The sequence below is a fragment of the Camellia sinensis genome, chromosome 5, assembly GCF_055761805.1.
Source record: "Camellia sinensis isolate YWXY chromosome 5, ASM5576180v1, whole genome shotgun sequence".
NCBI lineage: Eukaryota > Viridiplantae > Streptophyta > Magnoliopsida > Ericales > Theaceae > Camellia > Camellia sinensis.
Genome location: NC_138965.1, coordinates 164,490,152 through 164,551,099, shown reverse-complemented (window position 1 = coordinate 164,551,099; position 60,948 = coordinate 164,490,152). Strand labels below are relative to the sequence as shown.

Genomic DNA, 60,948 nt, shown 5'->3' with positions numbered 1-60,948 from the left:
ACCCAGATATATAAACAACTGTAAATACGGAGATTCAGAATTTAAAATTTGAATTCTCACCCATTACTGTTCATTCACGCGAAATTCTGTACACCTTTGCTTTATCTCCAAGCAAAACCACCACGATCGTGACACGTACCATCCATAAAATGGGATTTGCTTCCAAATTGGCGAAATGTTTTTTTCTTTTTTGTATTCACTTTCATTTTTCTTAATGAACTCAACGTAGAATAGCATATCAACAACAAATATTATTTTTAATACTATTTTTATTTTTTATTTGTTTTTGTTTTAAATATGTTACCAATTTTTTTTTTTTTAACTCATTGGATCTACGGTTTATAAAATGAAATTTGCTTCCAAATTGAGAAAATATTTTCTTTTTTGTGTTCGCTTTCATTTTTCTTCTTGATAAACACAGTGAAGAGCAACATACCAACAACAAATATCATTTTTTTTAAAAAAAGATCTGTTACTATTTTTTTTTTTAGTCACTAGAAACGCAACAAAATTTGTAAAAATTTTCCGTTAATTTTAACAAGTTTTGTTGACAGAATGATTTGTTTTATGGGGGTGTTTGGATTTTTTTTTCACTAAAAGGTAAATTAATTACAAAATTAAAAAAAATAAATTCAAATAAAATATCACATAAAATCTCATAATCATTTCACTTTTTCTCTCATAAAATTACATTCAAAAAAATCTATCTTTCCAAACACAAAAAAAAAAAAAAATCCTCTAATAATATCCTATAACTAAAAAAACTCACTTCCTAAACAGCCACATAGTTACCCCATTCCAAATCAACAACCTACCAAAAACAAATTCCATGAAACAATTAACAAAAAATGTAAAAAAAGAAAAATGGAAAAAAAATATTAAATTGGGTAATTCCATTACAAAATTTGTACATACCTGCAGGTGTTATTAGATTTGGCCACTTGAGAATAATTTTGTCATTTCACTTTTGAAAACATTCATATCTCACGTCAAAAAGTTAAGCAAAAAAACCACATAAATAAATAAAAAAAAAAAACTCAAGTTAAAAAATTCATAAAATTAAAAGATTGTTTAAGATGAGCTAAATAAATGTACTTTTTATTTTTTTTAAAAATAAAAAAATGTATAAAAAAATAAAAAAATAAAAAAATAATATGATAAAATAAAAATAAAAAAATAAATTATTTTTGAATTGCGCCGAACTAAAAAATCATTATCAAACAAACCCTTTGTTATAATAAATAAATAAATAATCAACAAAATAACAAATAATTACTGGAAAAAAAAAAAAAAAAAAAAGAGCACAATTAAGTATCTAATTAAATTAACAACAATTTACATTCATGACCATCAGCAATTTTTTTTACAAACCTAACTTTCCAAAACAACCAAACAAACACAAAACAAAAAACCACAGATTTCTATTTTCAACACCAGCACAATCTATATCCATCTATCATCCATTCCATACCATACCACACCATACCATACATATCATCATCATCATCATCATCATCATCATCATCATCACCTGTGCATCTTTCCTCTAAGCTTAACTCCCAAAACCTTCTCCATCTTGGCCAGCACAGCCTGGTTCGGCACGGCCTTGCCGTTCTCGTACTCCTGAACCACCTTAGGCAACTCGTTGATCTTTTTCGCCAGATCGGCCTGGCTCATCTTCTTCTCGATCCTCGCCTTCTGAATCGCCTGCCTCACCTCCACCGAAACCCTATCCAGCGCCGCCGGTTCCGCCGCCTCGTCCAGCTTCCGCGCGTTTATCGCCGTCGCCGCCGGTTTCTTGTTCGCGCCGCCGTCGAATTTCTTCACAGTCTGGACCTGGCCGCCGGAGCGGAGCGCCTGGTTCACGAGCTTCGGGTCGCGTAGATCGTGTGCCTTGGGCTTGGACTTGTGGAGGACCACTGGCTCCCAATCCTGAGCCATGGTTCCTGGATATCGATTCGGCATCGTCTCAGAAATGAAGATTGATAAACGAGAGATACAGTGAGTGAGTGACTGAGAGAGAGAGAGAGAGTCTGCAAATGCGTATGAGAGTAGTGTATGATGGAAATGGTGGAAGGTTGAGGAAGAAGATGGGTTTATATGTGGGGTTGGGGGGATCTGGAACGTTCTTGCGGTTTTTTCTCACATAGAGAGAGAGAGAGAGAGAGAGAGAAATTCTCTCTCTGGAATGTTCGATGGGGTTCGCAAAAATCTGTTGTGGAATAGTTGACGTGGCTGTTTGTTATTGGATATGGGATGCTGATTCGGACTCCCACGTTGAAAAGAAAGACTTGGCACCCACGTAAGAAAGAGCATCTCCAATGGGAGAATAATAGACCCTTGTTTTTTGAGACTCACAATTTCTGGCTCCCAATTATTGATAGCATGGGCTTTACATATATATATATATATATATGGCTCCGTTTGGCAAGTTGGGTTGGGATTTTTTTTTGTTATTTTAGTCACAAAAGATAAAATAGGTTATTTTAGTCACAAAAAATAAAATATCACATCTAATCCATAATCATTACACTCTTCTCTCACAAAAAAAAGTCAAAAAAGCTAAAAAACCAAAAAGTCATTCCCAAACCAAGCTTTTTAGCCCAGGTTAAAATAGTTAAAAAAGTCAAAAAGTCAAAAAGTCGACCCACTTCCCAAACCAAGCCTATATATATATCAGAGTAAGGCACCGTTTGGGAAGGAAATGTTGGGCTATTTTAGCCAAGTGAGGACAAAATAGGCTAATTAGCCAAGTGAGGACAAAAAGTTGTTTTGGTGCTGGGCAACAATCAAGGGTAATGTAAATTTACGAAATTACTCACATGAATTATGGACAACGCCTCAACACATGAAAAGTAAAAAAAAAAAAACTTTTTCTCCAAAAAATCCTTTTCCCAAGAAAAAACAAAGAAAGTTGAAAAAAAAAATTAAAAACATTTTCTTGTTTTTTGTTAAAATATTTTCTAAAAATAAATTCAAACTCTATTTATAAAAATATTTTTAAATATTTTAATTTTTTTGTTATGTATTTGGTTATGATTTGAGTGTAGAGTTTCGAGTTATGTGTTTGGTTATGAGTTTTAAAAATAATTTATTAATTGAGTTTTATTTTATGTGTTTGGTTACGATTTGAGTGTAGAGTTGTTTTCAAATTGAAAATATTAACATTTTAAATTATTTAAATTTTTTGAATATTTAAATTATTTAAATATTTACGATTTAAATTTTTTGAATATTTATTTTAAATTTTTGCCAAGGTAATTTTTTTAGATTATTTATATTATTTAAATATTTAAAATACAATTAAAATTAAAATAAAGTTAAAATTAAAATTAAAATTAAAATTAATTAAGTTTTGTTTTATGTGTTTGGTTACGATTTGAGTGTAGAGTTGTTTTCAAATTGAAAATATTAACATTTTAAATTATTTAAATTTTTTGAATATTTAAATTATTTAAATTTTTTTGTTAAAATTATTTTTTGAATATTTAAATTATACAAATTTTTACGATTTAAATTTTTTGAATATTTATTTTAAATTTTTGCCAACGTAAATTTTTTAGATTATTTTTATTATTTAAATATTTAAAATAAAATTAAAAATTAAAATAGCATTAAAATTAAAATTAAAATTAAAATTAAAAATTAATTAAGTTTTGTTTTATGTGTTTGGTTACGATTTGAGTATAGAGTTATTTTTAAATTAAAAATATTAACATTTTAAATTATTTAAATTTTTTGAATATTTAAATATGTAAAATAAAATTGAATAAAATTAAAATTAAATTATTTAGAATACACAGGACAATTATTTAAAACCTCACTTTTTATCATTGTACAGAAAATGAAAAACAAAAATAAAAATAAAAAACACATGAAAAAACCATTTGCAAAAAAAAAAAAAAGACCTTGAAATACACGGGACAATTATTTAAAACTTCACTTTTTATCATTTTACCGAAAATTTAAAAAAAATAATTTTAAATCAACATAAAAAAAACACATGAAAAAACCAAGACAAAAAAAAAACAAAACAAAACAAAACCAAATTAATGTAATCAAAAAAAACAAATATTAAAATGACCAAAAAAACCATTTGGGTCAACAATTCCATAGCACAGCCGCCGAAGAAAAAAAAAAAAAAAAAAAGGAAAGTGAGTGGTGACGTCACAGTCGGACAAAATTAGTTGCAGGGGCAGTTTAGTAATATTACATATGGACGCCTCACCAAAAAGTCAAAAAGTCAAAAAAGTCAAAAAGTCTTTCCCAAATCAGGCTTTTTAGCTCCAGGCTAAAATAGCCAAAAAAGTCAAAAAGCCAAAAAGCCAACCCACTTCCCAAACGGAGGCTAAGTTTTACACATACATTAATTATGAAAAAAGATTGAGGTCTCCAATGTGGCTCGAAAAAGTTTTTTTTTTTTTTTCTTTGAAACTGTGTTAATTTGGTTGTTTTTATTTTTATTTTTATTTATTTGTTGGGTTGTGTTAGTTTGATTGTTTTTATTTATTTATTTATTTGTTAAGCTGTTATAATTTTATTTTATTTTTTTAAATGATGATTATGTGTAGGGGTGGATTTAAAGCTTAGAATTTAAGATTAAAGTTTTTATTTTATCCGAGTCTTTTTAATTTGAAATAAAAATAAAGTAAAGACTCGTACAAAACTATATGAGTTGGATTGTGTTAGTTTGGTTGTTTTTATTTATTGATTTATTTGTTGGGCTGTTGTAATTTTTTTTTTTTTTTTTTAAGGATGATTATGTGTAAGGGTGGGTTTAGAGTTTAGGATTTAAGGTTTAGGTTTTTATTTCTTCCGAATCCTTCTGATTTAAAATAAAAATATAGTAAGGACTTGTACAAAATTATATGGAATTAACAAATTTTAACCAACAGTCTAACTGATCAGTCAATTTCATCACCCAATCAGTCTAACCTGTGACGCCCTCAAAATAAACCCATAATAACCATAACATTAACATGCATTTATAAAAGAAAATGAATCATTTGGGTTATTCATCAGAGTATTCTTATTGAAAGACATCACATGTAACATCATGCAACATCAAAATAAATGCCCTAAGGGCTTACATCTTTCCAAGCTAACACTTGGACACAAAAAGATGAGTACTAACTCATTTACAGGTTAAGCCCTAGGCTTGAATGTTTACATGAAATCTCAAAAAAAATAACAAAATAAAACATATAACTAAAGACAAGTCTTCAAAATCCCAAACATCAAATCCTTCCAGGCTAAGTCCGTGGAGGTAGCTTATCACCTGAACCTGAAAATGATGTTCCCATAAAGGGTGAGCCACAGCCCAGTAGAAAAATACTAAACCAAATATAAGCATTGAATAAAGCTATAGCATTCAATAGATGGTTAACCAAAATAATCAATTTTATCATTAAACAGTCTCATGACACTAATGTCTAAGACATATTTCCCTTTCTATTATTATCAACATGGCTCAGAACCTGGCCAAACTTACAACAGTGAATTATATATCACATTCACATTACTTCCCATATCAACAAAACAAATGAGACTCATGCTCATATCAAAACACTTCATACTTCCCATTTGATACACATTTTAGTGCTGTATCAATAATCATGTAAAAACACTTCAATATAATAAGCACACATAAAAATGGTGCTAATGGAGTCCATCCCCTATCTCCTCCCAAACAAAAATCCGGTTTAGAGGTCCATCCCCTATCTTCCCCTAAACCGTGGAGTACATCCCCTATCTCCTCCCACACAAAACAATGTATGCAAATGCAATGCTCAATCAATACACGTACTTTCTGTATTAATGCAATAGTCAAATTAATGACTTACCCAATGTGATTAGTTTCAGTTATTCCTAATCCACATGCAATGTCTACAACAATCACGACTATCCTCCACCGATAGCCCAAAACAGTTATTTCTAGACTGGAAATAAATATAACAACAATTCAATAGGCGAGTGATTTATATTAACCAACTACACCATTTAATCAATAAATTCCCCAATTTCATGGATTTAACCAAATTCCCCAATTTCCTTAAATTAATTACTCAAATCAATTTAGCAATTCAACTAGGTTTTGTTCCCAAAATTTTCAGAGTGTCCCCAACCTATCAAAATACCAAACTTAGAACAAAACATATAAATTGGAGTAGGAAAATCCCTACCTCGAAGAAAATAACCCGTATTGAGAAGATGGAGATGAAGACCAAAGACCAACGTGCTCCAAATCCCAAGTTTCTCAGATTAAAACGAAGCCCTCAACCCACTCTAACTTTTTAATAAAGGATCTAAGGTAGAAACTCACTCTAAGTAGATCAATCGAAGGAGAGAAGGTGTGTAGAGGGAGAGAGAGAGATAAAAACACTCCAGGGGCGGTTTTTAAAAAAGTTATGAAGGAAAAGTAGGTCAAAAAGTGATCCAAAAAGTGAAATCACGGACTGATATAATCGACTCTACGCTCGAGCGTAGAAATCCCCGCTCGAGCGTAAGACACAGAATCATGCTCGAGCGTGAAGAAAGCCGCTCGAGCGTCGATTGCACCCTTCCAGAAGTTTTGCAGGCGCTGGCACCCGCTCGAGCGTCAAACTCACCGCTCGAGCGGAGGAGCAAAAACAAGGGATCACGCTTGAGCGTAAAAACTACCGCTCGAGCGGAAGAATTGCAGAGCAAAATACTGGGAGATGGAAAATCACGCTCGAGCGTCAAATTTACCGCTCGAGCGGAGAAGCAACAACGAAGGGACCGCTCGAGCGTTAAAACTTCCGCTCGAGCGTAATGGCCAAAATCTGGGCATCACCTATTGGCATCTAAAATCAACCAACCTGTAACAGACCCGTCCAACACAACCTATACTTCAAATACAAAGAGATTAAAGGACAACAACAACCAATAAGTAATGACAGGATCCACGGAACCTAAGTCCGGATACAATAATTTAAAGAGAAAAGACCGGGGTCGCTATAACCTCCCCTCCTTAAAAGAATTTCGTCCCCGAAATTTGGCACAAGGTTTCGAAAACAAGTTTTTCTCAATTTCCAACAATATGATAACTCACTAACAAACAACTTGACCCAACACCGGCCATTCCATCTCTTAACAAAGAGGCATGCCACAATATGCAAAACAACCATATATTTCAACCTGCATTAACACTATGCAATTTTCTTTCAATTTCAACAATTTTCAATATATTCAATATATACAATGTTCCATTAAACTTCCATTTCGAGGCAAGTTCCAAAATATTTCCATTAACCAAAACATTCTAAATGTTTTACAGCTTAAGACATATATAAAAAGCTTTAAAGTTTGACAATATTAAAAAATCTAACTACAAGATTACAAATCAATAAACATGTCCGGATATTTCTCGCGGACTTCCAACTCACGTTCCCATGTGGCTTCCTCCACCCCGTGATGTTTCCACAAAACTTTCACCAAAGGAATGGTCTTGCCTCGCAAGACTTGATCCCGTTTATCCAAGACCCGAACCGGTCTCTCCTCATACGAGACATCCTCATCAACTACTAAATCGGTCCAATCCAATACATGTGATGGGTCCGGCTCATACTTCCGAAGCATACTCACATTAAACACGTCATGTACTCCGGACAACTGCGGCGGCAAAGCTAAACGATAAGCAGTCTCGCCAATCCTCTCAAGGATCTCAAAAGGACCAATGAATCGAGGGGACAACTTCCCGCTCTTCCCAAACCTCATCAATCCCCGTCTTGGTGATATCTTCAAAAAGACATGATCACTCACCTCAAACACCAAAGGTCTCCTCCTACGGTCGGCATAAGATTTCTGACGACTCTGGGCTGTAACAAGCCTCTTACGGATAAGCTCAACCTTCTCCGTCGTTTCCCTCACTAACTCCGGACCCAACAGAGGTGCATCACCCACCTCGGCCCAACAAACAGGAGACCTACACGGTCGGCCGTATAAGGCCTCAAACGGTGCCATACCGATACTAGACTGGAAGCTGTTGTTGTAGGCAAACTCCACTAATGGCAAGTGCCTCTCCCACGACCCGCTAAAGTCGAGAACACAACCCCGAAGCATATCTTCAAGGATCTGAATAGTACGCTCGGACTGCCCATCAGTCTGAGGATGATAAGCTGTGCTAAAGGTCAACTTAGTACCTAAGGCGCTCTGCAAGCTCTGCCATAATCTGGCAGTAAAACGAGGGTCCCTATCGGAGACGATCGTCACTGGAACCCCGTGCAACCTCACTATGTCCCGAATATACAAGTCGGCAAGATGATCTACTGAATCTCTAACGCGCATAGAAATGAAGTGCGCCGACTTAGTCAACCGGTCTACAACCACCCAAATAGCATCACTGCCCCGCTGAGTCCTCGGAAGACCTACAACGAAGTCTATAGTGACATGCTCCCACTTCCACTCGGCAATAGGCAAGGGTTGCAACAAACCCGCTGGCCTCTGATGTTCGGCCTTCACTTGCTGACAAGTAAGGCACTTAGATACGAAAGCTGCCACATCTCTCTTCATACCCCGCCACCAAAACTGGCGACCCAAATCCCGATACATCTTAGTACCTCCCGGATGCACCGCAAGGCGTGAATGATGAAACTCTCGGAGTACCTCCTCTCGATGAGACTCCGGCACAAACAGACGGTCTCGGTATCTCACACTCAGGTCGGGATACACCGTCAAACCTTTCTCAACCTTCCCACCAGAAATCTTCTCACGGAGGGATTCTACCTCAAGGTCGCCCCTCTGAGCCTCTAACACTCGAGTCACAAGTGTAGGTTGCGCAACAACAGAAAACAAGACCGCAGCCTCAACAGATTCGCCCAGAAGCAAATCAAACTCTCCAAGTGCACCTAACATCTCCCACTCTCGGATGGCTATACTAGCTATGTCACCAACAGGTTTCCTGCTAAGGGCGTCGGCCACCACATTGGCCTTTCCCGGATGATAATGCAATTCAAAGTCATAATCCTCAATAAATTCCATCCACCTCCTCTGCCTCAAGTTCAAGTCTTTCTGTGTGAACAGATATTTCAGACTCTTATGATCCGAGAATACCTCGAACCTCTCACCGTAAAGATAATGTCTCCAAATCTTTAAGGCAAATATCACAGCTGCTAACTCTAAATCATGCGTAGGGTAATTCTTCTCGTGAACTTTCAACTGACGTGAGCCATAGGCAACCACTTTCCCCTCTTGTATCAACACACAACCAAGACCCTCTCGTGAGGCGTCACAATAGACTGCATAACCCAACCCTCTCTCCGGAATAATCAAGACTGGAGCAGTGGTCAGTCTAACTTTCAACTCCTGGAACGACTTTTCACAAGTCTCACTCCAAACAAATTTGACTCCCTTCTGAGTCAATCTAGTCAAAGGCGAAGCTAATCTGGAGAAATCTCTTACAAACCGGCGATAATACCCAGCTAATCCCAGAAAACTGCGGATCTCAAACACACTCTTAGGCTGTACCCAATCTTGCACTGCCTCTGTCTTGGATGTATCAACAGACACCCCTTCCCTAGAAACTACATGGCCTAAGAACTTCACCTCCTCTAGCCAGAACTCACACTTCCCAAACTTAGCATAAAGCTGATGGGCTCTAAGTAAATCAAGCACCACCCTCAAGTGTTCCTCGTGCTCTTCCTCTGAAGGTGAATAGATAAGGATGTCGTCCACGAAGACGACTACAAAACGATCTAGAAATTCCCGGAATATCCGGTTCATCAAATCCATAAATACTGCCGGTGCATTGGTGAGCCCAAATGGCATCACCAAAAACTCATAGTGGCCATACCGCGTACGGAATGCCGTCTTTGGAATATCCTCCTCCCTGACTCTCAACTGATGATAACCTGATCTCAAGTCTATCTTCGAGAAACAACGGGAACCTTTCAACTGATCGAACAGATCATCTATACGGGGCATAGGGTACTTATTCTTAACCGTAGCCCGATTCAATTTCCGGTAATCTATACAAAGTCTCAAAGCACCACCTTTCTTTTTAACAAAGAGAGCCGGTGCTCCCCAAGGCGAAACACTAGGACGTATAAAGCCTTTATCTAGCAACTCCTGGAGTTGGATCTTCAACTCAACTAACTCAGCTGGGGCAAAACGATAGGGTGCCATAGAAATCGGCGCCGTGCCGGGCACTAAGTCAATAGAGAATTCAATCTCTCGATGCGGTGGCAAACCAACAAGATCCTCGGGAAAAACGTCCGAGTACTCACACACCACCCTTGGCAACACAATCTGAGTCTCACCGTCCTCACTAATCGAAAGGTTAGCGAGTAGACCACTAAGCTCACTCCGTCCTCGCGGAACATACCCCGGTGGCAAAACACTACCAACACGGTCCCCCAGAAAATGAAAACACTCACCATTCACGGTACAACAAGTGACTCTCTGGCGGTAGCAATCAATAACTGCCCGGTATGACGATAACCAGTCCATACCCAAAATAACATCGAAACCTCTCATAGGCATAACTACAAAGGAAAATGGGATTCTATGGTAATCAACCTCTATATCACAACCCCTAACACCGTGTTTCAAAATCAATTCACCCCCAAGAGGCGACACTACACAAATAGGAGATGCTAACTGTGCTAACTCCAATTCCAAAACAGATGCAAATGCAGCAAACACAAAGGAATGAGATGCACCCGTATCAATCAAAACATTAGCAACCGAGTTGCAAAACAAGAAAGTACCTCTCACAACAGATGGAGCCGGTACAAGATCCTGCGCGGTAACAGCATACACGCGCCCAGATGACCTCTGATCAACCTGCTCACCCCTAGGAGCATAAGATTGTTGCACCGACTGAGACGATGAAGCCCCCTGATTGGCCCTCGAGGCCTGACCCGACTGAGCTGGCTGTTGACCCTGAATCTGCCTCAAACCAGATGCACCAGGTGTGCCACCCAACTGCGGGCAATACCTCTTCATATGCCCTGGCTGACCACACTGATAACACGAGAGTGGCTGGCCTCTACCCTGACTCTGGCTCTGAGATCGAGCCAAAGATGATGCTGCTCTCTGCACTCCTCCTCTCTGAGGACAAACTGGAGACTTGTGGCCCAGCTGGCCACACTTGAAGCAGGTAATGCCTCCTTGACTGCCTTTCCCCGAACTAGCACTCGGCACAGGAAAAGTTGATCTAGAAAAGCTACTCTGAGACTGTTGGGGATTAAAACCCTTCTGTCTCCTACCATCACTCTGACCATCCTGACTCCTCTTGGAGCCCTTCTGTCCTTCCTCCTCCTCCTGCATCATGATTTCCATGTGGGCTGCAGCATCAACCAAACGCCCATAATCCCGAATCATAGTTCCCCCAACTCTCAGCTTGAGGCCACGCCTCAACTTCCTCTCAAACTCAATACAACGGCGTTCCTCAGACGCCACCAATTCAGGTGCAAACCTGGATAAACTAGTAAATGCAGCCTCAAACTCGGCCACTGAAGAACTCGACTGCTTAAGCTGGCAGAACTGGTCTCTCAGCTTCTCCCTAACTGCTGGAGATAAGAACTTCTCCTGGAAAGCATTCACAAAAGCCTCCCATGTACCTCCTATACGCCCCTTAGTGAACTTCCACCACTGACCCGCATCCCCCTTCAACTAGAATGATGCCAAGGTCACCTTCAACCCCTCGTCTTCGATGCCAAGCATCTCAAACGTCTTCGTTGTCTGTTCGAGCCATTCGTCTGCCTTCAGCGGCTCTTTAGGATCACCCACAAATTCATCCGGATTAGACCGGAAGAACTCCCTCTTCAGAAAGGAAGGTCCTGCATCCGCAACAACAACCTGGGCTTGATTCTCAGCCCTAAGAATGCCTACTGACTCCCTGAATGCCCCTGCTATCTCTCGGGCTAAAGCGCCCATAGCCTGCTGGCCTACTGGCTCGGCCACATTGGCCTGGCCAATTCCCTCATGAACTGCCGGAATCTCCTCTAGCACCGGTACCTCCTGCCTACCCGGCCTACCACACCTACCGCGTCCTCGTCCTCGCCCTGACATCCTAATAAAGGAAACAAACAAAGACGTTAGCACATTAATAAATGTGCCGAAACTAAACACTCGTGTCCTAATGCATTGGACAAAAATAATTCATTCCACGTAAGCACATAATCACATAAGCACCTACGAATTTCATTCCTGGATAATAATAGTCCCGAAGCGTTACTATAGTTCCGGTTGGAAACAGCATTGATCAAGTGCCTTTCCAACAAGACTACTAGAAACTCAAGGGTCCAATTAACATCCTAGAAACTACGTTCCATACCCACATAATCACATAAACATGCTATCATATAAGCACATAACAGTACATCTAAGTCTCTATCAAGCGAGACGAACCCATTGTGATACTAATCACTTCCCACGTACCCAAAGTATTCGAACCCGGTACGCTCTGATACCAAGTTGTGACGCCCTCAAAATAAACCCATAATAACCATAACATTAACATGCATTTATAAAAGAAAATGAATCATTTGGGTTATTCATCAGAGTATTCTTATTGAAAGACATCACATGTAACATCCTGCAACATCAAAATAAATGCCCTAAGGGCTTACATCTTTCCAAGCTAACACTTGGACACAAAAAGATGAGTACTAACTCATTTACAGGTTAAGCCCTAGGCTTGAATGTTTACATGAAATCTCAAAAAAAATAACAAAATAAAACATATAACTAAAGACAAGTCTTCAAAATCCCAAACATCAAATCCTTCCAGGCTAAGTCCGTGGAGGTAGCTTATCACCTGAACTTGAAAATGATGTTCCCATAAAGGGTGAGCCACAGCCCAGTAGAAAAATACTAAACCAAATATAAGCATTGAATAAAGCTATAGCATTCAATAGATGGTTAACCAAAATAATCAATTTTATCATTAAACAGTCTCATGACACTAATGTCTAAGACATATTTCCCTTTCTATTATTATCAACATGGCTCAGAACCTGGCCAAACTTACAACAGTGAATTATATATCACATTCACATTACTTCCCATATCAACAAAACAAATGAGACTCATGCTCATATCAAAACACTTCATACTTCCCATTTGATACACATTTTAGTGCTGTATCAATAATCATGTAAAAACACTTCAATATAATAAGCACACATAAAAATGGTGCTAATGGAGTCCATCCCCTATCTCCTCCCAAACAAAAATCCGGTTTAGAGGTCCATCCCCTATCTTCCCCTAAACCGTGGAGTACATCCCCTATCTCCTCCCACACAAAACAATGTATGCAAATGCAATGCTCAATCAATACACGTACTTTCTGTATTAATGCAATAGTCAAATTAATGACTTACCCAATGTGATTAGTTTCAGTTATTCCTAATCCACATGCAATGTCTACAACAATCACGACTATCCTCCACCGATAGCCCAAAACAGTTATTTCTAGACTGGAAATAAATATAACAACAATTCAATAGACGAGTGATTTATATTAACCAACTACACCATTTAATCAATAAATTCCCCAATTTCATGGATTTAACCAAATTCCCCAATTTCCTTAAATTAATTACTCAAATCAATTTAGCAATTCAACTAGGTTTTGTTCCCAAAATTTTCAGAGTGTCCCCAACCTATCAAAATACCAAACTTAGAACAAAACATATAAATTGGAGTAGGAAAATCCCTACCTCGAAGAAAATAACCCGTATTGAGAAGATGGAGATGAAGACCAAAGACCAACGTGCTCCAAATCCCAAGTTTCTCAGATTAAAACGAAGCCCTCAACCCACTCTAACTTTTTAATAAAGGATCTAAGGTAGAAACTCACTCTAAGTAGATCAATCGAAGGAGAGAAGGTGTGTAGAGGGAGAGAGAGAGATAAAAACACTCCAGGGGCGGTTTTTAAAAAAGTTATTAAGGAAAAGTAGGTCAAAAAGTGATCCAAAAAGTGAAATCACGGACTGATATAATCGACTCTACGCTCGAGCGTAGAAATCCCCGCTCGAGCGTAAGACACAGAATCATGCTCGAGCGTGAAGAAAGCCGCTCGAGCGTCGATTGCACCCTTCCAGAAGTTTTGCAGGCGCTGGCACCCGCTCGAGCGTCAAACTCACCGCTCGAGCGGAGGAGCAAAAACAAGGGATCACGCTTGAGCGTAAAAACTACCGCTCGAGCGGAAGAATTGCAGAGCAAAATACTGGGAGATGGAAAATCACGCTCGAGCGTCAAATTTACCGCTCGAGCGGAGAAGCAACAACGAAGGGACCGCTCGAGCGTTAAAACTTCCGCTCGAGCGTAATGGCCAAAATCTGGGCATCACCTATTGGCATCTAAAATCAACCAACCTGTAACAGACCCGTCCAACACAACCTATACTTCAAATACAAAGAGATTAAAGGACAACAACAACCAATAAGTAATGACAGGATCCACGGAACCTAAGTCCGGATACAATAATTTAAAGAGAAAAGACCGGGGTCGCTATAACCCAACTGTTTTTTTTTTTTTTCTATTTGTTGAGCTATGTTGGTTTTTTTTTAAATTTTATTTTATTTGTTGGGTTGTATTGGTTTAATTTTTTTTTTATTAGTTTTAAGAAACACATAAAAACCTTTAAAAAACAAAAACAAAACAAAAACAAAACAAAACCAAACCAACATAAAACAAAACCAAACAAAAAAAAAAACAAACAAAACATCTTTTCGAAGCAAATTCGCGCCTCCCTTTCTAGGCCTTTAGCACGGATGATTAATTAGGAAAATGCTAGAGGTCTCAAATTTTCTACTAAATAAATGACCAAATGTCTCACATGGGTGTGGGGTCCACAAAATTAAGGACCCCACACCCATGTGAGACATTTGGTCATTTGTTTGATAGAAAATTTGGTGTCCCTAGCATTACTCGATTAATTATTGAGATTTAAAAGAGCTGTAAGATTCAAAAAAAAGATAATCTTAAACATTTTTCGAGAGAAATTATCTATATTTTTATACTATATATTAAATAAAATGAGGTTTTTAATCAATAAGATTTATGAAAGCTCTAATATGCCAATTGTAATTTTTTTATTTTTTATTTTTTTTAAAAAAAATTAACCTCAGCATTTATTAATTTCTCTCAATTCACAATACTTTTTGACTTCTTTCATAATTACTGTAGTACCTTTTTCAAAACAAATAATTTGTATATTAAAAAAAATTTAAAACAAATTAAATATCTATATCTATATGTATCTATTTATTTATATCTATCTCTAACCCACAAGTTTTGTGGGAGTTCCAATATCTGAACCTTAATTTCTTAATTTTTTTGATTTTTTTTGAAAAAAAAAACTTAGCACTTATTAAATTCTTCCAAGTCTTTTTAATTAGCCTATCACCCGTACTATGTACAAGATAATTATAAATATTTATATTTGTTTTAGATTTTTTTTAATATATAAATTATGTCTTTTAAGATTTTTTATAAAAATAATTTAACAATTTTATCACTGACCATAGTGTATAAGAGAAGTTGAAAAGGGTACTGCAGTAACTGCAGTAATTATGCACGGATTGTATCTATAATTATTTGTATGAGGGGATTTTAAAGGCTAATTAGAGAATTTTGACCAAATCAATAAATGCAGGCATGTGGAAAGACACGTGGATTGAAAAAATGTAATAAATGCTGATCAGGGGATATATATGTGAATTGTGATTTTTAAATGTCTTTTTTTAAAATGTCTTCTCTTTTTTATATTATATTAAAGTTTAATATTTTAATAATAATCATATGTGTTGGACTTTTCAATGAATTAAATGTCTTATTTTTTTATATTATATTAAATTTTAATATTTTGATAATAATCATATGTGTTGTACTTTTCAAAGAATTTTTTTATACTTATTCTTAATGTATTAAAGTGTTATTATGAGGGATAATAATCACATGTGTTGAGACTTTTTAAAAAATTCATGTGTTGGACTTTTCAAGAAATTTTTTTTATACTTATTCTTAATACATTAAAGTATTATTATAAGAGCATTTCCAACGGTTCACCTAATTTTTCACCAAATTTGAGTAAAAAAATGATCATTTTCTCAATCTGATACAGAATGCTCCAATGGTTGATTTTCATCAAATCTGCTTCAGGGACAATCGGTTGGTCGACTGGTAAGGCAAAAAAAATTTTTTTTTTTTTTGAATTGTTTGAACCTACCTATTTGAACTGTTTGAACCTTTTAGTGGTCGACCGGCTGGTCGACCGATAAGGCAAAAATAATTTTTTTTTTTTGAATTGTTTGAACCAACCCATTTGAACTGTTTGAACCAACCCATTTGAACTATTTGAACCTTTTAGTGGTCGACCGATTGGTCAACCGGCTGGGCAATCGGCTGGTTGACCGGTTCCTCTTCTCCAACGGTCAGGAACAGTAATTTGCTTAAATCTGCAGCTTATTCTTAGTTTGATGATTTTTTTGTTGAATTCTCATTTTGATATCAATTTGGTGAAACGGTTGGAGCACCAAAAAGTACTTTTTTTACCAAAATTTAAATTTGATGCCAAGTTTAGTTCACCATTAGAGATGGTCTAAGGGTAAGACTTGGGGTTGTGAGAAATTAATAAATACTAAGGGTGTGTTTGGTAACGTTTACGTTTTCAGTTTATATTTACAAAAATTTTATAAACTGGTTTTTGTTTATTTTTTGTTTATTTTTAGGAAAACATAAATTACAAACGCGTTTGGTAATTGACAAAATGTTTAAAAAAATTTAAAAATATAAAAAAGAGTAAGAAATGACAAGTGGCGGCAGAAGACGGTGGTAGAAAATGGTGACGGTGGGTGGTGGGTAGCTGGTGGTGGTGGTGGGTGGGTGGGTGACGGTGGCGGTGGTAGTGAGTGGGAGGTGGTGGCGGCGGGTGGTGGGTGGCAGATAGCGGGTGGTAGTGGTGGTGGGTAGGTGGGTGGGTGACGGTGGCGGGTGGTAGGTGGTAGCGAGTGGGTGGTGGTGGTGGTGGCGGGTGGGTGGCGGATGGCGGGTGGTAGTGGGTGGTGGCCGGTGGGTGGTGATGTGGGTGGGTGGGTGGGTGGTGGCGGCGGTGAGTGGGTGACGGATGGCGGGTGGTAGTGGATGGTGGCGGGTGGATGGTGATGTAGGTGGGTGGGTGGGTGGTGGCGGCGGCGGGTGGTGGGTGGTGGATGGTGAGTGGACGATGGCGGGTAGATAGCGGGTGGTAGTGGGTGGTGGCGAGTGGATGGTGATGGTGGGTGGGTGGTGGCGACAGTGGGTGGTGGGTGGTAGCGAGTGGGTGGTGGTGGTAGTGGCGGGTGGGTGGCGGGTGGTAGTGGGTGGTGGCGGGTGGGTGGTGATGGTAGGTGGGTGACGGTGGCGAGTGGTGGGGGTGGCAGCGAGTGGGTGGTGGTGGTGGCGGGGGGTGGTGGTAGCAAGTGGGTGACGGATAACGGGTAGGTGACCGGTGGGGGTGGGTGGGTGGGTGGGTGACGGTGGCAGGTGGTAGCGAGTGGCTGGTGGTGGTGGGTGGTAGGTGATGGTGGCGGGTGGTGATGGTGGTGGGTGGGTGGGTGACGGTGGCCGGTGGTAAGTGGTAGCAAGTGGGTGGTGGTGGCAGGTGGGTGGTAGGTGATGGTGGTGGTGGTGGTGGTGGTGGTGGGTGGCTGGCAGGTGGCTGGTGGTGAAGGGTGGTGGCAGGTGGGCGGTGAGTGGTGGTGGCAAGTAAGTGGCGGGTGGTGGTGGTAGGCGGTGAATGGTAGTGGCAGGTGGTGGGTGGTGGCGGGTGGATGACAGGTGGGTGGTGGTGGTGGCGGCGAGGGGTGGGTGGTGGTGGCGAGTGGGTGGTGAGTGGTGGTGGCAGGTGGTGGTGGATGGTAGGTGGTGGTGGCGGAAGACGGTGGTGGAAGATGGTGGTGGAAAACGGTGGCGGGTGGTGGCTAATGTTGGGTGATAAAAAAAAAAAAACTGAAAACTCAAAATGGAAACACATTTTTTGTGTTTTCATTTTTTGGCTAAATTTATAAACTGAGACCACTGATTTATAAATTAAAAATTTTACCAAACAAGTTTTTATTTGAGTTTTTAAAATTTTTGTAAATATAAACAGAAAACTAAAAACGTAAGTGTTACCAAACGACACCTAAGGTTTTCTCTTTTTTTTTTTAAATCAAAAAATCAATAAATTTATAGTGGGATATTGGAACTCCCACAAAACTTGTGGGTTAGAGATAGATATAAATAAATAGATAGATATAGATATAGATATTTATATTTGTTTTAAATTTTTTTTAATAGACAAATTATTTGTTTTGGAAAAGGTACTGTAATAATTATGAAAGAAGTCAAAAAGTCTTGTGGGTTAAGAGAAGTTAATAAATGTTGAGGTTAATTTTTTTTTTTTTAAAAAAAACAAAAAATTAGAAAATTAGGATTGGCATATTAGAGCTCCCACAAGCCTTGGGGGTTAGAAACCCCCTTTTACTTAATATGTAGTATAGATTTCTCCAATACACACACTCTTTTTAACTTTTCACATACCTATTGTAAACAGTGAGTCTCCTTTTTGTTTTCTCCTTCTTGACTTCTCACTTTTACACTTTCAACTTCAGTAACCACGTATGCAAACAATATGTTTTCTTTTTGTTTTTTCCTTCTTGACTTTTTCTTTTATTTACTGTTTTAATATTGTAGTTAGATAGCGCATAAAAATATTTGTGATTTGTCTAGCGAATAAAAAATTATAATTTGATTTTTTAATATGATTGAAGTTAGATAAATATAAACCGTCACAAAGAGAAAAATGTGATTATAATTAGTTGAATAATTCTTTTTTTTAATTTGATTGTAGTTAGTTTAATAGTTTTTTTTTCATTTATTTATTTTATTATGAGAAAAATGTGATGTGATTGTACTTTGTTCAGTGACTCTTTTTTTTTAATATGATTGTTGTAGTTAGTTCAATGATTTTTTTTTAATGTTATTTAATCTTTTTATTTACTATTTTAATTTTATTTTTAATATGATTGAAGTTAGATAAATATAAACACTAACAAAGAAAAAAATGTGATTGTAATGTGATGTGATTGTAGTTTGTTCTTGACTTTTCCTTTTATTTACTGTTTTAATATTGTAGTTAGATAGCGCATAAAAATATTTGTGATTTGTTTGACGAATAAAAAACTATAATTTGATTTTTTAATATGATTGAAGTTAGATAAATATAAACCCTCACAAAAGGAAAAATGTGATTATAATTAGTTGAATGATTCTTTTTTTTTTTAATATGATTGTAATTAGTTTAATAGTTCTTTTTTTTCATTTATATATTTTATTATGGGAAAAATGTGATGTGATTATAGTTTGTTCAATGGCTCTTTTTTTTAATATGATTGTTGTAGTTAGTTCAATGATTTTTTTTAATGTTATTTAATCTTTTTATTTATTATTTTAATTTTATTTTTAATATGATTGATGTTAGATAAACATAAACACTCACAAAGAAAAAATGTGATTGTAATTAGTTCAATGTTTTTTTTTTTAATGTAATTGTAGTTAGTCAATGGTTCTTTTTTTTATTTATTTATTTATTTTATTATGGGAAAAATGTGATGTGATTGTAGTTTGTTCAATGATTTTTTTTTTAATGTGATTTAATCTTTTATTTACTATTTTAATGGTTTTTCTTTACAATTATTTATGAAAAAATATAATTGTAGTTAGATAGCATAAAAATATTTGTGATTTGATTTGATTTTTTTCTTATTTGATTTTTAAAGTACCAATTACTGATAATGATTAGATTGCATTTTGAAAAAAAAAATTGTAATTGATTTTTTTAACTCACTGTATTTTTTGAAAAAAAAATTATTGTGTTTTTTTAACTATCAATTCACTTAATTTGTGATTTGATTTTTAACTTACTGTGTTTTTTTAAAAACAAAATAGATTGTACTTATTAGGGTCACATAATGTATCAATTATTAATGATGATTAGATCGTATTTTGACCTCCAAAAAAATTATAATTGATCTTTTTAACTCACTATATTTTTTGAAAAATAAATTGTTGTGTTTTTTTATTATCAATTGACTTAATTTGTGATCTATCTATCTATACTTCTATACTATATATTAAGCAAAATGGGGTTTTTAATCCCAAGGTTTGTGGGAGCTCCAATCTCCCAATCTAAATTTTTTGAATTTTTGATTTAAAAAAAAAAAATCTTAGCATTTAGTAACTTCTCTCAACTCCTAAGCCTTACCATCATAATAACACTTTAATGCATTAAGATCAAGCATAAAAAAAAATTTCTTGAAATGTCCAAAACATATGATTATTATCAAAATATTAAATTTTAATATAATATCATTAAAAAAAAGACATTTAATTCCTTGAAAACACTACAACAAAAGTAACCTATGGTGACGAAAACTAGTGAAGAAAATAAAATTCGTCACTAAATGAAAATAATTCGTGAGGAATTTATAAATTTTGTCACATATAATAAAAAAATAAAAATGATAAGTGACAAAATATATTTTCGTCAATAAATACTTCATTTTAAGTGAGGAAAACTTAAGTTTCGTCACTTAAAATTTTCCCGTTATTTTTTTTGGGTGGCGCCCAAATTTTGGGACTTTTGGTGACAAAAAAATTTGTCACTAATTATAAAATTATTTGTGATGAATATATTTTCGTCACCAAAACGTTTTAATATTTTTGATATCTTTTGATGAGGAAATAATATTGTCACCAATTTTGGTGGAAAATTTTTGATATTTTGAGCGACAATAAAAAAAAAAAGGTATTAATTTTTTTTATCCTTTTTTCTGTTTATCATCTCTCTCTCTCAAAATAGGGTATTAATTTGTCTTACCTCTTGCTCCTCCACCATGCCGATCGCCATCGTCGCCTCTATTAGTCTTGTCGATCGTCACCGCCAATAGCAGCCTTGCCGGTAACCGCCACATCTTCTTTGCTTGATGATTTGGTATATGATTTCTCTTTGCTCTTTTTCTGGTGTCTTTTTCTCTTATTCTCTGTTTTGGTGTGGTGACAAAAATTAGTGAAGAAAACAAATTTCGTCACTAAATAAGAATAATCCATGAGGAATTATAAATTTTGTCACGTATAATAAAAAAAGAAAAATAATAGGTGACGAAATTTATTTTCGTCAATAAATATTTACTTTTAGGTGAGAAACAAATAAGTTTCGTCACCTAAATTTTTCCCACTAATTTTTTTTTATGGTGCCAAAATTTTGAAAGTTTTGGTGAGAATTTTTTTTTTCAATAATTAAAATATTATTAATGAGGAATATATTTGTGTCACCAGTAATCTAATTTTTTTTTTGTTTTTGAAAAACTTGATTTTGAATATTTTAAGAACATTTGGTGAGAAATATATTTTCGTCACTAATAATTTTTAATATTTTTAGGCCTTTTAGTGAGAATTATTTTGCCACCAATTTTGAAAGAAGAATTTTTACATATTAAGCGGTAATAAAAAAAAAAAAATTATTTTTTCTTTTTTTTTTGCCTAGATTTTTTTTTCCCTCTTTTTTTTTTTTTGATAAGTTTTATTTTTCCCTCCTTTTTTTTTATTATTTTTTTATCAGTCTTCGCATGGGCCTCTATCTCTGTCTCTCCCTCTCAAAACAAACTGACGAATAGTTTTCCTATCAATCTCTGTCTCTCCCCCTCTCCCTCTCCCTCTCCCTCTCAAAACACAAGTGCTGTGTGTTCTTCTCCAGCGCCCCTTCAGTGTATTCTTCTCCAGCGCCGTCCCTGTTTTCCTCCTTCAGTGTCGCCACAGACGTCGTATCTCCTTTACTGCTGTGTGTTCTCTTCCATCAGGTATGGGTCCTCTTTCTCTCTCTCCCTCTCTCTCTCACTCAATTTCTCTATTTCTCTATCTCTGTTTTCCCTAATTTTCGAAATTAATTTTCAGAATTAATGCTGTATTTTATTCTTTCCAGCAAGTTTTCTGCTATAAACTTGAGAATGAATGTCCTATTGATTATAATTAAGAGTTTGAATTTAGTAAAAGCCCTTGACTAAATTTAAATATTTCATATGATTTGGATTGTTTCTCTGTATTTTTAATAAAATTAGGGTTCAACTCCTCTCTATATTTGAATGTTTGTTTAATATCTGTTTATTTTATAGGTTTTTCTACTTAGGTTATTCATAAAAAAATAAAATTGATTACTTACTGATATCGATTGATTCCTTTGCTTCTGTGATCATCCTCCTGATTCGCTATTTGAGGATCCTTGTACATGGCTATTTGAGGATCTTTGTACATGGCTATTTGAGGATTCTTGTACATGCCTGATGCTTTGCTACTGCAATTATTTCTTGCCTTTGTTTTAGTTGGCTGTGGGCATCTTCTCTTTATTTTTTATTTTTTTTTCAGATTGTGTATTTTTTTTTTCCTTCAAATTGCTGATATAGTTCTATACCCATTACATATTACGTTTTCCTTCATGATCAATAAAACATTGTTGCCATGTACTTGATAGGCTTATTTTGTTTACTTCTTACATTAAAATTGCCGTTTTTTTTCCCCAGCTGTCTACATAAAGATGTGACAGTGTTTATCTTGAAGCTTTATATACCATAGCCTTTGATCATTAACATCCTCAATCTCTCTATCGCTTCCTCTCCAACTTATTTCCACTGTTTAGAACTTGAAATGTAATGATGTTCAAGAAATTTATAATCTATACGGGATTCAATACCCATTTCAGAAGCAGCTTTGTCACGTTTATATTGATATAACTTATAAGCATGGTTATAATTAGCATAAATGTAGGAAATTTTCGTATTGTAATTTGTTTCTGTAGCATGTGGTTTTTGTATAGACAGAATATGTTTCCAATGGGAAGGCTGAATTTTTCTAGTTTAAAATGTTGATGCATCCTCCCTACCCACAAATTTTACGAGGGCAGTACCTACATTGAAATTTTGAAACAACAAAAAATGAGGCAGTAATACTTGAGGTGAATTGCTCTGAAAATATGCAATTCAGCTGGTCAAAAGCATTAAAAGTGTTCTACCACATGTCATCAGGCCCTAAAGGTTCCTCATTTAAAAATGCATCCAAGCATGAAAATAAAGAGATAGCTTCTTGTCGAGTTTTCTTCACAGTAAGCTTGGTCTTGTGAACCTCAGGAACATCCTTTAAGTAGCTGGAATCATATAATTTGTGTTCTTTATCAGTCCAATCCAACATAACTTTAACCAGTTGACCAGTTTTTATGAGTGAATCCTTTGAAATAGGCCTGCAGTTCAAACCTCTGTTATCTGTTATGCAGAGCTGAAAGCTCAACTCCCTGTAGGACATTTCTTCCAGTTCTAAGCTGTCCATTGACTGGTTTCCAGGTCCAGAATGGGTAGCGTAGATGTTTGCTGATTCATCAATAGCTTCCACAGCAGAGCCATTTTCCTTGCCACTATGAACAATAGTTGAACTAAAAAAAGTTTTCTTTCTCAATGGGGACAACACTCTACTAATAGCAAGATCAATGTCAGCTCCAGTTTGTGTGTCCTCCAGATAAGTAACCAGTGGTGTCAACAAAAGTTTCCTCTCACTGCCCTTGAAATTATCTGACAAACATCTGGAAAGCAATGATGCTTTAGTTACAAGGAAAAAGTCTTAAACCTAATAAATGTTTACTTAAAACAAAGGTGTCATCTATCCTAGTACACAGCAACCAGACTTCAGACCTGGGTTACATCCCACCTTCATTCACTTTTTTTATTACTTTTCCTTCCTTTTTGGCTTTTTGTTCAAGGGTTATTCCTATAATGTAGTTCATTGCCTTCAGACCAAAAAACTAAAAAGATCAATCAGAGCATCTATGCAACTAGGCAATTTGGCATCCCTAACAAGGAAATAAAAACCATAGACTCATTCAGACATGTCAACTCTACCCAATAAAGACCAAACACACAAGGCATGATAGGATTCAAGATTTTTGAATCTTAGCCAAGTGGAAACGTAACAACTAAGGATTCAAGAATGAGAACTCACTTTTCCAAGTATCGATGACATATCTCTAGTCTTGTTAATTCTGCCCGCTTTGGAAGCCCGTAGGCTACAATATGTTCATCATCTTTTATAGAAGGTAATGGTTCCGAAGGGTTCTCTAAATATCGATATGTTCGATGTTCGTAAACCTGCATATTAAAAATCCAGGGCTTCAGAAGACTAATACATAAAGAATTAGCAACAGATTAGTAAATATATAATAGAAGTCAAGAAGATATAAATTACCTCTGCAAGCAACATGCTTTCATCGCTCCTTAAGCAGCATGTAGTACTCAGAGCCTGACTGAGATCTTTACAGCAGCCATGTTTTAGGAGAGTAACAGTGTATTGCGTTGGAAGACCACTCCCATCACCATAAAATACGGTTACTGTCATTGTCCGAGTGGTAGTAGAAGGTAGCGGCAAAGTTAAGTACATGAAGGGGTCAAATGTTATTGAAATTTTGTTGCAAATTGGGCAAACCAATGTTGATTTTTATTGGCCCTGGGTATTTTGTAAACTTCAGATGCTTTTGGTGGAATTCCTCCAAGGGTATACCAATTCACCTTAAGTATTACCCCCTAGATAATCTTATGTTGTACTTCTGGTGGAATTCCTCCTAGTGGCTAGGATCTCCACTGAGTTGGTCTGATAAAATGAAATGTGGAAGTCTGTCATATTCTAATTCATACATATGCCTTTCTCCATATGTCAGAGCAGAGTACCCATAGTTTTGACCTGGTTGGAGCCTTAAGCATTGACTCAAGGCAGCAACTCTTCAATCTTTAAGAACATTGAAGAGTAGAATCACCTATCCAGAAAGAACACAATCCCAATTTTTTTTCTAAATGTTTTTTGGACAAAAGGTCTAGCTTGGGGCCTTGGCTTGAAGGTGATCCCATATCAGCTCCGTAAACATCATCATAAACATTATCTAGTGTCAATGCTTGTTTGGGAGTTAGATCTTCCTAATCATGAATCTTTGTATATTGGAATATGCATCAAATAAGTTGCTGATCTGTTCCTGTGTGTTACTGATCTGTTGTTAGTTTTTGGGTGCTCTATCGCTGGTTTTTGTCTGCTATGTTGCTGGTTTTTGTCTGCTCTGGTCGTGGTTTTTTGTCTGCTCTGTTGCAGATTCTTGGCTGATCTGTTTCTGATCTGTGTGTGTCTGTTGTCCCTGTATGTTACTGATGCTGTGTGTTGGTTGTTGTTCTTAGTTTTTGTTGGTGTGTTCCTGTTTGGAGTCTGGTTGGTGATGTGTTTGATTGAAATGGATCAAACATTTCAATCAAGCATACCAGTTTCCTTCCCATTTCAATTAATTTAGTTATTAGAACAAAACAAACCCATTATTTTGTACGTGAGGATAAGAGATAGGAGATAGGAATTGAAGACATGGTTGAGCTTTGTCAAATTGTGACAAGGTTGGTGTCTATGTGCCTCCTTGTTCACTTCAAACTCCAAACAGGAACAAGCCAACAAAATTAGTTTATGAACAACCTGATATCCCAGCTAACCTCTGCAATCTTGTCTGTGAAAGGTTAATCCCCACCAAAATACTTATATTCATGTTCATTTGAAACTTCAAAACTAGTTTTAATTTCACTAGAATTCTTAGTTCTATAATATATAGGCTTGATGGAATGTTAACAGAATTAGAGCTCTTTTATATATCATTACAGAGTTGGTTGTAGACTTGGGATTCTAGCTTTAATCGTAGCAGAATTCTTCATTGGAAGCAGAATGTTAGCTCTTGTTATATATCATTAGAGAGTTTGTTGCAACTATCATTGAATCATTTTTTATTGAATTTACATGATCTCCATTTATTTATCTAAAATTATCATTGAATCATTTTCAACAAAACAAGGAGTGTTTAAATTGAAATGATCTCCATTTATTAATTAATTTGCTTCCAACTAGGAATCTTAGTCATTTCCTCATTATTTTTTATAGTATTTTTAAAACTAATATGATATCTTTGAGCTTTGTCTACTTGAAGTGAATATCTTTTTAATGTTCTAAGATTAATATCTTGCTTTTGGTGTTCTGATATCATATTCTAATTTGTCTTTCATTTGTGTTTCAGTTTGATGCATTTATCTATGGATTTTCTTATTGATGTATCTGTATATTGTACACTCTCTTTGTATATCTGCAATTTTCATCAAGAAACTTTTCTTTTGTTGATTTTTTTTTATTAAAAAAAAGTCAATATATTTATAAAATTTATAAATTTATATAATTTTTATACTATATTATATCGTGTACTGATATAGGGTAGAGTGTGAATCTTTTTTCTTTATTTTTATTTTATTTTATTTATTTGGCTAAAATAATTTATTTGCGCCGCTTATGACCCTTAGCTTTGCATCCAAAATCTGTATACTTTGAATTATCTAAAACAGTGAGTAACAGTTCACAGCCCCTTGGCTCCATGAAGGAATTATTCTCTCTTTCAAGGGTTTTCAACTTTTTCTTACAAACCATTCACTGTTATCATCTCCAATCCAACACTTCCCAAACAAAACAGTGGCCCCAGTCCTCTCTCTCATGTGCATTTCTAAGTTTTTAGGGGAGTTTGAGTCTATATGTTTGGGATGATAGATTTTGGCTAAAATAGTCAATAAAAATAAAAAATATTAAAATAATCAATAAGATAAAATATTATATATTACATATTAATTAATTATTTTTTCTCTCACAACTATCAATTTAATGAAAATTGGAATATTACACCCTTAAATTAGCATATGTTGATTTAACTTCTCTGGACTTCGTATATAGTTGAGTAAAGAGAAAATCAAACAGAGTACTAACTGCAATTACAGGCTAAGTACTAAATTATAGTCTCGGGGCATTCATTGGAATTGTCGCATGTGGCTATCAATTATATTGGCATTGTTCATTTCTTATATGCATAGCTCCTCAAGTACATTATTAAGTTCCTCTGCAAAATTTAATCACATTTTGTTTACCGAGTGAAATGTGAGCCAGAATAGTTATTGTTTCCCAATGTCTTATTTTTTCAATATCCCAATTTAGTTGATAGATTTGTCAATTCTGGTATTCGGGGCATATATATATTTTTCCAAATACGTGTAGTTCAATCATATCATTTTGCATTTGGATATTTGAGTACTTAAATTGACTGCTTTAGAAACTCAATGTGGCATATTGTGGGTTTTCTTTCTGTGCCATGTTATCTGCTTTTTACTCTCAGCTCACTGTTTTATTGGTTAAATTTTCTCGGACTTATGATATTTGTCTTCTTATTGATGGTTATTTTGCTGTGGTTTATGTTTTGGTTGTGAATACTTCTTCTGTTTACGCTAAATTGCTTTGGCTATTTTCTCACTTGATTTATGTGTGGTTGTAATTTATATAACTCAGTATAATCATTGGACTTGAAATTTTTTTTAATTGAAATATATATATATTTTTCTATATAAAATTTGTCCTATTCACCTAACTTTAATTAACTCGGCATAGTCAGACATGGACAAGAGTTGGATTGCATTAGGTAGCACAGTTGATGGAAGGATAAGTCGGGCATATAATGATGGGGTAATATCATTTCTCCGTTTTGCAATGGCGGTTATCGATCGAGATGGTAAAATTTTGTGCCCTTGTCGAAAGTGTGTGAATGTTGTTCGTCAAAAATTTCAAATTGTCCAAATTCATTTGCTGCAACATGGGATTATTGCAACTTACACTATCTGGCACGTGCATGGGGAACCCCGTGAATCAAACGAGGCTTATCATCATGATATACCCGTTGAGGGCAATGAGGTTTTGGGAGGTATTGATGCCTTAGTGGAAGATCGAATAAGAGGGGAATCAACTAATACAACTCAAGAGGAGGAGGTTCGCACTTTTGATAAATTATTGAATGATGCCAAACGTGAGGTGTACCCAGGTTGCACAAATTATACTTTGTTAAAATTTGTCATCGAGATACTTAATATGAAGGTAACAAACCATTGGAGTAATAAGTCAGTTGACATGATGCTAGAGTTTTTAACAAAACTTTTACCGAAGGATAATTTGGTTCCAAAGTCAACTTATGAAGCTAAAAAAATACTACGTGAATTGGGTTTGTCATACGAGCTCATTGATGCTTGTGTAAACGATTGTGTGCTCTTTTGGAAGGGGAATGCAACATTGGATAAATGTCCAAATTGTAAGGCTTCTAGATACAAGACAAATCATGGTAGAGGTAAGAAGATCTCTCGTAAGGTTCTTCGATACTTCCCGTTAACACCGAGATTGAAAAGGTTGTACATGTCGAGGAAGAGAGCTGAGGATATGAAATGGTTCAAGGAAAAACGTCTAGATGACGGTGTATTGAGGCATCCTGCAGATAGTGATGAGTGGAAGGAATTCGATACACAACATCCTGAATTTGCCTTGGAGCCTCGGAATGTGAGGCTAGGGTTGGCTACTGATGGTTTCAACCCTTTTGGAAATATGAATAACTCATATAGTTTGTGGCCTGTCGTACTCATTCCGTACAACTTGCCACCGTGGTTGGCTATGAAGGACCCATTTTTCATGTTGTCATTACTTATTCCTGGTGAATCACAACCAGGAATTGATATTGATGTCTACATGAGACCTTTAGTGGAAGAATTGAATGAATTATGGAAAAATGGTACATTAACCTATGATGCCTCGACTGGTGAGACTTTCTGCATGCGTGCAGCTTTGCTGTGGACGATACATGATTGGCCCGCATTTGGTGACATTTCTGGATGGAGAACAAAGGGTCATTACTCTTGTTACACTTGCAATGATGAACCATATTTTGAATCTTTAAGAAGTAAGACTGCGTACAGTAACCATCGATGCTACTTGCCTGATGACCACCCAGAAAGGCGAAAGAGTAGAGCATATAATGGCAAGCATGAAAAACGGAAGAGATCTTTGGTGATACCGATAGAAAAGATTGAAGAACAATTGGGCAGCGTGACGGGCGTCACATATGGAAAACATCCAAGCAACAGGAAAAGACCTCGTCAGAACCCAAATTGGACAAAGGTAAGCATCTTGTATGAGCTACCGTATTGGAAGAAAAGGAGGCTTCGACACAACATTGATGTCATGCATGTGGAGAAGAACTTTAGTGAAAATGTTTTTGGAACGATGTTGGGAATTGATGGAAAGAACAAGGATACAGATAAGGCACGAATGGATTTAGAAGACATGAATATAAGGAAAGAATTGTGGCTGACAACAAATCCCGATGGATCATATGTGAAGCCGCGAGCCAGCTTCTCATTGACCCCTAAAGAGAGAGAGGGTTTCTTTGAATTCTTGAAATCAGTCAAGTATCCAGATGGGTACGCGGCAAACATTTCGAGATCAGTAAATGCAAAAAATGGTAGATTAACAGGATTGAAAAGCCACGACTGCCATGTACTTATACAACGGATTCTTCCTATTGGGATGCGTGGTTACGTAGATAAAGAGATCAGTACAGCACTTTTTGAGTTAGGTAGCTTCTTCCAAGATCTATGCTCAAGGACACTGAAACGAAGTGAAATGGAGAAATTAGAGGAACGTATAGTACTCATACTATGTAAGTTTGAAAAGATCTTTCCTCCAGCCTTCTTCGATGTGATGGTTCATTTGGCCATTCACTTGCCACGTGAGACTATTCTCGGAGGACCTGTGCAATATCGGTGGATGTACCCGATTGAAAGGTAATTTCTAAAATTGTACTTTCAAATGAAAGGTATAGATTATGTTGTGTGCCTAACCATACTCCTAATTGGTTATCTCTTCAAGGTTTCTCGGATCTTTGAAAAAGTTTGTCACCAATCGAGCTCGACCAGAAGGTTCTATTGCAGAGGCTTACATTGTCAAGGAGTGCATTACTTTTTGCTCAATGTACCTTGAAGGGATTGAAACCGTGCATAATCGAGATGCACGAAATGAAGATTATGGAGTCCGTCGTGAAGGTTTGATAATATTCACCGAAACTGCTCGTCCTATTGGCCAAATCAGAAAGCATGTTGAGATGTCACAGGAACTTCGTGATATTGCTCATTGGTTCTTATTATACAATAGCCCTGAGATAGAGAAGTATCTTCAGTACGTGTTTCTTATAATTATATATATTTTAACAATTATCATGTTATTAGTCATTAATAATAGTAGTATTTCACACATTAACCAAATCTATTTGAGTAGGGAACACAAGAATTTGTTACAAATTCCCAGTGGACAAGATATAACTCAGATACAACAGAAGGAATTTCCAAAGTGGTTCAAAGAATATGTAAGTCATTTTTAATATTCACAATTGGCCAAACACTATTAGGCTTGTATAAAATACAAACATTACTAACATAATTCAAGTGTTGCACATTGCATGTGGATGTAGATAAATAGATTGAGAGTTGATGAGGCACCAGAAGCAACCGAAGAATTGTGGTCCTTAGCGAATGGTCCTAATTTGCTAGTGAAAGAGTACTCGGGTTGTATAATCAATGGTGTCAGATTCCACACGAAGGAATTAGACAATCGTCGTAAGAGTCAAAACAGTGGTGTGCTTACCGAAGGGGACTACAAGGGAGAGATGCACGAATTCTACGGTCACTTGTGCAATATTTGGGAATTTTAGTACATGTGTCAAAATAAAGTTGTTTTGTTTCAATGTGAATGGTACAACACCGGTAACACTGGTAGAAGTAGAACAGTACGAGCTGACACATATTGCACAAGCATCGATGTCACAAGCCGATGGTATCAATCTGACCCTTTTATCTTGCCTAGTCAAGCTAAGCTAGTGTTCTACCTGAATGACACCAAATGGGGGCAACCTTGGCAAGTCGTGCAACGGGTCCAACATAGAGGTGTGTTTGATGTGCCAGAGGTTGGTGATAGAGAACCACCAGATCAACCAGAATTTAATGATGCATTCCAACAAGAAAACATTAACTCAGTTGTCCCGATCAACATTGAAGATATTATTCGATTTCATAGGGATGATATTGAAGCTGAGGTTATTTCAAATAAAACAAAGAGAGATGGTAGAGATGATGAAGAAGATGAAGAACTTGGCGTACTTGATGATGATATGGATCTTGATATGGAACCTGATATGGATTATGATATGTAGTTTTTGTTTTGTTTAGGTTTCTGTATGGACATATGTTTTTAATGCATTACATGGTTATGCTATATTTTGTTGCGTCTCTTCAAGTAAAATTATGCTTTATATTTCATGTTTGATATCAATTTATGCTTTTTAGTTAACCAAATGGCCAAAGGGGAGAAACAATGGATCAAACCAGGTTTTCTAGCGAAACAGAAGCGAACAGAGTACGAAATGGAAAGATATAAGACAATCAAGAAGAATAATAAGAAAATGGATGCTCTACAATTGAAGCGTATAGCAACTTCTTTGATGGGTTCTACTCAGCCCAATCGTGTTCATCAAAAGGGAAAGAAAATTAGGGTAGATGATGATGACTACATACCGTCAGATCATGAGGATGACACTGATGCTGAGTCCTTTGAAAGTGTTGACGATGAGGTACTATATGTATGGCCATTCATTTTTTTTATTATGTCACCGATAGCTATATATTTGTTAACGATGCTTTGTTAATACTATCTTTATATTTCCGTATACTTTATTGGATGAATAAGTCATAAAATAAAACTAGAAAATATACATCCTACATACAACAATATGCATACCAAAACAAACTGTAGGAGTAAGTTAGCTGGAACACAAATGTATAACGAATTAAGACATAATTTGACCATGTTGGAAACACCAGATTGACAACTTGCAAAGCACACAATTAGGAAAACCAATTAAAGATATTAGAACTACTGGTAGCTCACAACCACTCAACCACTCAACTTGCCTACAGGTTTTTGAGTGACAACACCCTTTACCTGACCATTTTAAAAATATTCAAAGCAACCACTTGTCAGGACCAGTCTTGGGAAGAAAAGGAGTGGACTGGATCAGATTACAAATATCAACAGTGGCCTTGATGGGTTTCCATATACATATCTTTACTTATCCATTTTTATGTATTTATTGTTTACGCTTTTGTATTATGTTTTTTAGGGCTTACCAATGCCACCAAAACGATTGGCGCAGTCATCTCTTCAACCTTCGCACGAGGCAATTGTTGTTCCAAATGGGGATTTACATGACAATGTGGATACCCAACACTCACAGCCACTTGATGTCGATATGGAGGCACCGAGGGAGGCAGCCCCCCAATCTAGTGTCGGTAAGATACTGAATTTTACTAAGCTAAACAAATTCTTTGTTTTAATATAATTCTATGGTGCAAAAAATTTCAAGCAATTTGTTTCATAGGGATTGATTTTTTATTTTTTATTTTAGTTTTGGTCTCACTTGTAATTTTTTGTCATATAACACACAAAGTTAACATCTCTATTGGAGATGCTCTTAGTTTTCAAGCATTCCTAGTTCTTTGAACAAAAACATTGAAGAAGGAGAAATTATTTGGGAACTTGGTAATCATTTGCCTACATAGGAAATTTAGAAGTACAACCATTGAGCTAATTTCAAGAAAAACTGTCTTTTTTAGGTGATCAGGTGTAAATTAAGACAATGAAATATATAACATATACAAGGGGTATACCTCAGGCCCTAATAACAACAGGACAAAGACTAAAACGCTGCTAAAAAAAATAAAAAGCCTAAACCCTAGAACATGACCAAATCAAACCCCATACAGACAAAGAGGGGCCATAAAATAAGGAAATATAGACAGCAAACAAAAATAAAAACAAACAATTTAGGAGGAGCAACCGAAAACTCCAACAAATAACCAACTGTACAAGGCAAAAATAAACAACATTCTAGCTGTAGCAAAATGTACAGCAGTAACAAATAGCTCACTATAATAGTCCCAGATTTTAGACCATAGCACAGTTGCATCATGCCCTACAGTATAGCTCAGCTAAAGGTGCATAGAACCCCAATAATAGCATTAGGTATACTAGAACCAACCACTGCCCAGTTTCAGCAAACCCAAGCAGCAGATACACCAACATCTATATCAGCTGCACCTACTACATCTGATGCCTCTGCTATATCTTCAGCTACTGCAGGTGCATATAGGAGATCTGCTCACTCTGGTGTGTATGATAGTTGCAAGTCAACTATTGGTGTTCATGATGAGAGACCAATACAAGCATCTAGTCTGTGTACATGAGATCATTTGTATATAACAAATCTACAACTGATTCTCAACAGATTCCAACTGATTCTCAATAGATTCTGTAACTGATCTGTAACAAACTTAGTTAGTTAATCTTAGTTAGTTAGTTAGAGCAAATCATATATGTAAAAACTGCCTACCTAAATCAAGACTGCAGAAGAAAGCATTTTTAAGACCCTCTTTGTTAAGTTAGTTTGAGAAACAATGATTAAGTAGTCATGGCTGTCATTGAATTCCTTATTGAGAAAAACAAAGCTCTAGAATTTAAGAAAATAAAATAGTTCAATTAAACAAATCATGTTCCCTTTAAAATCTTTACTATAATCATGTTTTATGAGTTCACTAAGCAGATATTTTGTGACTTACAATGGCATGAAAAAGTCTATCACTACAATTAAACAAAAACTTATTGTATCACATTAAAGCCATGTGGGCAAGCACTTCACCTTAGTAGCTCCGTTTTTCATCAAAAAAATTTACTGCAGAAAAAAGCTCAATTTTTTTTTATTCCTCAAATCAACAACTTATTTTTTCTAGCAAATATCTCTATTACTTGTTCCATCAAAATCCTATTTTCCTACCTTCATTTGGGCTCATTCAATTTTGGGCAAATCTCTATTATTTTGGTTATGGTCTATGGTCATGTCTGTAGCAGTGTTTGGAAATTCATGAGAAATGAGTAAAATAATTTTAGTATAAAGAAGAACAAATATAGACCACAATTGAGTATTACGACTAAGCTAGGTAGTTGCTTCTTTCTCTATTTGGTTCCTACAAATTTGAAAAAACAACAAAAACAAAAATAAAAACAAAAACAGAAAAAATAACAGTGGTAGAGGATTGAAAGCAACAGATTATGGCTAGGAGTGGTAGAAGTCCTTCCGGACGTTCTGGAAACTCAAAACAGGTTGTGATAAAGATGTGGCATCCAATCCATTGCCATTGTTGTTGCCATTGCAGGTTATGTTTAATGAAACAGATTGGTACTGGAAGGGTTATTCATGTTTTTGGCACAACTTGATGGTTAGGATAAATATTTTAGTTAGAGTTTGTGCAGTTAAGCATGGTAGTATTGGCTGACTTTGTTTTGATGGAATATGGATGCCCATTTCAAATTAAGGATCAAGTAAAAATCAAGCCAATGATACTTTCTTTGAAAACAGTTATTCATGTCAATTTCAAGAATTCCACTCCATATTTCAGAGTAAAGATTTTCAGAATTTGGAGTCCGTTGTGTCGTATTGCATACATATTTCTAATAATCTTTGATTATCTGAAACTGCAGAAGAATATGGTCCTACCTCTCTCTCTCCAATTTCTTCTTCAACCAGAAAGACATCTTTTCCCGCTTTAAATATGGAGACAACTGTTGATCTCTTGAATTGAGAGAGCAATTATTTCATTTAATATTTTGTTTCTTTTTCTCTAAGCAATGGCCCCTGCCTTAGGCTTCTAAGGATAGATTTCATGTTTGTAAGGGCTAGGGTGTTCTTGCATTAGGGATAGGGGCATTCTCTGTAAGCAATGAGCTGCACCTGCTCAGGCACTTCAAAAAAATGGGCAAGGGGCATTGCGTCAGTGATCAGGTGTAATGAAAAATTGGGAAGGGTCCCTGCACTTTCCTAGACGACCGTGGGTAAAGAAGTTAGACCAGAGTTGTTGGTTTAAATTGGCAACTTGGTATGTTTGTACACTAACAAGTAAGACTGGTATTAGTAGATACTATGATTAGAAGGAAAATTAATATAGCATGTTTACGAGAAACTAAACAGATAACAAAAATAGGAGACATAATAATGCTAATTAAACTTGTAATGGAGAAAGTATAATTAATGTAATTAGTGCCTATGCACCCCAACTAGATAGGAAGAATATATTAAAGAACATCAAGGCTTAAACATTCATTTAAAACATTCAACAATGATCTTCATGATCTTCACAAACGATCATAGTTTCATTTAATTATTGATAATTTTATATATCTCAAAGCATCTTTATAGAACATATTTTTGTAATCTGTTAATAAATAAAAATTTATTAGTGACAACATTTAAATAGAGGTGTTCAAGTCTCCTTTGCTGCTGATATGGATTGTTGCTGAGATGGGTGGAGTCTATGGTAGCATGGGGCTGTTCTGTTTTGCTTTTGATAAGACCTACTATTGCTGCTCTGTCTTGGTGTTGTTTATTATTGCTGTTTGTTGATCTATACTACTGTGTGGCTTGATGATTCTCAGTAATGGAGGATGAATGCTCTATCAGTATTGTTTAGTTGGTGTCCATTAACAGAAGCTATGTTTAGTTGTTTGCTTAGCACCATCAGTTGGCTATTTATGTGAGTGGCTGCTTATTTGTCTAATTGGATGATTTTGTGATATGGAATTTGAAACCGTGTATCGTGCAATGAGTAATATTTTTTGCGTTGCTGAAAATTTATTAAGTTTCTGATTCAATTTTGGAAATGGTGCTCAAATGTCTCTTTCATAGGTTACACTTCTTTTCCCTGTTCAGTCACAGTGAATTAATTGCTTCTAGCGATTCTAGCTAAGAAAACCAGTGGTGCCATTACAACTGATATTCCAGCTACAAAATATATATATAATTCTTTGCTGTTAAAGAACTTGGAAATGGCATTGTGCTTCACATGGCTCGAAGTCTAATAACTTGATTCCGGCCTGGTTTATGTCCACCCCTACCAACATGCTTCTTAGATTAAGGTCTCAGTATTGAACATTTTTCTCATACCTCTGCCCTGCTTGGCAATTCCAAAGCTATAAATAAATACAAATTTTAGAAAAACCAGAAACAAGTTAACCCAAAACCTAAACAGGGAGTCAAAAAATGCAATGAAAGGAAGAAGCAAAATCCAGAAACAAATTGACTACATTCGATGGCAAACATTGATGATTGTCTCATTCGGTACACAGAATCCGTACAAATTGCAACCAGCACCACAAGGGAGAATCAAATGAAGAATGAAGTTTTACATGCATACGCCGCTTGAATTCACCACTCTAAGAGCACATGACAGAAACTAGAACCTCTTAAGAGATCACAACCGAAGCTAGAACAAAGAACTGCAATTCTAAAACAGGCACAGATCGATAGGCCACTTCTTCTAGCGTTGCCTTTGAAGTTGAAATTTTCTCAAATTGGCATATCCCATATCATCTTCCCCCACTACTGGTGTTCAATCTGACCCTTTTATGTGGAGAGGTTTGATGAGAAGTACTAATTGTGTTTTTAAGGTGTATTTTCTTTTTGTTGTACCAAATCATTATTGTCATACTTAGTTTATTTACAGCTACTGTGTCTTGAACATAATATTTCTCCATTTTATGTATTTTCCATCTGCATAAATGGAAATTTTAGGAGATGAGCAAAAGGTAAACTACGTACCTAAGAAGCACATTATCTTTAATGCAAACTTAGCAATCTTTTTCTTGTATTTGTGTAGAACCGTTCAATGTGTAAAAAAAGTTACTTATATTGCTTTTATGATTTCGCTTTAATTAATTGCTAACCAGTCAATGTTATGTCTTTAAAACAGTGCCTACTAGACACCCTCGTGGCTTGACACGCGGGTTGAAGGTTCAAGCAATGGTTCAAAAAGATGGAAAGCTCAAAGTTCCTATACCACAGGAGTATCGTGCACCAGTGGGGGATCATGCCTCTCAATTAGTCTCCAAAATTGGTGTTGAGGTCCGAACACACTTGCCAGACTTTAGCATTCGCAGGTGGAAACATGTCAACGAAGAAGTTACGGCACCTATGTTTCAGCGTCTAACGGTAAAAGTTTTACATAATTGATTGAATTAATGTAATATAATTAATTATGACTTACAAGATTTGTGCCTGTTGCTAGGATCAATTTGACATGGAAGGTGACTCCACAAATGTTAGCAAAGCGGTGGCAACAAAGTGTGGACGGAGCTTGAGCAGCTACACCTACAGACTACGAAAAAAATACCTGAACCTTAAAAGTGCTAAGGGAGAGGAGTATGCTAGAAGCCACCCACCGCCTGAATGTGACCTCGAGAAATGGAAAAACTTGATTGACAAGAAGTGGAATGATGCCAATTGGCTGGTAAACTTTTCTTATGTTTATTTATTGTTGACAATTACCTTGTCTTCCTAATATATATATTTTTCTATTGGAACTTCCTCCTTGTAGAAGCAATCAAATGCTAACATTGACAATAGAAATCAATTGAAGACGAAGCATAGGTGTGGGTCAAAATCTCTCCCAGTTAGGGTGCACGAGGCGGTGGGTCTTCTTTAATTTTTTTTTCGGTTTTTTTTTTAAAGATGATTCTACTACCATCATTCTTATTTAACTTACTAGTTGAACAAAAAAAATCAGACAATTGCAAATGGGGGCCAACTGCCAGAGTTGCCATGTGTTTACAAATCTACACACTTTAATGATGTCACAAAGCAGTGGATTTCTCCGGAGTGCGAAGAGAATTATGTATGTATATTTACCTTTTGTATTAGGATGATTGCAATTTTAAATGTATCTTTATTCATTTTTCTAATTTTTTTTTTTTAAATGACAGGATAATATGATAAAGATCCAAGCTGAACATTGCTCCCGACCTGGTGTGGTTCCAATTACTCCGGAGGAGCTATCTGTGAAGGTGCTAAAGCCAAGGTCGGGATATGTTAAAGGACTCGGGTTGAGGCGTTCCTTCTCTGTCAGGACTACCAGTGCTTCGACTGACAGTGACTATGTGAGGCGTCTACAGATGGAAATACAAGAGCAAAAGGAGCAAATTCAGTCACAAAAAGAGGAAATTCAGTCACAAAAAAAGGAAATTCAGTCACATAAAGAGGAAATTACAGCACAGAAACATGAAATTCAAGTACAAAGAGAGGAAATTCAAGCACAAAATAAAGAGATAGGGAAGATGAATGGGTCGATTGACGAGCATTTTGAGATCACATCAAGCATCATGGAGTTTCTTAAGAAGCAAGGTTTCAAAGGACAATTTAGAGGATGAGGTATCCCATGAACTCGTACGTCGCCTTTTTGGTAAGTCTCGCTCGCTTTATCATTTTATTTTTCTCATGTTGGTTAGTATATACTAGTTAAAGTACAATAGTTTGACTACTTATTAACTAAGATTTAACAAGTTTGAAGATGTATTTAATGAAAATAGATTCATTATCAAAATTCTTACTTAGCATGACCCTAGTTAAAATACACACGAACCAAAGTAGAGACAAAACTAAGTCAGATAATAGCCTGCTGTTAGGTGTGTTTCTATCTGTGGATGTTGGTATCTGTATAGCCTAAGTCACAAGTATCTGTATGCTCTGCTGTTGGTATCTGTATGCTCTGCTGTTGCTATCATTCTGCTTTGCTGGTTGTATCTCTATGCTGTGTGAGTGGACAGATCTGCTAGGCAGCTGGTCTGGGTAATTTTGCTTCAGTTTTGGATGTGAATCTAATTGTAGGCGTGGTGATGTATATTTTCTATATACCTTTGCTGGGATGGGTAGCTTGCTGTGTGCGTTTTATCCTGCTGTCTGTTGTGTTTTTTGTGTTCTTGTTGGTCTGTCACCAACAGTTTGGTTTTGGTGCTGTGCATCATCCCCCTCTCCCCTGTCCTTTCTTGTCCCCTTTATTGATGTATTTTCTCCTTCTTGTAAGGTTCTTTCATCAATAAAGTTTTTGTTGATCAAAAAAAAAAAAAAAAAAAAAGGAAGCAATCAATGTTAAAACAAAATAATACGTATAGCAGTGTGTATTATCTATTCTATTATTAAAAGCCAACACCAATTTTGGTGTCATGAAGCCTCTACCATGTCCACGTGTAAATTAGATGATTTGACCGAAAAAAAAAAAAATCACATCCCACGTTTTCCAGTTTCTCCCTCAATCAACTACCCAATACTTGGTTGCTCAAAAAAAACTACCCAATACTCAGTTTCCTCTCTCTCTCTCCCCTTCGTTCTCACATTATAGCAATTGGTGCTTTTATTGATATGTACATAGAACTTTTGAATTCTACGCACCTCAAGTTCTTTGTCAACGGTGTCTTGAACCCATCTCACATGAACGATTTTGAGCACTCTGGAATGCTTCTCATGTTCTTCATCTTTGGTGTGGTCACTCTGCTCTCAGAAAAAAAAGGGTCAGTCTTTCTCTTCCCGAACATTCTTAATGTTTCTCTATTTTGTTTTACATAATCTGTTAGTTCTGTGAATAGAATACGAAATGAAAACAATAGCTTGGGTCCTTGATTTTTTTCATCATACTAAAGTTACTAAATATGCACTATGCTTAGACTAATACAACTTTGGGTTGCTTGAGTTGAGATGTTCACATTTGGGAAGCTAAAACAGTGGAAACTACATGGGTTAAATTTTTTTTATGTTGTGTCATTTTCTCACCCTTTATTAGCAACGGAACTAGATGGAAAATTGTTTAGGCATAAATTATATGGATGGAGATGTAAGATTTTAAAGTCATGTTGGAAATATAGGATGTTGAGATGCCAATGATTGCCCTCAAAATTGCCAGCAATATCATTACAAAAAATTTGATATTTCTATTCAAATAACTTCAAGCTTGTGATCTTCAGAACAGTTCTGTATATTTGTTAAGTTTCTGATATTTGGCTTTAAGTTTATAATAAAACTTTGCTATTATAATAAACTTTATATATATACATTCTATGCTAATGTTTGCCTTGTTTATTTTTTTTGTAGATTGATTTTGATGACGTTCAGAAGCATACTTGCAAATGAGGATCAACTGTTGAATTTTTTTCCTAAACTGAAGCTTAGTTGTAGTTGCAAATTAAGATTGAGTGTTGATTTTTTTTGGTGGACTCCACGTTAGTTTATTTTGGGATTTACTTTGATAGTTTTTTTGTGATACTTAATGGATTATTATTAAGGTTGTTTGATGGATATATTTTGATTTATAAAATAAATTGTTTAGTGAATTTTTTTGTGGAGTGCTGTATAATAGCTAGTGGATTTCTTAGTACAATTAAAAGGCTATTGGGATATGAGCAGGGATATTTGTGAAATAATAATTTAAATTGAATATAAAATATGGAACAAGTTTAGTGATGAATTTGTTTCGTCATTTGTACTTGTTATTATGACAAAGTGATTATTCGTCACTAATAAACTTTTTTGGTGACAAAATTTACTGAAGTTTATATATGAAAGTTTTTATTTATTTTGTTATTTGGTGACTAAAAATTTCGTCACGTATATATATATTTGTGACGAAATATATTTCGTCACCCATATATGACTTTTGAAGACGAAAAATTTCGTCACCTTTACATCTTATTGTGACGAAATTATTTCTTCATCAATGATCAACATGCGTGACAAATTTATTCGTCAACTAAAATTATAAATATGGTACTGAATAATTATTTGGTGACGAAAATGAGAATTTTTGGCAACAAAATGTTGTTTTATTGGTGACAAAATTATGACTTTTGAAGACGAAAAATTTCGTCACCTTTACATCTTATTGTGACGAAATTATTTCCTCATCAATGATCAACATGCGTGACAAATTTATTCGTCAACTAAAGTTATAAATATGGTACTGAATAACTATTTGGTGACGAAAATGAGAATTTTTGGCGACAAAATATTGTTTTATTGGTGACAAAATTATGACTTTTGAAGACGAAAAATTTCGTCATCTTTACATCTTATTGTGACGAAATTATTTCCTCATTAATGATCAACATGCGTGACAAATTTATTCGTCAACTAAAGTTATAAATATGGTATTGAAAAACTATTTGGTGACGAAAATGAGAATTTTTTGTGACAAAATGTTGTTTTATTGGTGACAACAAATTTCGTCGCTGAAGTAATTTCATTGGTGACGAAATTATTTTTCGTCACGTTGGTTTTTAGTGACAAACGTTCAATGACGAAACCGGTGACGAAAATATTTCCTCACAAATATCTATAGTGACGAAATTAGCTCTTTGAAGACAAAAAAATTTCGTCACTCAAGGCCCAACTTGTTGTAGTGAAAGTTCAAAACATATGATTATTATCAAAATATTAAACTTTAATATAATATAAAAAAAGAAAAAAAAAAGACATTTAAAAAAAAACATTTAAAAATCACAATTCACATATATAGATAACTAGCATATCAACCGTGCTATGCACGGATTATGTTTACAATTATTATCTATATATGTGAATTGTAATTTTTAAATGTCTTCTCTTTTTTTTTTTTAAATGCCTACTTTTTTTCCTTTTTTATATTATATTAAAATTTAATTTTTTGATAATAATCATATGTGTTAGACTTTTCAAGGAATTAAATGTCTTTTTTTTTATTATATTATATTAAAGTTTAATATTTTGATAATAATCATATTAACATATCACCCGTGCTATGCACGGATTGTCTTTACAATTATCTATATATGTGAATTGTGATTTTTAAATGTTTTCTTTTTTATTTTATTTTAAATGTCTTTTTTTATATTATATTGAAGTTAATATTTTGATAATAATCATATGTGTTGGACTTTTCAAGAATTTTTTTTTATATTTGTTTTTAATGCATTAAAGTGTTATTATGAGGAATAATAATCATATGTGTTTGGACTTTTCAAGGAATTCATATGTGTTAGATTTCAAAGAATTTTTTTTATACTTGTTCTTAATGCATTAAAGTGTTATTATGAAGAATAATAATCATATTGTTTGAATTTTTCAAGGAATTCATATGTGTTGGATTTCAAAGAATTTTTTTTATACTTGTTCTTAATACATTAAAGTGTTATTATGAGGGTAAGACTTTGAAGTTGAGAAAAGTTAACAAATGCTAAGATTTTTTTTTTTAAATCAAAAAATCAAAAAATTTAGATTGGGAGATTGAAACTCCTACAATGCTTGGGGTTAAAAACCCCTTTTTGCTTAATATATAGTATAGACTAGCATATCACCCGTGCTATGCACGGATTATGTTTACAATTATCTATATATGTGAATTGTGATTTTTAAATGTTTTTTTTTAAATGTCTTCTTTTTTTCATTTTTTATATTATATTAAAGTTTAATATTTTGATAATAATCATATGTGTTGGACTTTTCAAGGAATTAAATGTCTTTTTTTTTATTATATTATATTAAAATTTAATATTTTGATAATAATCATATGTGTTGGACTTTTGAATAAATTTTTTTTATACTTGTTCTTAATGCATTAAAGTGTTATTATGAGGGATAATAATCATATCTGTTGAAACTTTTCAAGGAATTCATATGTGTGGGATTTCAAAGAAGTTTTTTTATGTTTGTTCTTAATGCATTAAAGTGTTATTATGAGAGTAAGACTTGAGAGTTGGGAGAAGTTAATAAATGTTAAGATTTTTTTTTAAATCAAAAAATCAAGAAATTTAGATTGGGAGATTGGAACTCCCACAAGGTTTGGGGTTAAAAACCCCCTTTTGCCGGATTATGTTTACAATTATCTATATATGTGAATTGTGATTTTTAAATATTTTTTTTAAATGTCTTATTTTTTTCCTTTTTTATATTATATTACAGTTTATATAGCGACCCCGGTCTTTTCCCATTTGATTATTGTATCCGGACTGTTCCGTAGATTCTGTCATTGTATAATTGTTGTTGTTGTTGTTCCTTATTTTCTCATTTGGAATTATAGGATGTGTTGGGCAGGTTTGTTCAGGTTGGTTGGGTTTAGAAACCAAGTGTTGCTGTCCAGAATTTTGGTTATTCGCTCGAGCGAGGAGTTTGTCGCTCGAGCGAGATGTTGTTTTGGTTCTTCGCTCGAGCCGGGGTTTGGTAGCTCGAGCGAGAGTTTGCGTCTGGGTTGGACCTGTAGCTTTGCATTCTTGGCTCGAGCGAGCTTTTCTTCGCTTGAGCGAGTTAGCTTGTTCTTCGCTCGAGCAATAGTTCCTTCGCTCGAGCGTGAGTCTGGTTTCAGACCTAAGGGTTTGAGTTCTTCGCTCGATCGAGCTTTCTTTCGCTCAAGCGAGCTTTTGGGTTGTTGGCTCGAGCAAGGCTTCCTTGGCTTGAGCGTAGATTCTCTGTGTCTGGTCGCTCGAGCGACCAAGTCTTCGCTCGAGCGAGCCTGTCCAGTTTAAATACACAGCAGTGGGATTTGATCAGTCTTTTTCATATTCTTTTGATTCCAAACCCTAGGTTCGACCTCTCTCTTTCCCTACTCACCTTCTCTCTTAGGTTTGATCTGTTTAGAGAGTGTTTCAACCCTAGTTGCTTTATTAAAAAGATAGAGGGAGTCGAGAGCTTTCATTTAATCTGAACATTTGGCAATTTGGAGCATTTTGGTCTTTGGGCACTCATCTCTATCTTCACCATTTGGGTTGTTTTCTCTAAGGTAGGGATTTCCTACTCCATTTTATAGGTTTTGTTCTAAGTTTTGGTATTTTGATATGTTGGGGATACTTTGGTAAATTTTGGGAAAAACCCTAGTTGTATTATTGAATTAATTTGTATAAGTAATTCATGGAATTGGGAAAAGAGGGTTAAATTCATGGAATTGGGGAATTCATTGATTAAATGGCGTAATTGGGTAATTGATATCATTTGTCTATTGAATTGTTTACATAGTTATTTTCAGTTTAGAAATAACTGTTTTGGGCTATCGGTGGAGGATAGTCGTGATTGTTGTAGACATTGCATGTGGATTAGGAATAACTGAAACTAATCACATTGGTTAAGTCATAAATTTTGACTGTTGCATTGATAGAAAATACGTGTATTGATTGAGCATTGCATTTGCATACATTGTTTTGTGTGTGGGAGGAGATAGGGGATGTACTCCACGGTTTAGGGGAAGATAGGGGATGGACCTCTAAACCGGATTTTGTTTGGGAGGAGATAGGGGATGGACTCCATTAGCATCACTTTTATGTGTGCTTATTTATATAGAAGTGTTTTATTGATACAGCACTAAAATGTGTATCAATCTGGAAGTATGAAGTGTTTTGATTTATTTGAGCTTGAGTCTCATTTGTTTGTTGATATTGGAAGGATGTGAATACGATATATGTAATTCACTGTTGTAAGTTTGGCCAGGTTCTGAGCCATGTTGATAAAATTGGGAAGTAAAACGTATCTTAGACAATAGTGTCACGAGACTGTAAAATGAAGTAATTGATTATCCTGGTTAACCATCTGTTGAATGCTATTGCTTTATTCATTACTTATATGTGGTTTAGTATATTTCTACTGGGCTGTGGCTCACCCTTTATGGGAACATCATTTTCAGGTTCAGGGGATAAGCTACCTCCAAGGACTTAACTTGGAAGGACTTGGATTCTGAAGACTATTTTTTTTTCTGTTGTTTGCTTTTATTTGTTAGTACATGTAAACACTCAAGCCTAGGGCTTTTCTTGTATTGAGTTAGAACTCGTATTTTTGTATCCAAGTGTTGGCTTGGAAAGATGTAAGCCTGTAGGGCATTTTATTCGATTATTTAGTAATACTCTGATGAATGAATTAATAAAATGTCTTCTTTAAATAATGCATGTCAATGATATATAATGGGTTAAATTTGAGGGCGTTACAACTTGGTATCAGAGCGTACCGGGTTTGAATACTTTGGATACGTGGGAAGTGATTAGTATCACATTGGGTTCGTCTCGTTTGATAGAGACTTAGTGTAATGTTATATGCTTAGGTGATAACATGTTTATGTGATTATGTGGGTATGGAATGTAGTTTCTAGGATGTTGATTGGACCATTGAGTTTCTAGTAGTCTTGTTGGAAAGGCACTTGATCACTGCTGCTTCCAACCGGAACTATAGTAACGCATTGGGACTATCATTATCCGGGAATGAAATTCGTAGGTGCTTATGTGATTATGTGCTTACGTGGAATGAATTATTATTGTCCATTGTATTAGGACGCGAGTGTTTAGCTTCGGCACATTTATTAATGTGCTAATGTCTTTGTTTCCTTTATTAGGATGTCGGGACGAGGACGAGGACGCGGTAGGCGTGGTAGGCCGAGTAGGCAGGAGTTGCCTGTGCCAGAAGAGATTCCGGCAGTTCAAGAGGGAATTGGCCAGGCCAATGTGGCCGAGCCAGTAGGCCAGCAGGCTATGGGCGCTCTAGCCCGAGAGATAGCAGGGGCATTCAGGGAGTCAGTAGGCATTCTCAGAGCTGAGAATCAAGCTCAGGCTGTTATTGCGGATGCAGGACCTTCCTTTCTGAAGAGGGAGTTCTTCCGGTCTAATCCGGATGAATTTGTGGGTGATCCTAAAGAGCCACTTAAGGCAGATGAATGGCTCGAACAGACAACGAAGACGTTTGAGATGCTTGGCATCGAAGACGAGGGGTTGAAAGTGACCTTGGCATCTTTCCAGCTGAAGGGGGATGCGGGTCAGTGGTGGAAGTTTACTAAGGGGCGTATAGGAGGTACGTGGGAGGCTTTTGTGAATGCTTTCCAGGAGAATTTTTTATCTCCGGCAGTCAGGGAAAAGCTGCGAGACCGGTTTTGTCAGCTTAAGCAGGCGAGTTCTTCAGTGGCCGAGTTTGAGGCTGCATTTACTAGTTTGTCCAGGTTTGCACCTGAGTTGGTGGCGTCTGAGGAACGCCGTTGTATTGAGTTTGAGAAGAAGTTGAGGCGTGGCCTCAAGCTGAGAGTTGGGGGAACTATGATTCGGGATTATGGGCGTATGGTTGATGCTGCAGCCCATATGGAGATCATGATGCAGGAGGAGGAGGAAGGGCAGAAGGGCTCCAAGAGGAGTCAGGATAGTCAGAGTGATGGTAGGAGACAGAAGGGTTTTAATCCCCAGCAGTCTCAGGGTAGCTTTTCGAGATCGACTTTTCCTGTACCGAGTGCTAGTTCGGGGAAAGGCAGTCAGGGAGACATTACCTGTTTCAAGTGTGGCCAGCTGGGCCACAAGTCTCCAGTTTGTCCTCAGAGGGGAGGAGTGCAGAGAGCAGCATCATCATCGGCTCGATCTCAGAGCCAGAGTCAGGGTAGAGGTCAGCCACTCTCGTGTTATCAGTGTGGTCAGCCAGGGCACATGAAGAGGTATTGCCCACAGTTGGGTGGCACACCTGGTGCATCTGGTTTGAGGCCGATTCAGGGTCAGCAGCCAGCTCAGTCGGGTCAGGCCTCGAGGGCTAATCAGGGGGCTTCATCGTCCCAGACAGTGCAGCAATCTTATGCTCCTAGGGGTGAGCAGGTTGATCAGAGGTCGTCTGGGCGCGTGTACGCTGTTACCGCGCAGGATCTTGTACCGACTCCATCAGTTGTGAGAGGTACCTTCTTTTTTTGCAACTCGGTTGCTAATGTTTTGATTGATACGGGTGCATCTCATTCCTTTGTGTCTGCTGCATTTGCATCTGTTTTGGAATTGGAGTTAGCACAGTTAGCATCTCCTATATGTGTAGTGTCACCTCTTGGGGGTGAATTGATTTTGAAACAAGGTGTTAGGGGTTGTGATATAGAGGTTAATTATCATAGAATCCCATTTTCCTTTGTCGTTATGCCTATGAGGAGTTTCGATGTTATTTTGGGTATGGACTGGTTATCGTCATACCGGGCAGTTATTGATTGCTACCGCCAGAGGGTCACTTGTTGTACCTTGAGCGGAGAGTATTTTCATTTTCTGGGGGACCGGGTTGGTGATGTGTTGCCACCGGGGTATGTTCCACGAGGACGGAGTGAGCTTAGTAGTTTACTTGCTAACCTTTCGATTAGTGAGGATGAGGAGACACAGATTGTGTTGCCAAGGGTGGTTTGTGAGTACTCGGACGTCTTTCCTGAGGATCTTGTTGGTTTGCCACCGCATCGGGAGATTGAGTTTTCCATTGACCTAGTGCCAGGCACAGCACCGATTTCTATAGCACCTTATCGTTTTGCCCCAGCCGAGTTAGTTGAGTTGAAGATTCAGCTCCAGGAGTTATTAGACAAGGGTTTTATACGTCCTAGTGTTTCGCCGTGGGGAGCACCGGCCCTCTTTGTTAAAAAGAAAGGAGGTGCTTTGAGACTTTGTATAGATTACCGGAAGTTGAATCGGGCTACGGTCAAGAATAAGTACCCTATGCCCCGTATAGATGACCTGTTTGACCAGTTGAAGGGTTCCCGTTGTTTCTCTAAGATAGACTTGAGATCGGGTTACCACCAGTTGAGGGTTAGGGAAGAGGATATTTCGAAGACGGCATTCCGTACGCGGTATGGCCATTATGAGTTTTTGGTGATGCCATTCGGACTCACCAATGCACCGGCAGTCTTTATGGACTTGATGAACCGGATTTTCCGGGAATTCTTGGATCGGTTTGTAGTCGTTTTTGTGGACGACATCCTTATCTATTCGCCTTCTGAGGAGGAGCACGAGGCACACTTGAGGGTGGTGCTTGAGTTACTTAGAGCCCATAGGCTGTATGCCAAGTTTGGGAAGTGTGAGTTCTGGCTGAGAGAAGTCAAATTCTTAGGCCATGTGGTATCCGGTGAAGGAGTGTCTGTTGATACATCCAAGGTAGAGGCAGTGCAGGATTGGGCACAGCCTAAGAGTGTATTTGACATCCGCAGTTTTCTGGGATTAGCTGGGTATTACCGTCGATTTGTGAAAGATTTCTCCAGGTTAGCATCACCGTTGACTAGGCTGACTCGGAAGGGAGTCAAATTTGTATGGAGTGAGACTTGTGAAAAGTCGTTTCAGGAGTTGAAAGTTAGACTGACTACCGCTCCAGTATTGGTTATTCCAGAGAGAGGGTTAGGTTATGCAGTCTATTGTGACGCCTCACGAGAGGGTCTGGGTTGTGTGTTAATGCAAGAGGGGAAAGTAGTTGCCTATGGCTCACGTCAGTTGAAAATTCACGAGCAGAATTACCCTACGCATGATCTAGAGTTAGCAGCTATGATATTTGCCTTGAAGATTTGGAGGCATTATCTTTATGGTGAGAGGTTCGAGGTGTTCTCGGATCATAAGAGTCTGAAGTATTTGTTTACACAGAAAGACTTGAACTTGAGGCAGAGGAGGTGGATGGAATTTATAGAGGATTATGACTTTGAGTTGCATTATCATCCGGGAAAGGCCAATGTGGTGGCCGATGCCCTTAGCAGGAAACCTGTTGGTGACATAGCTAGTATTGCCATCCGAGAATGGGAGATGTTGGGTGCACTTGGGGAGTTTGATTTACTTCTGGGCGAATCCGTTGAGGCTGCGGCCTTGTTTTCTGTTATTGCACAGCCTTCACTTGTGATTCGAGTGTTAGAGGCTCAGAGAGGTGATTTTGAGGTAGAATCTCTCCGTGAGAAGATTTCCGGTGGGAAGGTTGAGAAGGGTTTGACGGTGTATTCCGACCTGAGTGTGAGATACCGAGACCGTCTGTTTGTGCCGGAGTCTTGCCGAGAGGAGGTACTCCGAGAGTTTCATCATTCACGCCTTGCGGTGCATCCGGGAGGCACTAAGATGTATCGGGATTTGGGTCGTCAGTTTTGGTGGCGGGGTATGAAGAGAGATGTGGCAGCTTTCGTATCTAAGTGCCTTACTTGCCAGCAAGTGAAGGCCGAGCATTAGAGGCCAGCGGGTTTGTTGCAACCCTTGCCTATTGCCGAGTGGAAGTGGGAGCATGTCACTATGGACTTCATTGTAGGTCTTCCGAGGACTCAGCGGGGTAGTGATGCTATTTGGGTGGTTGTAGACCGGTTGACTAAGTCGGCGCACTTTATTTCTATGCGCGTGAGAGATTCGGTAGATCATCTTGCCGACTTGTATATTCGAGACATAGTGAGATTGCACGGGGTCCCAGTGACGATCGTCTCAGATAGAGATCCTCGTTTTACTGCCAGGTTGTGGCAGAGTTTGCAGAGTGCCTTAGGCACTAAGTTGACCTTTAGCATGGCTTATCATCCTCAGACTGACGGACAGTTCCAGCGTACTATTCAGATACTTGAGGATATGCTTCGGGGTTGTGTTCTAGACTTTAGTGGGTCGTGGGAGAGGCACTTGCCGTTGGTGGAGTTTGCCTACAACAACAGTTTCCAGTCTAGTATCGGTATGGCACCATTTGAGGCCTTGTATGGCCGACCGTGTAGATCTCCTGTGTGTTGGGCCGAGGTGGGTGATGCACCTCTGTTGGGTCCAGAGTTGGTGAGGGAAACGACGGAGAAAGTTGAGCTTATCCGTAAGAGGCTTGTTACAGCACAGAGTCGTCAGAAATCGTATGCCGACCGTAGGAGGAGACCTTTGGTGTTTGAGGTGGGTGATCATGTCTTTCTGAAGATATCACCTAGACGGGGTCTGATGAGGTTTGGGAAGAGTGGGAAGTTGTCCCCTCGGTTCATTGGTCCGTTTGAGATCCTTGAGAGGATTGGCGAGGCTGCTTATCGTTTAGCTTTGCCGCCGCAGTTGTCCGGAGTACATGACGTGTTTCATGTGAGTATGCTTCGGAAGTATGAGCCGGATCCATCACATGTGTTGGATTGGACCGATTTAGTAGTGGATGAGGATGTCTCGTATGAGGAGAGACCGATTCGAGTCTTGGATAGGCGGGATCAAGTTTTGCGAGGCAAGACCATTCCTTTGGTCAAAGTTTTGTGGAAACACCACGGAGTGGAGGAAGCCACTTGGGAACGTGAATTGGAAGTCCGCGAGAAATATCCGGACATGTTTGTTGATTTGTAATCTTATAATTAGATTCTGTTATATTGTTGAACTTAAGAGCTTTACATATGTCTTAAGTTGTAAAACATTGAGTATGTTTTGGTAAATGGGTGTATCTTGAAACTTGTTTCATTATAGAAGATTAGTGTAACATTGTATATGTTGATTACATTGTTGGATGTGTTATATATATCATGCAATTGAATATGATATGGAAATTGTTAACATTGAAAGGAATAATGCATAATAGTGGTGCAGGTTGAAATATATGTTGTTTTATATATATTGTGGGATGCCTCTTGATAAAGAGATGAAGTGACCAGTATTGGGTCAAGTTGTTTATTATTGTTATATACTATCTTTGGGTATTGAGAAAAACCTGTTTTCAAATTTGTGCCTAATTTCGGGGACGAAATTCTTTGAAGGGGGGGAGGTTATAGCGACCCCGGTCTTTTCCCATTTGATTATTGTATCCGGACTGTTCCGTAGATTCTGTCATTGTATAATTGTTGTTGTTGTTGTTCCTTATTTTCTCATTTGGAATTATAGGATGTGTTGGGCAGGTTTGTTCAGGTTGGTTGGGTTTAGAAACCAAGTGTTGCTGTCCAGAATTTTGGTTATTAGCTCGAGCGAGGAGTTTGTCGCTCGAGCGAGATGTTGTTTTGGTTCTTCGCTCGAGCCGGGGTTTGGTAGCTCGAGCGAGCTTTTCTTCGCTCGAGCGAGTTAGCTTGTTCTTCGCTCGAGCAATAGTTCCTTCACTCGAGCGTGAGTCTGGTTTCAGACCTGAGGGTTTGAGTTCTTCACTCGATCGAGCTTTCTTTCGCTCGAGCGAGCTTTTGGGTTGTTGGCTCGAGCAAGGCTTCCTTGGCTCGAGCGTAGATTCTCTGTGTCTGGTCGCTCGAGCGACCAAGTCTTCGCTCGAGCGAGCCTGTCCAGTTTAAATACACAGCAGCGGGATTTGATCAGTCTTTTTCATATTCTTTTGATTCCAAACCCTAGGTTTGACCTCTCTCTTTCCCTACTCACCTTCTCTCTTAGGTTTGATCTGTTTAGAGAGTGTTTCAACACTAGTTGCTTTATTAAAAAGATAGAGGGAGTCGAGAGCTTTCATTTAATCTGAACATTTGGCAATTTGGAGCATTTTGGTCTTTGGGCACTCATCTCTGTCTTCACCATTTGGGTTGTTTTCTCTGAGGTAGGGATTTCCTACTCCATTTTATAGGTTTTGTTCTAAGTTTTGGTATTTTGATATGTTGGGGATACTTTGGTAAATTTTGGGAAAAACCCTAGTTGTATTATTGAATTAATTTGTATAAGTAATTCATGGAATTGGGAAAAGAGGGTTAAATTCATGGAATTGGGGAATTCATTGATTAAATGGCGTAATTGGGTAATTGATATCATTTGTCTATTGAATTGTTTACATAGTTATTTTCAGTTTAGAAATAACTGTTTTGGGCTATCGGTGGAGGATAGTCGTGATTGTTGTAGACATTGCATGTGGATTAGGAATAACTGAAACTAATCACATTGGTTAAGTCATAAATTTTGACTGTTGCATTGATAGAAAATACGTGTATTGATTGAGCATTGCATTTGCATACATTGTTTTGTGTGTGGGAGGAGATAGGGGATGTACTCCACGGTTTAGGGGAAGATAGGGGATGGACCTCTAAACCGGATTTTGTTTGGGAGGAGATAGGGGATGGACTCCATTAGCATCACTTTTATGTGTGCTTATTTATATAGAAGTGTTTTATTGATACAGCACTAAAATGTGTATCAATCTGGAAGTATGAAGTGTTTTGATTTATTTGAGCTTGAGTCTCATTTGTTTGTTGATATTGGAAGGATGTGAATACGATATATGTAATTCACTGTTGTAAGTTTGGCCAGGTTCTGAGCCATGTTGATAAAACTGGGAAGTAAAACGTATCTTAGACAATAGTGTCACGAGACTGTAAAATGAAGTAATTGATTATCCTGGTTAACCATCTGTTGAATGCTATTGATTTATTCATTACTTATATGTGGTTTAGTATATTTCTACTGGGCTGTGGCTCACCCTTTATGGGAACATCATTTTCAGGTTCAGGGGATAAGCTACCTCCAAGAACTTAGCTTGGAAGGACTTGGATTCTGAAGACTATTTTTTTTTCTGTTGTTTGCTTTTATTTGTTAGTACATGTAAACACTCAAGCCTAGGGCTTTTCTTGTATTGAGTTAGAACTCGTATTTTTGTATCCAAGTGTTGGCTTGGAAAGATGTAAGCCTGTAGGGCATTTTATTCGATTATTTAGTAATACTCTGATGAATGAATTAATAAAATGTCTTCTTTAAATAATGCATGTCAATGATATATAATGGGTTAAATTTGAGGGCGTTACAGTTTAATATTTTGATAATAATCATATGTGTTCGACTTTTCAAGGAATTAAATGTCTTTTTTTTTATTATATTATATTAAAATTTAATATTTTGATAATAATCATATGTGTTGGACTTTTGAAGAAATTTTTTTATGCGTGTTCTTAATGCGTTAAAGTGTTATTATGAGGGATAATAATCATATGTGTTGAAACTTTCCAAGGAATTCATGTGTGGGATTTCAAAGAAGTTTTTTTATGCTTGTTCTTAATGCATTAAAGTGTTATTATGAGAGTAAGACTTAGGAGTTGGGAGAAGTTAATAAATGTTAAGATTTTTTTTTTAAATCAAAAAATCAAGAAATTTAGATTGGGAGATTGGAGCTCCCACAAGGCTTGGGGTTAAAAATCCCCTTTTGCCGGATTATGTTTACAATTATCTATATATGTGAACTGTGATTTTTAAATATTTTTTTTTTAAATGTCTTCTTTTTTTCCTTTTTTATATTATATTAAAGTTTAATATTTTGATAATAATCGTATGTGTTGGACTTTTCAAGGAATTAAATGTCTTTTTTTTTATTATATTGTATTAAAATTTAATATTTTGATAATAATCATATGTGTTGGACTTTTGAAGAAATTTTTTTTATGCTTGTTCTTAATACATTAAAGTGTTATTATGAGGGATAATAATCACATGTGTTGAAACTTTTCAAGGAATTCATATGTGTGGGATTTCAAAGAAGTTTTTTAATGCTTGTTCTTAATGCATTAAAGTGTTATTATGATAGTAAGACTTGGGAGTTGAGAGAAGCTAATAAATGTTAAGATTTTTTTTTTTAAATCAAAAAATCAAGAAATTTAGATTGGGAGATTAGAGCTCCCACAAGGCTTTGGGTTAAAAATCCCCTTTTGCTTAATATATAGTATAGACTAGCATATCACTCGTACTATGCACGGATTGTGTTTACAATTATCTATATATGTGAATTGTGATTTTTAAATATTTTTTTTAAATGTCTTCTTTTTTTCTTTTTTTATATTATATTAAAGTTTAATATTTTGATAATAATCATATGCGTTGGACTTTTCAAGGAATTAAATGTCTTTTTTATTATTATTATATTATATTAAAGTTTAATATTTTAATAATAATAATCTGCGTTGGACTTTTAGAGAAATGTTTTTTTATGCTTGTTTTTACTGCATTAAAGTGTTATTATGAGGGATAATAATCATATGTGTCGGGACTTTTCAAGGAATTCATATGTGTTGAATCTCAAAGAATTTTTTTTATGCTTGTTCTTAATGCATTAAAGTGTTATTATGAGGGTAAGACTTGGGAGTTGGGAGAAATTAATAAATGCTAAGATTTTTTAAAAAAAAAATTAAAAAATCAAGAAATTTAGATTGGGAGATTGGAGCTCCCACAAAGCTTGGGGCTAAAAACCCCCTTTTGCTTAATATATAGTATAGATTATAAACACAATCCGTACATAACACGAGTGATATGCTAGTAGAAGCCCTATTTGAGAAACCAGTTGAGTTAAAATAATTAATAAGATAAAATATTATATTTAATTTATAATTATTTTATTTTTTAATTATTAAATTAGTTATAGAAAAAAAATTAACTAATTTGTCGAACATAATTTTTTTAATTAAATTAAAAAAATTAAATAGTCAATTAAAATAGCTGACTTCTCAAACAAGACCACCAGTCATGTACTCATCCAATAAAATTATATAATTTCTCTATCATTTTCTTATTTTTACCATAATGTCTTTCTTAGGTTCTTTCGTGCTATTGGTTGGAAATACCACCAATATAGAACTCCCACGACACCAAATAATTACTCCTCCAATGGAGATAAAACCCAAATTTGTTAATGAGTTCATAGACGCTACAGTAAAAATGTTTAACTCAGGATTACATATTTTTTTCAAAAATAAAAAAATAAAAAAAAAATAATTTTTAATCAACTTCTCAAAACAACTTGACCCACCTTAAACTCCCCAGACGGCGCTAATTGTACGATCACAGAAATAATCTTATCGTATAATCCTATTGATCAAGTTTGTACTACTCCAACATCATCGCTTTGCCACCTGAAAACACAAACGTGAGTTAACCGGCGGGCGTGTGCCGAAACCTCTCCGATGCCTAAGTCAGCAAATAGACAATAGACACAAAAACTCTATGTATTTCAGAGTAAGAATTAGGATACCTGTACATAAGTCCTGCTATGAGTTTTTATAGATTCTGCCTGGCACAATCCTAGTAGGATTGCAACTCTCCTTATAAGAGTCCTTCTAAGAATCACACTCACAGTGAAGAGTGTCTATCTTGATAACACTCTACTCACTACCAACCAAGTGAGATGGTTTGCACAATCCTAGTAGGACTCTATCTCTCCTTTGCAGAGTCCTCCTAGGAGTCTCGTGCCCAAGGATAATGCTTATCCTTAGAACACCCTCATCACTGCAACCCAAGTGAGATGGTCACTCCATTATGCTCAGATATACATTCCTGACTGAGCTACCTTACCTCGATCCCCTACCGCTCGAGCCGTGTGACCGGAAGTCGATTTACCGAATTGCACCCTGTCGAACTACAAATAGCTCGGTCCTCTTCATTGACAACATCTCAGTCCGATAAAGGGCTACCTTCAGATAGCTAGGTCCAGTCCCTAGCAACCCATCTCTGACCGACCTAGTGTCTTCTTAGCCTAAGACCGAGCTACATCAGCTCTTATCTCGGCCCATTGCATAACCTAACTTCCAAAGAAGACTTTTCCTAGTTCGGCCCAATTTGTTCACAAATTACCCTCTCAATTACCCCTTAATTCCATCTGCATAGCATGTTTGGGATTATTTTCCTCTAGCCGAGCTAAGAACGCCCAACTCTGCCGAGCTAGAAAAGTTGTTCGGTTTCAATAAGTCTTGTCAGTTGCTCAGCACGTCCTTCCACTAATCTAGCATGTGGCTTGCCCCGATTAGCCCTATTCTTCAATTACAGCCGTCATGCCAAAAATTTGAATAGTCTCGCTTTTTTGCCTTCAACGTATATATCCTTCGAGTTCGCAATCATACGGCGAGACGTTCTTTCTGTGTAACCGGGATATATGTCTCACATTTTGTAATCATCTTCCAATTAATGAAAATCTTCGATCTCTTGGCGCAATTACTGTGTTTCTTTTTCAATGTTTTGCATCATTCCAACTGCATGTCTAGCCAAACTAATTAGCTTGGCCTTACTTGATCCTGCCAACCTTTTTTGGCCGAGATACACATCTCGGCTGAAGAATCCAAAAAACTTGTTGGTCAAACCTGCCAACTTGCTTTGGCCGAGGTAATTGTTATCCTGACCAAAAAGTGCAAAAATTTTGTGTTGGTCAAACCTGCCAACCGCTTTTAGCCTAGATCCTGATATCGGTTGAAGGGTGAAAAAAAAGTTTTGGTGATCAAACCTGCCAACCGCCTTTGCCCTCTAGTTGGGCAAGGAGTCTAAAAATTTTTTGTTAGTTAAACTTGCCAACCGCCTTTGCCCTCCAGTTGGGCAAGGAGTCTAAAAAAATTTTGTTGGTCAAACCTGCCAACCGCCTTTAGCCTAGATCCTGATCTCGGCTGAAGGGTGCAAAAAAGTTTTGTTGGTCAAACCTGCCAACTGTCTTTGCCCCTCAGTTGGGCAAGGAGTCTAAAAATTTTTTGTTGGTCAAACTTGCCAACCGCTTTTAGCCTGGATCCTGATCTTGGCTGAAGGGTGCAAAAAAGTTTTGTTGGTCAAACCTGTCAACCGTCTTTGCCCCCCAGTTGGGCAAGGAGTCTAAAAAATTTTATTGGTCAAACCTACCAACCGCCTTTAGCCTAGATCCTGATCTCGGCTGAAGGGTGCAAAAAAAGTTTTGCTGGTCAAACCTGCCAACCGCCTTTGCCCCCTAGCTAGGCAAGGAGTCTAATTTTTTTTTTTTGAAAAGAGTTGGTCAAACTTGCCAATACTTTTTGCCCCCTATTAGGCACTGATTTGTTAGAAAGAGTTGATCAAACCTGTCAACCCACTTTGCTCCCAGTTGGGCAAAGATTTTGCACGATTAGTCCTTCTTATCGACCGTGTTAACTTTTGCCAAAGGTGTTTTGTCTAACATCACTGTTTGTATCGGACTCTACCTGGGTGCGCATCTCATCTTCCTCTATCAAGATGCGTTGGTGCACTCTCTCCAGCAGGGCTTCTATAGTAAGAGGCAGCGTCATTGTCATTGAATCCCTCAATTTATTATCAGCCGGCAATCCTCGTTTGTACTGTGCGATAGCTAGGTTTGTAGGGCAATCTCCAATCTGATTAAAAGTCTCCCAATACCGATTGTTGTAAGACTTCAATGTTTCCTTCTCGTCCATATCTATGGAGAGTAGCTGGTCAATCCCCACCGACGTCTTGGTGTTTGTTTTGAATCTAGTCACAAATGCCTTCGCTAGTTGCGCCCATGAAGCTATGTTTTGAATCTAGTCACAAATGCCTCCGCTAGTTGCGCCCATGAAGCTATGTTACCTTATGGCAACCTTTCAAACCACGTTAAACCCAGGCCACCAAGGCTTGAAGGAAACAAGATACACATTAGAGCCTCGTTTCGCCGATACACAGCCATAACCTGGCGAAAATGGTGAAAGTGCATGTAGAGGTCTAACTTTCCCTTATAAGTAGTGAATTTAGGCTGGTGGAAGCCTGAGGGTAATGGTGCATTCTCTATCGCCGGAATGAACGGCGAGCTCTACAACCTTGCTAACGCTTTGTCTACTGGTTCATAGACAAAGTGTGGCTCTGGCATTCCAATCTTGACACTCCCATGTGTTCTAGGAGTCAACCGTTGTAGTGCGGAGACTCTGCAGGGGTCGCGAGCCTGAGTGTCTTTTCTTCTTCGAGCCCTCTTCTCAAGCACTGTCTGCAGGTTTGCCAACCTAGACAACGTCGTGTGCCTAGATGTCGTTTGATGCGAACGCGAGGGCCGACAACTGCTTCCCTCCGTACATGACCTTTCAGTCCTCGTTCTCACAGACCTGGAGTAACGAGTCATAGAGGTTCTTGACCGCGTGTCGCCTGTCCTGAGGCTTCTGCTTTTTGTATGTGTGACAACCCTCACCACTATTTACTGCTAAACTGAGACTAGGCATGTTAATTGATTGATTGATTGAGTATATGAGTTTAATTGCATCTCTCTGTTTGACTGGTAAATTATCTGTTCATGTTCTGTGTTTAAATTGCGAATTGAAGGCCTTATCAACGGCAAAATCAGAAATTGATTAATGTTTTATAATCATTAGAAATTATGTGATTTAATGGTATATTTATTTAAAATACAATTTGGTATGATTAAATTAGATTAAAATAAGCTAGATTGCAAGAGTTGGCCCTATTTACCAATTTGCCACCTAGTGGATTAATCTAGGCAACTCCTCTCCACTTCATACACTTTTGACTACACACTTCATCAGCCCATTTTTTGAGAGTCACAACCGGCTAGAGAGAGAGGGTAGGAGAAAATCTTGAGTTCTTGAGAATTGGCTTGGAGATTGAGAGAAATTGAAGGGATTCTTGCATATTTGTGCTTCTACACTTGAATTGAAGGCATAAGGGTTGGCATTCCAGAGACGCTCTAAATTATCTGAGACAATAAAAGCAGACACACGTGCCTGAATCAACTATTGATGATCTGATGACACTGCTATAGAAACGCAATAAACTGAAGCCACCGGAATTTCTGGGGGTGTCGAACCACTGAAAGCTGAGGCTTGGGTTAGAAACTGAGAAAATAAGTGAAGTTTTCTTTGAAAAATATTTTTCTCCAATGTATCCAAGATAGGAAAGTATCTGAGTTTGAATAAGGTGAGTAAGGTTATAAGACTGTGGTCGAATATGAGGTAAAATTTACCTACCTAGCTTGCTAAGCACCCCACGTGATAGATACTGACTACAAAAGGCTAGGAAAAAAAAATGATAATTTTGAAGTGGGTTGACTTAGATGTGTTTGACCGAATTGACGTTTTAAAACCGTCAAAGTATGTGGATGTCCTGAATAGTGCATTAATGCTTGAGACAACATAGCAGTATTGAAATATCCAAACCGACATCATCAACTGAATCAGAAAGAATGAAACAGAAGAAACAGAAAGTGGAAATGACCAGTAATTTAACGACCTATGAATGGAAAATCTCGGGCAATAGCTTTGAACAAAGAAGGTCGAGGAAGCAATGTGAACAATGATATACCTATCTGTTGAGAATGTGGGAAATAATATTGGGGCGTTGCCGCCACCTATCTGAAACCTATTTTGGATGTGGACAAGGACACTTGCCTAAATCCTGCCCACGAACTCATCCGAACAACAATGAGCCTAAATCTATACCCTAGTTCCAGAAAATGCTCAGAACACTGAAATGACTGACGCATGTATTACTTTAATTATGTGTAATTGCCTATACGAACATTTGTGTGGGAATCGTGCGTTTCTTAATTTGATGTAGACTGTGGACATGTTGACTGAACCAATTGAATTACTGAAATTATGAACCCTATGCTATGAGAATTGTAAGGACTTGTGAGCAACGAGAATTTGCTGGGATAGGTCCTTGTATCGTATTGCAACAACTGAATGTGAACTGTTAGGTCTGACCTTTGAAATGTGCTAGAACTATTGAATGTGGGAACACCTTATGATTGATTGTAATTCGAGAAATATGTACAACTATGACCCGAACTGAACTGTTATATGTCGACGGACATCATTGAACGATCAGACCCATGAACTCGAATTATATACGTGAACCGTTATGTGTGGAACTTCTGAAATTAAGAACCCATGTCGATTTAGGAAGGTGAACTTCTGTTTATAAATTTACGAACGAATGCCTTAATGATAATTGATGTTAGACTCACACCTGTATGTGTATTCTCATGCTTGTAATACTATTAGAACTGACGGGGATGGACTGTGGTTAATGAATCCTTTGAGATCTACTGTTTGATGCGAACTATATGTGCGACACTATAAAACCTTATGTTACCAATTACCTATGTTATGCAAAATATTTGGACTTATGTACATATATGCATACCTTTGCTTAAGGATGTTATTAGACTGAGTAGACTTATGACTTGTTACCCTAACTATCGTATCTAGAGAAACTACTTTGTATTGTACATTGAGCTCGTGAATCCGTATTGGGAATGTTAGTAGACTCTGAACATGCACACATATGATGATACCTTTGCTCGGAATGATTGGCATGTTATTGTTTGATAATATAACCGTTGGGATTATGACTCCGGGATGGTGTGACTAAATAAAGACCCCAAATGACAAACTCTAGACTGTGAATCGTGATTGTGGAAATTGACAAGACTATCTGATTAGACCCGCGAGCCTATGCTTTAGTGACTGTATGACTTATTTGAGACCTTCGTATGACAACTCACTATTATGTGTCGCCAAGGGTCTTATATGCTGTATTACTGTGTACCATATGCCTATATGAAAGACTTATTTGGGAAATTACTATATTGACTATGATATTTACCTCTCGATGTGAATAACTGCATGCCTGTGCATTGCCTATAAACTTATTAGGAGGAACACGTTGTATATGACCTGTAATGCTTCGATATGAATTATAATAGTACAAGACTCGGATGTAAGTTTGGCAATTGATGAACTTAGACTAATTGTGAAACCACTGATTATGTACCTAAACGAATGGAGTATAAACTAATGTGCCTCATCTGGAAATGATAAGAATGGAACTTTTAACTGATCTAGTCTGATAGAACCATGGGTTGATGAAACCCTTTGTGTAACTAATGGACCTTCTGTTTGATGACTCATGCTTTGAACTTTACTTGATATGACTGGGCAGAACTTTCAGCTAATATGACCTGGTCAAACTTTCATCGATTTGACCTGAGGGAACCCTTATTGAGAGTTATTACTTGATTTGCTTACTTTATGGAGGGAAACTGTGTACATGACATGTGATTACTCGGTATTACCGTTATGACCATGAACTTGTTTGACTAGGGAATAATTGTTTGGGTGTTACTGTACTTCAAAACGGATGGAATTTGTTGACAACAGACTGGTTTTGATTATAAACTCTGACTATCTGGAAGTATATGTAATCAGTATGACTGCTTCCGTATTGACACGAAGTACGACCGAATCTGTGAGGACTGAAACTGGTGAATAGTAAATGAATGATTACTTCAGAATTTCGCCTACTGCTATGGGAGTAATATACAAATTCGCCTTATATTCCCGATAACTCCAGAATGACCTGGACTGACTGTGATGGATTACCGAATTGAGAACCAAATTGAACAAAGACCGAATTAATGACTCGGAATTGAATAGATCGAATCTCTGTAACTTAACGGGGGAACTACTTATGAAAACGAGACCAGTGCAAATCTATAACCCCGATAAGTACTTAATATAAGTAAGGTGAGTAGTAGCTTTGTAAAGTTATGTTCAATGTTATGTATTTTCGGAATATTATGATACGGAATGATTGATTCTTGAAAATGCTATGATATATTTGAAACGAATGTATGATTGTCCAAGATTCTGAAAGTTAACTGTGGCATCCTTAGCATCACATGATATGCGTCCCCTTATAAGTCATCAGGTCCCTTCATGGGTCATCAGGTCCCTTTATAGG

At 36.8% G+C, this 60,948-nt stretch overlaps 3 protein-coding genes and 1 pseudogene across 7 annotated transcripts; 2 read left to right on the top strand and 2 right to left on the bottom strand.

Annotated features, from left to right (window-relative positions):
• Positions 1-1,299: 1,299 nt before the first annotated feature.
• Positions 1,300-2,370, bottom strand: MBF1C (multiprotein bridging factor 1C). Its single transcript, XM_028224974.2, has one exon. It carries the CDS (start codon positions 1,963-1,965, stop codon positions 1,528-1,530), a length of 438 nt encoding a protein of 145 aa, XP_028080775.2. The 5' UTR covers positions 1,966-2,370; the 3' UTR covers positions 1,300-1,527.
• Positions 2,371-20,843: 18,473 nt separating this feature from the next.
• LOC145790964 (uncharacterized) lies at positions 20,844-40,206 on the top strand. 5 transcript variants are annotated; one of them, XM_082870350.1, is made up of 10 exons: positions 20,844-20,950; positions 21,726-21,848; positions 31,290-31,573; positions 32,123-32,291; positions 36,801-37,039; positions 37,116-37,337; positions 37,425-37,517; positions 37,614-37,721; positions 37,810-38,285; positions 39,968-40,206. In XM_082870350.1, the coding sequence occupies exons 3-9, from the start codon at positions 31,298-31,300 to the stop codon at positions 38,251-38,253; spliced, it is 1,551 nt and encodes a 516-aa protein (XP_082726476.1). In that variant the 5' UTR covers positions 20,844-20,950; positions 21,726-21,848; positions 31,290-31,297; the 3' UTR covers positions 38,254-38,285; positions 39,968-40,206. The 5 variants fall into 5 exon arrangements, with proteins under 5 accessions (XP_082726476.1, XP_082726477.1, XP_082726475.1 ...); XM_082870351.1 differs by having other exon boundaries at positions 20,850-20,983; positions 21,746-21,848; XM_082870349.1 differs by having other exon boundaries at positions 20,850-20,983.
• Positions 23,050-24,423, bottom strand: LOC145791843 (ubiquitin carboxyl-terminal hydrolase 10 pseudogene; annotated as a pseudogene).
• On the top strand, positions 27,529-30,658 carry LOC145791842 (uncharacterized). Its single transcript, XM_082872289.1, has 4 exons — positions 27,529-29,735; positions 29,821-30,126; positions 30,226-30,313; positions 30,419-30,658. The coding sequence occupies exons 1-4, from the start codon at positions 27,529-27,531 to the stop codon at positions 30,656-30,658; spliced, it is 2,841 nt and encodes a 946-aa protein (XP_082728415.1).
• Positions 40,207-60,948: the final 20,742 nt, after the last annotated feature.

Excerpts from the sequence above, each read along its gene's own strand:
- LOC145790964 (XM_082870347.1), top strand. The coding sequence starts at position 31,262 with ATGTTTGATATCAATTTATGCTTTTTAGTTAACCAAATGGCCAAAGGG. Across the intron at positions 37,518-37,613 it reads CAGTTAGGGTGCACGAGGCG|ACAATTGCAAATGGGGGCCA; the intron begins GTGGGTCTTCTT and ends AAAAAAAATCAG. Across the intron at positions 37,722-37,809 it reads CGGAGTGCGAAGAGAATTAT|GATAATATGATAAAGATCCA; the intron begins GTATGTATATTT and ends TTTAAATGACAG.
- MBF1C (XM_028224974.2), bottom strand. The coding sequence starts at position 1,965 with ATGCCGAATCGATATCCAGGAACCATGGCTCAGGATTGGGAGCCAGTG.
- LOC145791842 (XM_082872289.1), top strand. The coding sequence starts at position 27,529 with ATGGACAAGAGTTGGATTGCATTAGGTAGCACAGTTGATGGAAGGATA. Across the intron at positions 29,736-29,820 it reads TGGATGTACCCGATTGAAAG|GTTTCTCGGATCTTTGAAAA; the intron begins GTAATTTCTAAA and ends TATCTCTTCAAG. Across the intron at positions 30,314-30,418 it reads CAAAGTGGTTCAAAGAATAT|ATAAATAGATTGAGAGTTGA; the intron begins GTAAGTCATTTT and ends ATGTGGATGTAG.